The sequence below is a fragment of the Lotus japonicus genome, chromosome 4 (assembly GCF_012489685.1).
Source record: "Lotus japonicus ecotype B-129 chromosome 4, LjGifu_v1.2".
Classification (NCBI taxonomy): domain Eukaryota; kingdom Viridiplantae; phylum Streptophyta; class Magnoliopsida; order Fabales; family Fabaceae; genus Lotus; species Lotus japonicus.
Window position 1 is genome coordinate 8,434,051 of NC_080044.1, and position 71,753 is coordinate 8,505,803.

At 36.5% G+C, this 71,753-nt stretch overlaps 7 protein-coding genes across 12 annotated transcripts in view; 2 read left to right on the plus strand and 5 right to left on the minus strand.

Moving 5' to 3' along the window:
- Positions 1-5,531: 5,531 nt before the first annotated feature.
- On the minus strand, positions 5,532-6,782 carry LOC130713557 (mitogen-activated protein kinase 7-like). Its single transcript, XM_057563328.1, has 2 exons — positions 6,369-6,782; positions 5,532-6,212 (listed from the first exon to the last, which is right to left on the minus strand). The coding sequence occupies exons 1-2, from the start codon at positions 6,780-6,782 to the stop codon at positions 5,532-5,534; spliced, it is 1,095 nt and encodes a 364-aa protein (XP_057419311.1).
- Positions 6,783-9,593: 2,811 nt separating this feature from the next.
- LOC130715020 (mitogen-activated protein kinase homolog MMK1) lies at positions 9,594-22,249 on the minus strand. Its single transcript, XM_057565015.1, has 7 exons — positions 22,091-22,249; positions 21,664-21,969; positions 21,364-21,493; positions 19,579-19,716; positions 18,854-19,186; positions 18,329-18,509; positions 9,594-10,010 (listed from the first exon to the last, which is right to left on the minus strand). Exons 2-7 carry the CDS (start codon positions 21,903-21,905, stop codon positions 9,838-9,840), a joined length of 1,197 nt encoding a protein of 398 aa, XP_057420998.1. The 5' UTR covers positions 21,906-21,969; positions 22,091-22,249; the 3' UTR covers positions 9,594-9,837.
- Positions 22,250-26,800: 4,551 nt separating this feature from the next.
- LOC130715157 (uncharacterized) lies at positions 26,801-30,298 on the minus strand. 6 transcript variants are annotated; one of them, XM_057565215.1, is made up of 7 exons: positions 30,141-30,298; positions 29,990-30,059; positions 29,701-29,860; positions 28,873-28,954; positions 28,259-28,475; positions 27,951-28,015; positions 26,801-27,238 (listed from the first exon to the last, which is right to left on the minus strand). In XM_057565215.1, the coding sequence occupies exons 1-7, from the start codon at positions 30,237-30,239 to the stop codon at positions 26,984-26,986; spliced, it is 948 nt and encodes a 315-aa protein (XP_057421198.1). In that variant the 5' UTR covers positions 30,240-30,298; the 3' UTR covers positions 26,801-26,983. The 6 variants fall into 6 exon arrangements, with proteins under 6 accessions (XP_057421198.1, XP_057421199.1, XP_057421197.1 ...); XM_057565216.1 differs by having other exon boundaries at positions 29,982-30,059; XM_057565214.1 differs by having other exon boundaries at positions 29,978-30,059.
- A 1,126-nt stretch (positions 30,299-31,424) lies between these two features.
- LOC130710641 (mitogen-activated protein kinase 7-like) lies at positions 31,425-33,527 on the plus strand. Its single transcript, XM_057559968.1, has 2 exons — positions 31,425-31,838; positions 32,610-33,527. The coding sequence occupies exons 1-2, from the start codon at positions 31,425-31,427 to the stop codon at positions 33,288-33,290; spliced, it is 1,095 nt and encodes a 364-aa protein (XP_057415951.1). The 3' UTR covers positions 33,291-33,527.
- A 211-nt stretch (positions 33,528-33,738) lies between these two features.
- Positions 33,739-34,774, minus strand: LOC130710640 (uncharacterized). The gene is made up of 2 exons (XM_057559967.1): positions 34,340-34,774; positions 33,739-34,154 (listed from the first exon to the last, which is right to left on the minus strand). The coding sequence occupies exons 1-2, from the start codon at positions 34,495-34,497 to the stop codon at positions 33,881-33,883; spliced, it is 432 nt and encodes a 143-aa protein (XP_057415950.1). The 5' UTR covers positions 34,498-34,774; the 3' UTR covers positions 33,739-33,880.
- A 128-nt stretch (positions 34,775-34,902) lies between these two features.
- LOC130710639 (probable phosphoinositide phosphatase SAC9) lies at positions 34,903-51,827 on the minus strand. Its single transcript, XM_057559966.1, has 12 exons — positions 51,063-51,827; positions 44,490-44,622; positions 42,778-44,000; positions 42,333-42,440; positions 42,013-42,183; positions 41,127-41,369; positions 39,869-40,294; positions 38,323-39,141; positions 37,003-37,200; positions 36,460-36,918; positions 36,132-36,359; positions 34,903-35,436 (listed from the first exon to the last, which is right to left on the minus strand). Exons 1-12 carry the CDS (start codon positions 51,669-51,671, stop codon positions 35,155-35,157), a joined length of 4,899 nt encoding a protein of 1,632 aa, XP_057415949.1. The 5' UTR covers positions 51,672-51,827; the 3' UTR covers positions 34,903-35,154.
- Positions 51,828-70,573: 18,746 nt separating this feature from the next.
- The window catches only part of LOC130716231 (protein MAINTENANCE OF MERISTEMS-like), a 3,315-nt gene continuing 2,135 nt past the window's right edge, over positions 70,574-71,753 (plus strand). The window contains exons 1-2 of the mRNA XM_057566436.1: positions 70,574-70,977; positions 71,628-71,687. The gene's annotated coding sequence lies outside the window, so the exon portion shown is untranslated. The remainder of the gene's footprint in view (positions 70,978-71,627; positions 71,688-71,753) is intronic.

Consider the following 71,753-nt stretch of genomic DNA (forward strand, 5'->3'; position numbering starts at 1 on the left):
CTGTTTAGTTAAACAAACAGTTAGTACTAACCATAAGATAGCATCTAGCATAACTATACAATATGATTAAGTACTAACTTCAATCAATTCTAAGCGAAAAATCGCTTGGCAGACAATCAATTTTTTACTCTTTGCAGATTCACACAACCTAGCACAGAAGACCTATTCCCCAAAGACTCCCGAAAGACTCGACAAGCTCTGATACCACAATGTAACACCCCGATTTCGGTGGCGTCACTTTAGTAACTCAAAAATAAAATAAAGCGGAAAAGCAGGTTTTTTTTTTTGTTTTGTTTAAATAAAAAGACTTGTCGAAATAAGGTCTCAACCCAATCGCAATTAACAGCGATTAATATACAAAATAAGCACAGCCCTTGCTGCAACTAAAAACATCGTCACGAGTGTCCTCAAGTGACGGAAAGTAATATTAAGTAATTGAAAGTAGTGCCCGCGGGCAAATAAGTGCGGCTCATAGTCAGAGTCACAAGCTTTATAACTACAGTCCTCCAAGAAAATAAATTAGCCCCAAACGGCCTCCAAAAGACTTCCTACGCCCGACAAACTCCCTGTGATCCTCATGGAAGAGAATCACACAAAAAGCTAATAGTCGGGAACCTACCCTGCCCCAAAATACAACTGATGAATCAGAGCTATGACCATGACAACCAAAATCAGTAACTCTAACCACCCATATCCTACACCACTATCTTCGACCCTCATCTGATCTTCCATGAAGTCCGGGTCCACGTCGAAGGCTCAGTAGTAGTCATTTCGCTCCGGGTCCTCCCCGAACGACGAACCTTCTTGAATCATCTGTTGAACGTCTGGCAGCAGGCCGACCGCCCAAACACAAACATACAAACAAAGCCACGGCGCTAGGGTCAACTCACGGAATATAGTAGATAATACAAACAGCATGTGAAGAATAAGGGGGTATGTATATATATATGTTGTATATATATATTTATATGTTCTGTATTGCCTACCCTAAGGTATATACTTAGCATGTTATCAAGGCTCTAATAACAATTCAATGAATAATATCTCAACAATACAATAAGCATTATCTCAACAATTCCATATTGGGCGCATGTATGCATGCAATGTCAATTCAAACGTTGATCCCAAAAATAGGCATGTCAAGTCGATCCAACCCATTGGGTCGAACACAAGGACTCGCACACGCAGTAAATGACAACGCCAAGTCGGTTCTCTCATTAGAGTCGAACATACGGACGTTGCGCGCGTCTAATGACTATCGCCGAATCGATCCAATCCCTCGGATTGAATATAAGGATCCGCGCGTGTCGAAATATTATCGCTGAATCGGTCCAATCCCTCGGATTGAACTCACGGACTCACGCGAGTTTATATGGCGATGGCTGAATCGATCCAATCCATCGGATTGAATATAAGGATTCACGCGTGCCCGAGTGACTACCGCTGAATCGATCCAATCCCTCGGATTGAATATAAGGATTCACGCGTGTCAAACGATTATTGCCGAATCGGTCCAACCCGTCGGGTTGAACATAAGGATTCGCGCCCGTTAAGCCGAAGATAATGTCGATTATGCGACAAAATGAATTAATCAAAAGAAGAAAGAATGAACTTGGAACTCATAGTTCCCGGCTAAACTTTAGATAGCCAAACAATAAACTGCTCATCGAGCGAAGAGTACCGAAGTACTTGGAAACTTATAATTTCCGGCTAAACTTTAGATAGCCAAACAATAAACTGCTCATCGAGCAAAAGAGTATCAACATACTCGGAAACTTGTAAGTTTCTTCTAAACTTGGACTCGGCGACCCTTCTCATCTTTCAAACTAATATTCAAGCTCCAAGCTCTTATCTAAGGTTGTTACCATTATTCAATGGTTTTAGAGATTGATTAATGTCTTATGAGTTTTCCTTGAGAAAATAGGTTTCTTTTAATCTTATAATACTTCCTATAAGTTTCAGGGATCCCATAATCCCAAACAATTCCTTGAGAAGGTCTCGATCCATTAAAACATAACAAGGTCCGAACTCCGTTCGTCCTTTCGAACTCTCTCAAAAATCTCATAAAATTCGGCATGACTTGCCCGTTATCCTCACTCATCAGTATCACAGATATAAGTGGAATAGCATAACTAAATCAGCGCAATCAATAAGCATAAACAGCATATTCCAACACATCCTAGATTAACCAGCAAACGGCCGAAGCCTCTCAGAAAACATTTTTCCATAAAGCGATAAACAATATCCAAGCAATATTCAATATCAACACAATAACCCAGTCGAATTGATCGACGCCTACAAGGAAATAGCTAGTAAGTAAGTTGCCCTAACCTCGAGTTGTTCTAGTCTCGCGGTGCAGGTCTCGCTCACAAGCTTGTTCAGTCAAGCCCAAGGTTTCCACAAACGAACCTTAGAGCAAACAAAGCAGAAATCAATCAAATTAAGTCGACATAATCGAAACAATACTAACTAGAGTTAGACAAAGCTCAAGAAACTTCAGAGTACAACACTTAGGCACGAATGAAAGGGCTTTCCCCGAATGGATGAGTTTTGACTCGATTCAAGTTTTGTGCAAAAACACTTTATTCGCTAAAACGTGCATAACTCGAGCTACAGAACTCGGAATGACACGAAACCGGCGCCAAAATTTCGACAATTGAAAGAGCTACGCAATGGCTCAGGTCATAGAGACCCAAAAATTATTTTTGGACACGGTACCCAAGCAAATAGGTTTCGGCCACTATGGAAAATAGGGTTTTCGAACTTTTTCTTCGATCTAAATCAATTCCTAGGTATTCTTAGGCGATATCTAGGCCAGGGAAACTCTCAGAAAAATTATCGGGTTAAAAACTGTCGCAGGGGTATTTTGGTCAATATTTTTAGCTCAGAATTTCAAAACTGAATTTTCGAAAAACAAATTGGATGGGAATGTCAACAACGACGTTTATGACGACTAATCCTACTAGCACTAAGCTCAATCGTCAGTTTTAAGCGTAAAGAACGAAACTTTGCCCAGAAATGGGTATTTGATGCAAAAATTGATTCCGGCGGCATTTCGTCGACATCTGACAAAATCTAATCCGCAGAACACGCTCAGAAGCATGCAGGGAATAAGTTTAGACACTGAAATCAGCTTATTTGAACAGTTTTACAAAAAGCTCAAAACTTTGAGCACAGAAAGACATAGAAGAAGTCGACAGATCTGACGATCAGAAGTGAGAGATAGTAACTATACCTCGATGTCTTCGATTAGCAACGAACGGTGAAGCAATCGGGCAAGAAACGGCGAAAATCACTTCTCCTCTTTCTCTCCTCCAAGCTCTCGGCCACTCCCTCTCCAAATGGCAATTTTTTTGTTTTTTTTTTCATTTTTCATACTATATATAGGAAATGGAAAACGCGGAAAAATGAAAATTTCGCGATTCCGATTTTTCCTACTGATTCCAACGTATTTTAGACACAATATTCTTCCCGCTGAATCTTCTAATTCTTCAAAGAAATATCGGTATGATTTTTGGTTTTCGAGGCTTGTTTTTAATGCTTACCGACATTAAAAATGCACTTTATGCACTTTATGATATTGACCTCGGATGCAGAAACTTCCTTCTGAAGAAAGATTTGGAACGTCGATTAGAGTGAGCGTCCGCGGATGAAATCTTTATTTGAAGCCCCGAGTAGAAAAGTCTCCATCGTCCGTCGATTTTAGGGTTTCTGAACTATCAGGGATTCCGTTTCGGCAAACTTCCGAGTATCGGAATCAGACGTTCGTACATCCTAGAGTTTCGTATCGAAACGCTCGTTTTGGAAAGGAATAAGAGAAAGTCCTATTTTCCTCTAGAAGATTTTTGGAAAATTTCCTATAGTGTTCCAAAGCTGGAAGTTTGTTGGAAATTATATTCCTATAGTGTTCCAAAGCTGGAACATAGTTTTGTTTCCTAAAGTTCTTGTCCTAGGTTTTAAATGCGAATATTAGTCGTGCTATAACTCTTATCGACTTTGATACAATCTTTAGCTTTTCTTGAACTTTCTCCTTCACAAATTCATTCCATCCATTTACCCCTTGTTCAGGTTTTCCCTTCACGTTACATCAAATTAATCGTGAAAAGAAATTTTATTCGGTTTATTCCAACTCAAAAACTTGGGTCTCACAGTCCTAGCCTTACATCTAACACCACATTCACAGTCTTCGGTTGATCCACCAATCCAGTCTCCCCGTTGATTAGTGCCATCACCTTCTCCCAGCAACAAGTAGCTACTCACAACACCACTTGTTATGACCTAATAGTTTGACGACCGCCCATGCACAAACAATACAAACAAGGAAAGAAAGGGTAAACTTCTTAGAATACTATAATATAGATCATAGCATAATTCGGCAAAGCTATATACGACATGTAAATAATAACTAAAAGTGTCGCATGTCCATATCTGACATCTGCACATCATGCCATTAGTCTGTAGTTCGTCTCCTACACATAAATGTATCTTCATGTCCTCACAAGGGCAGCACCACATGTCACTAACGTACTTGCACGACCCAAAGGTCTATCAGAACTAACGCGATTAAAGTTTATCCCCTTAATCAAATAACAAGCAACGTGATCAAGGTATATCCCCCTTATCAAACAACAAACAACAGGGTTAAGGTCCATCCCCTTAATCAAACAAAACAACACACACGATTGAGGTTCATCCCCTCAACCGATCACAACCACGATTAAGGCCCATCATCCCCTTAATCGATTAACAAACACAATTGAGGTCCATCCCCTCAACCAATCTACAGACACGGTTAAGGTTTATCCCCTTAATTACCGGTCAACAAACACGATCGAGGTCTATCCCCTCAATCGATCAACAAAACAAGATTAAGGTCCATCCCCTTAATCCAACAACAAACAACACGATCGAGGTCCATCCCCTTCACCGACATGAAACCCGATCTTCTGACCGTCTCAACTTCACTGAGACCCGATCTTTCGAAAGGAAGAATAGAAATACCAACACTTAGCCACCACCCCAACCCTAGCCCACCCAGATCGAGCCACCCCCAACCATATCGAGCCGCCCCCAACACCTAGCCACCACCCCCAACCCCACCCCTCCCAGATCGAGCCACCCCAACCTTATGACAATCATATCTTTCATTTCTTGTTTGGCCACATTTAGGGAGACCTAACTCAACTCAAAAGTTAGATCATATCTTTCATTTCTCAACACATCTTTATCCACTCAACATGATTACGTGGGATATAGAATTGATTCTACACATTTGCATGTACCATGATGCAAATGCCACTGTTATACAGCTAGCTCTATCATAAACAATTTGGAAATTGGAAAACAACCAAACACATTATAAAATGTTCGCAAAGCCCACGATTGAAATCCAAGTAAAAATCTTGCATAGTTCACTTGGGAATTAAACCAAAGACCAAAACAAAGAATGGATGATATATACAAGTTACAGGTGCCATTATCCTTATGGTGACCCAGATACAAGTACATGAAGCAACTGGACTAGAATCATCTCATTCAGATACTGGTTCAGGAGGATGATAATGAAGCATCTCATTCCACATCATTTCCCTAATAATCTCGTCACTCTCACTTTCAACTACATCAATTTTGATGGGAACCTGAGCAGGAGGCTCATAGAATGGATTACATATGTCAGTAAAATATGGGTGTTGGAGTGCTTCTGAGACAGTAATTCTTTTAGATGGATCAAACACAAGCAGTTTTTGCAGCAAATCTATTGCCAATGGATCTGCTTGTGGATATAGCTCAGAGAAGGGTATGCCCCTTGTATAGGGAAGGGATTCGATGAATCTCCTCGATCTCGGATTATGGATAAACTCAAGATCAGATTCATCCTGGCTTCCAAGAACAACTATAATCACTTCCAGCTGTTTGAGGCAATTAATTCCAGGGAAGAGCGGCTTTCTACCAAGAATCTCAGCAAAAATGCATCCTACAGACCACACATCAATAGATGTTCCATAATTGCCATTGTATAACAAAAGCTCCGGCGCGCGATACCATCGAGTAACAACATATTCTGTCATGAACTCGTCGCCAACTCCATTGGTTCTTGAAAGTCCAAAGTCACATATCTTCAAGTCACATTTGGCATTGACAAGCAAATTCTCAGGCTTCAGGTCACGGTGTAGAATGTTTGCAGAATGAAGATATTCAAGACCTTGAAGCAGCTGAAGTAAGAAGGTAAAAAAAGTGATTTTATTTAGTGTAACCAATCACAAATCAACTTATGTTTTTCTTAATATTTGTAAGGAAAAATCTATTTTCTTTTACAGTTAAAAATCATGAAAGCACTCTAAAGGATCATTGAAATAGTAACCAAGTACCTGAAACATGAAAAATTGGCAATGATCATTGGAGATTGGCTGAGAGGACTTGATAATGTGATGAAGATCTGTGTCCATGAGTTGATAGACCAAGTAGACATCCTTGAAACTTGTTCTCTTATCTGGGATCATAACATCTTTCAAAGCAATCACATTCTCATGATGAATGTGTCTAAGCAGCATCATCTCCCTCAGAACTCTCATAGCATCAGTGCAATTTTCAAACACATTACCAATCTTCTTGATTGCAACTTTCTCATCAGTCTCACTATTGATGGAAGACCACACCACGCCATAAGCACCTTTTCCAATAGGTTTGATCGGAACATACTTGATGTCAATCTCAAACAGTGTTTGTGAAATTGCATAAGAATGCTTCCCTCTAGCCTTATCAATCTCCACTAAATTTGCCATATTCAATTCTTGCTAATCAATGAGCAAACAGTACTAAACACTGAGAAGAAAGCAATGAAATGCTCTAGTACGCAGCGCTATTAATTTCTTTATGATTCTTATTAGGATTATTTATCAGTAGACCCAACAAAATGCGGAAAAATAAAGCAATCAAGAACCTAAGGATATATCAGCTAAGTTAATATCTTTTTTTAGATTTGATTTTAAAATAAACCAACACAACCTTTTTTTTTGTCGATAACAATCCAATCTTATTTTGAAAGGAACAACCCAATCTAAAGTCTAAACTAACTTAATATACCGTTGTACACGCATGTAATCTTTTTTTGTAAATAATAATCCAAAATGTTTTTATTTATAAAAAAATATGTTTGAATTTTTGTATCAACTGAATAAATAAGTCAAGGTAGTTTTTTTATAGAAAGTCAAGGTAGTTTTTGGTTACGAATAAAAAGACCAATTATAATTTTTCATTATTACTTTTTTTTTTTGAAATCATCATTTGAGTTGAAGTGTTTTTTTAAAAGTCATTATTAGAGTTGAAGTACAAAGTAGAAAGTACAAACAAAGTTACGGAATTATTTCATTCTTTAAATTACTTTTATTCGTTTTAAAAAATTACTTTTACTATATATTCTATGGAACTAAGATATTATTTGACCTTTCAAAAAAAAATAGTATTTGACATTGACCATATTTTATTTTATTTTAAAGATTGCCTTCAAATAAAAATTGTTAGTACATCGGAAAGATAAATTGCACCATCCATGAATTGATCCATAGACCTTACATACTTAACATATATGTCCCCTATCGCTTACCGACCACTTGAGCTATCCGTGTAGACACTTTCAAATTAAAGTTGTGACTTGCGTCTAACTCATTTTGAAGTGAGAATCAAATAGCTTTATTTTCATAAAAAGAAAAAAAAAATAACTAACAAGCAAATGCTAAATGAAGTATTACAAATATATGTATATATAATTTTCATATTATGACAATTTATCATTTATTTTTAAAATAGTAATTTTTACTCTAGTACTTTCGGAAGAAAATTAAATGACTTCAACCATGATATATGAGAATGAAAAATGTTTGTATAAACAAATACAAATAAGTAAGATTGAGATCAATCAACACTTTCAAATTGTATTTAAAGATATTTATAATCAGACATATAAAAAGGTAATTTATTTTCAAAAGTTTTTCTTTTATCAGAACTTACTTTTAAAAGTAATTTCATGCTAAATGTTCATTTCTAACGGCAATTGCTAGGTCTATAGTCTTTTTTTTTGGGTTACATGAGGAAAGAAAAACTACTCTAAAGCATCTTGCAGCAGGGGAGAGATCAAGCTTGACGGAGGCTGCCGCCATATCCGACGTGTTGAACCTTCCCTCGCGGCCTGGCGAACTAACATGTCTATAGCAATGTTCCGGTCACGTGGTATCTGCACAAAGGTAACATACCAGTCCCATTGTAGCATACGGCGAACACGTTCAATGTCTTCTCTAGCCCAGAAATTATCAACTAGTACCTCGGATTGCATAACTCTTAGGACCCCTGAACAATCAGTACAACAAACAACACTTTTGACCCGTTGATCCCAACTGTGCTGCAGACCAAGTTCAATAGCCAGGATCTCCGCGACAAGCTAGGTCTATAGTCTAATTAAAATGAATCATATAAGCCCTCTATTTTACGCATAATACAACCTCCACATAATGTTCATATTTAGTGGATTAAAAGAAAAATAGTTTTGGAGTCTAGGCAAACAAAAAACAGACATGCATATTTGACTTGAAATATAGATGATTAAACCAAACAAAGTTTTACAGTCAGCACATGATATACTATCATAGCCAAATGATTTTAAATCAAAACCATGCTTAGTGCATTGCAATATCCAATCTCGAATTCTGAGGGAAGTAACGTGAAAGAAGCTCTGAGGAGCACTATCGTCCGGTTGATATTAATTGAAAATCAACTCTGACTGAACTCGTCAATCGAGATGTAGGTTTGACATATCAAAAGTTCAACCATTGATAGAAAGAGATTTTTTTTAATGAAATTGAAAAATAAAAAGTAGTAATAAAATACAATCTTGTCGATCAATCTACTAATTGTATTACTTGTTTCTCTATAATACAATCAAAAGTAGACTTCGATATAATAAATAGAGGAGAAAAGAAAAAGTGATATGGATTATATTCCTAGTTTGATTGAATACGAATGGAAATAAAGAATATTAATTTGTATAAAATGGATTCATTGTAAACTTATTATTGGAGTTTGAAAAGGGTAAAAGTAGAACAAACAAAATGGCTCTTTCTCACATGGTATTTTTTTTTCCTCAGAAGAGAGGCTACAAAAAGGTGTAGAACCCACATATTTCTCTCTTCATCTTCTTTCCACTCTCACTACAAACAAGGTTGGAACCTATCACTCAACCTGAAGCCATATGCTCATTTTTTTCACAAAGTTTGGGCAAACAAACAAAACGTAAAAGTCAGGATAAAATTGACATAAAAAAAATAATGCATGTTAGAAGAACAAATAGCCTTGAGGTGAGTCTACTTCTAACTTCTAAGGTATGAAGAACACTTGAATACATTTTTTATTTTTCTCAAAACACTCTTTTACTATTAGGGGAAATTTAACGAATCCCCTGGATCATGAGGTCCAACTTCCGATTTGGTGGGACTCACTTGAATTTCACCCAATAATAGAGGGTGTTGAATGCGTTACTAGCATTTCTCTATCACTGCACAACAATAAAAATATAAATAACTTCAAACCCTTAAACGCAAACATTTGAAAAGAAAAAGATTTATCAGAATTTGGCACAAGCCAATGAATATGAAGAAGCAAAGAAGCCCAATACAAATACCTTATGATTGTATACCAGTCTACCAGTTACCCACTGATCGAAATAATTCAACTCCAAGTTCATCTGGTTTCAGATGATAGAGAAATATATTTACACAAAGAAATCTCTTGACCTATGGACACAGACATGAAAAAGTTCCAAACCCAATGACAACATAACTATCATTGCTACTGCTGATACTCAGGGTTAAATGCTAGAGCCTCTCGGTATATAAGTTCTTTCATCTGTTCCTCAGACAGAGCATGCTGTTCAAAATCAAAGCTGAAGGGAGTCATGCACACAGGTTCATCACTGATGTCATGCAGGGATGTTAGGTAGGGGTGTGCCAGTGCTTCTTCAACTGCAAAACAAAAAGCATGAAGGAATGTAAGCACTAGGTAGAATTTCAACTTATGAGTTAATCTATGACTAAATAATTTTGTACCACAGGATACATAAAAAGATACCATTAGTCGAATCTCGATTCAATAACCATGGGTAGAAACTTGCATTCAACATTTGAAGCAGAAAACAATGCTTATGATACTGGTTTGAAGCATGGTAACATGTAAATAACAAATAACAAAAGTATTGAAACTAAGCAGTGCTAAGTGCTAACCCTATTTCTAGTCAATATGGGTTGACATGTCATGTTTACAGGTTATTTTTGACATTTTCTGAAATACTGTGTACTTGCCAATTATAATTGGAAATCACAATAATTATGGACTTGAAGGTGCAACTATGAAGTACATTTTTGGTTGGCAAGGATAACAGAATTTAATATCCATTAGGCTATATAAAGTGTTGAGGCAGAAGCCCACATGATCAAGAGAGATGTCTATATAAAACACCGAATTTTTTTGTTGGGAAGCATAATTGATAAGCTGATCTCAAGAAGAAAAAAAAAAGGAAATAACTTCTCTATGGGAAGGAGAAAACAAATTTTTCAGTAGAATATATGAACAAAAGATATTGATCGATTGACTAAATGACTATATAAGTTAGCTATTTCAAAAACTCTTCATGCAGCTATTAATGTGTATAGGAGATGGGGAAGACATGGGCCCAACCGCCCAATAACAAAGGCCTGCTGGTTTATGAGGAAACAGAAGAATAACACAAAGGGGCAAGCGGTGGAAATTTCCGCTAGCAGTGAGAGGGAGAAAATATCATAGCCGAATTGGGATAGGTAGCATAGGTACACTGCATAAGGAGATTCAAGATCAAGGGGAAAAGAGAGAGGGAGAGAGAGAGGAATATGGAAAAATGGGTGATGGTATAGGGGTTGACTACACTTCTTTCGTATCAGTTTTGGTTTTATTTTCTTTCCTATAGCACTCTGTTTTTGAAAGTAATATTCTCAGCAGTGTTATTAATGGCAGATGGCGGGTTATGGTGGAAAGCCAAAAACAGGCCATATTTGACAAATACTGATAGCTATCGACCATGGCGGCTTGCTGGAACTCCACCATCATGGGGCCATGGCGGATATTTGACAAGCAGTGTTTCTCAAATAATAAAGTCAGAATCTAACCATTTCCACCATAATGGTATCAGAGCTCCTAGTCTTGACCAGTGAATGGTATCAACAAGGATGGAGAAGAAGTTGAGGTATTGGAAGGGAGGGTGGAGGATATGGATAGAGTGGCAGGAGACATAAGCAATTGATGGAGGACATGATGCAAGAGCTAAGGGCGGGTCTAGCACATTTCACTGGAGATCGTTTGGCTGGGTATGATTATGAAGATGAAGGAATGGGACTGGGGAGTAACAAGGAGCGGAGGCGCAGGTGAATAGAGGCTAGAAGTGGGTTGAAGGGAGTATAGGATGACGCTTCTGACAATGATCTAGATGGATGGTTATACAGCTCTGAGCAGTATTTTCAGATGACGAGAAGGTGACAGTGGCAGCAGTTTGTTTGGAAGATTGGTGCACTTAAAGGCTCAGCCCCCGCTTCAATGGCCCTTATGAAGTTAAGGAGAAGGTGGGACTAGTAGCATACAGGTTGGAGCTTCCCCCTGATACAAGACTCAATTTGGTCATTCATGTGTCCAACCATATGAGAGCACCATTGGTTGACACTCCAAGCCAACAAATCCTAAGTTTTTTTACTGAAGAATTGGAATTGCAGGTTGTACCTAGCGAGGTGCTGGCTATGCTGAAACTACAAGATTGCTCCAAGGAAGTCCTTGTAAAATGGAATTACCTCCCTTGATTATGACACAGGATATTTCCCGATTTCCTCCTTGAGGACAAGGTGGAACTGATTTTTATTGTTGTTGTGGGTTGATAGGCCCTTAGCACTATAGAGGAGGAAAGAAAAACAAGGGCCTCTTGGTTTATGAGAGGAAAAAGAAGAACTGAGGGAAGGAGATGGAAAATTCATTTAGCAGAGAATATAATTACCACATTGGGACAGTGACATGGGTGAAAGGTGTGAGGAGAGTCAGGGGACAAGGGGAGAGAATAGAGAGAACATTGCAGCAAAGAGGGGGGAGGGGGGATATGGAAAAACCGGTGATGGTATAGGGGGTTGACTGCATGATAGAAATCTGAATGAAGAGGTGGGCTTAGTGGTAAATGCTTCAGTGGGCCAAGAAGAGAACAGGCCCAAGGTTTGGCAAGTCTATAGGAGGAAACGGGGCAAGGCTGCTGAGGTGGCATTGGCTCAACAGAATTAGGTGTTAGTATAAAGTAACCAAGGAAAAGGGAATAAGATTATGCTGGATTGATAATTCTGTTATAGAGAGAGAGTAGCATCTCCCTCGGAGAGAACGCTCTAGAGCTTCTCTGGGTTGTTAGAGTTTTTCTAACAGCACACCTTATCACAATATCTTCTGTAATTGTCCACTTCAATCAATACAATTGCATTTCTATTCCTTCATTTCATCTTCATTACTTGTTAGCTTCCTAATATCCATCAAATTGGTCCGACCTACCGGATCAACACCGTGGAAGGAGTCTCAACAAGCTGGTAGATGCCACCGAAAATGACCGATCGAATGGAAGCTCTGGAAAACCAGATGGGAAGCGTTACGACGGCGCTGCAAGAGCTCGCTCTCCAACTGCAGCAGCAGAGCTTGACTCTCACTGAACTGAGCAAGCAAATGGGTCGAAAGGAAACGGGTCACGAAGGAGATACCCCGATAGCGGATTCACACCCCGGTGAGTCTCGCTTGGCCGGAAAGAAGGTGAAGTTGCCGGTGTTCGAAGGAGAGGATCCTGTGGCTTGGATCACGAGAGCGGAGATCTACTTCGACGTGCAGAATACGCCGGATGAGATGCGGGTGAAGTTAACGCGATTAAGTATGGAAGGATCGACGATCCATTGGTTCAATCTGTTGATGGAGACTGAGGATAATCTATCCTGGGAGAAGCTGAAACGTGCGTTGATTGCACGCTACGGAGGAAGAAGATTGGAGAACCCTTTCGAAGAGCTATCGACATTACGACAGAAACGAAGTGTAGACGAATTCGTCGAATCCTTTGAGTTGTTGTCATCGCAGGTAGGGAGGCTACCGGAGGACCAATACCTAGGATACTTCATGAGTGGGCTGAAGCCTGCGATCAGACGCCGAGTGCGCACACTTAATCCAGGAACTCGAATGGAGATGATGCGAATCGCGAAAGACGTGGAAGAGGAACTAAAGGAAGAAGACGAAGACGATGGCAAGAAAATGGTAAAGAGGAGCGGGTTCGATCGCTCGGGTCAAAGCAATTGGGCCGGGTCATCCGCCAATCGGGTTGGGCTTTTTAGTAGGGATGTGACCCGGTTCTCTAAACCAGGCGGGTCAATTCCAAGTCGCTCCATGAGTTCAGTAGGATCGACGACGAATTCAGCCGCGTCTCTGGGTTCCTCAACTCGAAAAGGAGAAAATGATCTCCGTACAGGATCATCGGAGAAGTGGAAAGGGGTCCGCAGCTTCCAGGTGGATGAAATCGCTGAGCGGAGAGCCAAGGGCTTGTGCTTCAAGTGTGGGGGAAAGTATCATCCTACCCTGCACAAGTGCCCCGAGAGATCCCTGCGTGTTCTAATCCTTGGAGACGGGGAAACCGTTGATGAAGAAGGTGAGATTGTGATGTTGGAGGGAGAACCGGAAGTGAGTGAAGAGGACGAGGCAGTGGTTGAGTACAAATTAATGGGGGTTCTGGGTCGTATGGAGGAGCATCATACGATGAAGATTGAAGGGCAGGTTGACAATGTGAACTTACTGGTGCTTATTGACAGTGGAGCTAGCCACAACTTCATCTCCCCAGCAGTCACCAATGCTCTGGGTTTGGTTATCACCCCTATAGCTTCCCGACACATCAGGTTAGGGGATGGACACAGGGTGGTTACACAGGGAGTGTGTAAGGGAATTAAGGCCAGGCTGGGGAAGATTGAGGTGGTGATTGATGCCTTGGTGTTGGAACTAGGAGGTTTGGACATGGTATTGGGGGTGTCCTGGCTGAGCACACTTGGAAAAGTGGTAATGGACTGGAAACTACTCACTATGCAATTTGTCCATGGAAATCAGGTAGTCAAGTTGCAAGGGCTAGGAGGAAAAGGGAGTAATCACAGTTTTCTACACTCATTCCTCATGGACAAGCAGTACAGAGGTGGTATGGAGTGGTGGTGGTCTCATCTGAATTCCGCAGAAGTCACCAATACTGAGGTAGAAACACCAAGAGAGCTTATGGAGACACTGGAAGAGTTTCAAGAGGTATTTAGGAGCAAGATTCAACTGCCACCAGAGAGGTCTAAGGTGCATCAGATAAAGCTTTTCCCTGAGCAGGAGACCATCAATGTGAGGCCTTATAGGTATCCTCACCATCAAAAAGAAGAGATTGAGAGGCAAGTGGCAGAGTTAATGGAGGCAGGAATCATCAGACCTAGCATGAGTGCTTATTCAAGTCCTGTGATCTTGGTAAAGAAGAAAGACAAGAGCTGGAGGATGTGTGTTGACTACAGAGCTTTAAATAAGGCCACCATTCCAGATAAGTATCCAATTCCGATAGTTGATGAGCTGCTGGATGAATTAAATGGAGCTTCAATTTTCTCTAAAATAGACCTGAAATCTGGCTATCATCAAATCAGGGTGCATGAGGATGACATAGAAAAAACTGCATTTAGAACCCATAATGGACATTATGAATACTTAGTGATGCCATTTGGGCTGATGAATGCTCCAGCTACATTTCAAGCAGTAATGAATGATATTTTCAGACCTTACTTACGGAAATTCGTGTTGGTCTTTTTTGATGATATACTAATCTATAGTAAAGACTTACCTGAACACCTCACTCATTTGAAGTTGGTACTATCTGTCTTGTTAGCTAATTGTTTTGTGGCTAATCAGACCAAATGCAAATTTGGATGTGCTTCAATTGATTATTTGGGTCATATCATCTCGGGAGCTGGCGTGGCAGTAGATCCAGAGAAAGTAAAATGCATTATGGATTGGCCTGTGCCCAAGAATGTTAAGGGAGTGAGGGGATTCTTGGGGCTGACCGGATACTACAGGAAATTCATCAAAGATTATGGGAAAATGGCTAATCCTCTCACTGAGTTGACTAAGAAGGACAGTTTTTCTTGGGGACCAGAGGCAGATAGGGCTTTTCTTCAATTAAAGAGGGTAATGACATCTCCTCCTGTCTTGATACTACCCAATTTCACTCTTCCCTTTGAAGTAGAGTGTGATGCTGCAGGGAGAGGGATTGGAGCTGTCTTAATGCAACAAAGACAACCTCTAGCTTTCTTTAGTAAAGCTTTATCAGCTGGAAACTTGGCTAAGTCAGTGTATGAAAAAGAATTAATGGCCTTGGTTTTAAGCATTCAACATTGGAGGCACTACCTATTGGGGAAAGAGTTCATAGTCTATACTGATCACAAAAGCCTTAAGCCTTTCCTGCAGCAGAAAGTTTCTTCACCAGACCAACAGTGTTGGTTAGCAAAATTACTGGGTTACCAATTTCAAGTCAAATACAAACCCGGCTTGGAAAATAAGGCTGCTGATGCCTTGTCCAGGCGCTATGATGAGGTGGAGCTGCATTCTCTGATCTCATTTCCTCTCTGGAATGACCGAAAGAGACTCTTGGAGGAGATTACCCAAGATCCCTACATCCAGGACTTGCAATCTGCAGTACAGAAAGATCCTGCAAGCAAACCTGGATTTGCAGTACAACATGGAGTTTTACTATATCATGGAAGGCTAGTCTTATCTCCTACCTCTCCTTCCATCCCATGGCTACTTGAGGAGTTTCATGGCTCACCTTCTGGGGGTCACTCTGGCTTCCTGAGGACCTATAGACGCTTGGCAACAACATTGTATTGGGTAGGAATGCAAAAGAGGGTCAGAGACTATGTCAGAGCTTGTGATGTTTGTCAAAGACACAAATACAGCGCCTTAAGCCCTGGAGGCTTGTTACAACCTCTTCCAATCCCTAATGCTGTGTGGGAAGACTTGTCTCTTGACTTCATTACAGGTCTACCCAAATCCAAGGGCTTTGAAGCAGTACTGGTGGTTGTGGACAGGCTGTCAAAATACAGTCATTTTATTCTGCTCAAGCATCCCTATACAGCCAAGTCTATTGCAGAAGTGTTTGTAAGAGAGGTGGTGCGCCTCCATGGGATTCCTAATTCAGTCATAAGTGATAGGGATCCTATTTTTGTTAGCCATTTCTGGTCTGAACTCTTTAAGCTGCAGGGGACCAAACTGAAAATGAGCTCGGCTTACCATCCGGAAACTGATGGACAAACAGAGGTCATAAACAGGTGTTTGGAAAGCTACCTGAGGTGTTTTGCTTCTGATCATCCCAAGTCTTGGTCACATTGGATTTCCTGGGCAGAATTTTGGTACAATACTACTTTTCATAGCTCAATTGGACAGACACCCTTTGAGGTAGTCTATGGAAGACAAGCACCCCCTATTGTCAAGTTCTTATCCAATGAGACTAAGGTAGCCGCTGTGGCCCTAGAGCTAAGTGAAAGAGATGAAGCCCTGCGACAGCTAAGGGGTCATTTACAGAAGGCTCAAGAACAAATGGCTATTTATGCAAATAAGAAGCGGAGGGATTTGTCCTTTGCAGTAGGAGAGTGGGTATTTCTCAAACTGAGACCCCACAGGCAGCATTCTGTGGTGAAGAGGATCAATCAGAAGCTTGCTGCCAGGTTTTATGGACCTTTTCAGATAGAGGCCAAGGTAGGAGCAGTTGCTTATAGGCTGAAGTTGCCTGCAGAGTCCAAAATCCACCCAGTTTTTCACATTTCTCTGTTAAAGAAGGCTGTGGGAAACTATCAAGTGCAGGGTCAGTTGCCAGCGGATTTGGGGGTTGATGACACCACTGATATTTACCCTGAAGTCATAGTGGGCACTAGGACTGTCAGGCTCGGGGACAGTGAAGTGCATCAGAGCTTAGTCAAGTGGAAGCATAAGTCAATGGAGGAAGTCACCTGGGAAGACAATGTCGTTCTAGCTGGTCAGTTTCCTGAATTCTGCCTTGAGGACAAGGCTGTTCCAATGGAGGGAGGAATTGATAGAAATCTGAATGAAGAGGTGGGCTTAGTGGTAAATGCTTCAGTGGGCCAAGAAGAGAACAGGCCCAAGGTTTGGCAAGTCTATAGGAGGAAACGGGGCAAGGCTGCTGAGGTGGCATTGGCTCAACAGAATTAGGTGTTAGTATAAAGTAACCAAGGAAAAGGGAATAAGATTATGCTGGATTGATAATTCTGTTATAGAGAGAGAGTAGCATCTCCCTCGGAGAGAACGCTCTAGAGCTTCTCTGGGTTGTTAGAGTTTTTCTAACAGCACACCTTATCACAATATCTTCTGTAATTGTCCACTTCAATCAATACAATTGCATTTCTATTCCTTCATTTCATCTTCATTACTTGTTAGCTTCCTAATATCCATCACTGCACTTCCTTATTGACAGTCCCGACTCCCGGGTTTATACTTTAATTTCCTAATAGCACTCTGTTTTGCGGTGTAATTTTCTTATCTATAATAAGGAGCTCAGCACCCTCATTCTAAGATAAACAGCTACTACATATTGAGACACAATAAGAGTTTGTAAGTTCAGAGCATGCAAAGATAACTACACAAAGCCAAATTAACTAAACAAAACTTGAGCCATGTTAATCGATTTTAGCGAGAGGTAAGCAAAGCATTAAGCAATATGGTTTGCAATGTGGCACATGGATAGAATATGTCCAACAGATGAAATCATGCATGATCAATTTCTGAAGGATATATAAATCAGTACAAATCTGGCAACCCAGAAGCAAAACTAAGCATTTATGGTGCAACCTTTAGATGCAATTTATCATGTGATCGATGAGAGGTGCGTTAGGTGAAACTATTTATGTCAATTAAGTGCTCATACATAAGCACTTATTAATAAGCTTATTTGATAAGTTTATTGAAATCAACTTAGAAGAGATTATATGTAGGCAGAGCTAATGTGAGAAACTAATCTAAATACACACACTACTTTTAAAAGCTTGATCAACCACATGTCTAAGACTTCAACTGCTTTATGCATCAGATAAGCTCAAATAAACTCTTCTAAACACATCCCAAAAGACTTTTAACATGTACTGACAACACCAAAAAGCATGCAAAGTATAAAGTATGCACATTGACACTATTATATCTCTAACCATGGAATACAAAGCCTCAGACAAAGAAAACATACCAGTAATCCTTTTTCTAGGATCAAAAGTCAACATTTTTTCAACAAGATCTATAGCTTCAGGGTGGACTTGCGGAAACTTCTCTTGGAAAGATTGGCGGCGGTAAGGAGGTAGTTGCCTAATGTATCTCTTAGCATTTTCATTCAGAAACCCCAAATCATCTTCTGATGGGGTGCCAATCAACTGTAAAATATGAAGATTATCAGTTATACTAATACACTGATTTCAACGCAGACTGTTGTCAAAGGTGAACTACATAGGTCATAAGTTGCTATTTTTTTAATACAACAAAGCAAATGCAGATTTTGGCATCAATTTCACCACTTTGATTAAAGGATCTGACTATACTCAATAAAATTAAACGTAACTTGAATTGTACTTCAAGACGATACAACAATTGAGTTTCAATTTGCTTTAATAATTTATTATTTCCAAATCTAGCAGGTTAATCATTTCAACCATAAAAACAAATATAAATCAATCATTCTTGAACTTATTCAAACACTGAAGGCTGCTAATTAAGTTACCTCCATAAGTAGTCGCAACTGATGAACATGATCTCTGCCAGGAAACAAAGGCTTTCGATCCATGAGTTCCATGAAAATACAACCAACAGACCACACATCAATTGCTGCTGTGTAATCAGAAGAGTTTAACAGAAGCTCTGGTGCACGGTACCATCTTGTGACAACATATTCAGTCATAAAATCAGTTTCAGAGGTGACCCTTGCCAGTCCAAAATCACATATTTTCAGGTCACAGTTGGCGTTCAGGAGAAGGTTGCTAGGTTTCAAGTCCCTGTGCAGAACATTCGCAGAATGTATGTACTTCAACCCACGGAGGATTTGATACAGAAAATACTGCACCAGAAAAGAAAAAGTTTATAATGGTTTCATGGTCAAGATTAACTAAAGCAAGAAAAATAAATAAGGTGAAAATCTTCTAATATATTCCTCAAGTCATGATGCCCAAAATGTCCTCTATAAGTATAACGAAGTATCAAGTTGGCATTTGGCATTACTACAGTGAAAGGATGTGGAAAAATGTGCTGTGGAAGTTCGTGACAGAATATAAAATGGGGGTGAAGGAACAAGAAGAAACAATTCTCCTATGGCATTCTAAATTTATATCTTCATTTAAGGCTGTATAACAGTACATGCATGAATATATAACACGTGATAATGTGAAAACATAGATATACAGTTAATACAAACACAAGCATAAACTAAAAGGTGTATATTTAAATGCATACCTGACAGTGCTCCTCTGATAATCCTTGGTTTGATCTAATGATTTGGTGAAGGTCAGTGTCCATCAATTCATATGCAATGTAAACATCATTGAATACCTCCCTTTGAGGTGGTGGCACAATATCCCTGATTGCGACAACCTACACAATGATAACAATCAGTAAACCAAATTAGCAAATGTGAGAAAAATTCCAAATGCTCGGATTTAGCATTGCCCATCACAAAGTTAACAGAACACCCTCTCTCGCCACCTCCACCCCCCTAAATGTAAGACAGGATATTTTATAATTACAGCAGTATAGCACATAGCAGGATGGTTGCTATGTAGGATTTTCTATGCAGTTTAAATAATTAATACTACATAGTATACATATTTTTTTTGAGGATTAATACTATATAGCATATACATATTTAAATGTTCAAAATGAAAAAAAAGTACTATGATGACATTCATAATTAACAAGACAAAGTCATAGGTGTCTTAAACAAAACATTTAAATACCAACAAAAGTAAAAACAACCAAGAAGTTTAAGTGCTAGAGGCTTAAACTGTTCTGTCTAAAACATAAATTTCAAATGAAAGTTTCATAAATAGGACTCATCAATTATCCTCTTCTAGGTTCTAGTCTTCCTCTTTTATCACTTTCACTACTATTATAGTTGTAGATCTCTTCCTCCACATCCTCTTCAAACCAGACCATTTTGATTAAGTTTCTGAAGAAAAACCCCAACAATGCGCTAACATTAACCTCCCTAGGTCATTTTTGGGTTATCGTTGAAATAACACTCTAACGGCCGCTATTTTTGCCTCTTAAGAATCCACAACAACTGTTACATAAACTGCAATACTATGCAACAAAACAGGAGCGGCTAAGGATTACGAGATCAACAAAATACAGGTGTTAAAAAACAGGGCATAAATTTGGGGGAGGGGGGTACTGCATCAATGATTGCAAGGATATCAAACAGAAACAGGCATTCATCATGATTTTCCTTTTGAACAGTCTTGTCGGTTGCTTATTAGTTAAATTCAGGGTTTTAAATTGTGGCGGTTGCAGAATTGCGGAAAAATGCGGGAGTTGAAACGGTCGCGATGCCGCTGCGGGGACTTCAAAACCTTTTACAATGCTGTTGCAGACCGCAATTTAAAACCCTGTTTAAATTTAAGATTGCACGTTTGGACCCAGTCTTGTCGTTTACTTAGAACCATTAGTCGTTAAATTGCACACAGTCTTGTTTGTCGTTTTCTTAGAAACGTTAGCCGTTACGTTGAAGATTCATTAATAGGCAATAAGAAATCAATGATTGCAAGGATATCAAAACAGGCATTCATCATTGATTTTACTTTTGGACACATTCATGTCATTCGCTTAAAAACGTTAGTCGTTAAATTCAAGATTGACTACATCTCGGCATTTTCAAATTACCGTTACTAGCAAAGATTGTACACCTGGTAAGCTTAAATTCAGCCACGTAACCATGATATGTAAAACTAACAGGTGCATTTTGGTCTAAGTGTCCCCTAAGATGTATACACACCCCACTATTGACCAAATATTAATCTTTCAATAGCTTCCAAACAGAGAATGTTTCATAGCTGAAAACAACCACATTTTATGGAAAAATGGTTAATTGACATTGAAGCAAACAATCACACAAATCCGGATCCAATTAACAGGTGAATCTCAAACCTGTATGGAAAGATTACACAGGACAAAGCATATCCAATCCATACAAAAGACAAAATGAGACACAAATAAACAAAAAAGCAATCACCACTCACTAACGTTTTCATGATCCATGTGGCGAAGCAGCTTGATCTCACGGAGAGTCCTCTTGGCATCAATCTTGTTGTCAAATGCATTGGCAATCTTCTTGATAGCAACATGCTCATTTGTCTCCGAGTTCAAAGCAGAACTATTCACACAAACAACAAAACCAAAAGAAAATTCCATTTTCCAATCCCAACACCAACAAAAAAAAAAGAATCAATTTTTCTCATCAAGAAAACATAAAAAAACAAACTTTGATGTTGATTTGATATCCAAAGCGAGAAAGAGAAAAAGGGTTGAAGGGGAATGATGTACCAGACGATGCCGTAAGCTCCTTTGCCGATGGGCATGATGGGTGGCTTGTATTTGGCGGTGACTTCAAATATGTTACCGAATATGTTGTATTGGATGAACCTGCCACCATGGCTGAGAGTCGCCGGAATATTCTCGATCCCCATCGCCACCGCCGGCTGCTGATGATGTGGGTCAGGCTGCGGCGGCGGTGCCGCATCAGACATGTCGGTATCAGCAAGCGGTGCACCTCCTCCTCCTTCCATTCTCCCTTCTCTTCTTCAATGGGTTGGTTTCTTCAATGAGAGAGAGAGAGAGAGAGAGTTGCTACTGCAATGAATAATGAAACAAGAACATGAGTTATGATGATGATGATGATGATGATGTTGGAAATGGAGTTGTTAAGGTTAGAGAAGTAAAAGAAGAAGAAGAAGAAGAAGAATAGAAGAACCTGATTTTGGTCAAACAGATCTGTATGTATGAATGAAGTATCTCTCTCTTCCCCAACTCCTCCTGCAAATGCAATTGCAAACCAAAAACTGACATCTCTCTCCACCTTTTATTCACTTGTTTTTCATCATTTCCTAGGCACTTTTTCTCTTTTTTTTAGTATAATTAATTTTTCTTATTATGGATAAGTGTTAATCAATCAATGTGTTTGTTTGGCTTTCATTTCATGTGATGACATTATTATTCATTAAAATCATTTTATTGATTAGTAATGTACTTGTGTTTTTGAAATTTTAAAAAATGGTAAATGCTTTTAATTTCATTGAGATAATTATTTTTTCTATAGTACGTATATAAATACCAGTTAAAAATAATGTGAATGGATTTTCATTACACTCCCTAAATAGAGTGTGCGGTGCAATAATACATTTATACTGGGCCTAACAAATATTGAAAGGTAATTATATTTTTTAAAGCAAAATAAATGTTGAAGATTTAGGTTTTGGTATGTATGTAATTCTTTTTATTAATTTCTACTTTTATGTAGAGGTCGGAAAAATAACAAATTAGGCTTTACTAGCTAGCTTTTCTTAAAGTAACTTTATACAATGCCAACTTTTTATTAATGTGTATTGATATGAATGAAATTAAGGAGTTGAAATACTTTGTTTTAAGGTTTAATAGCACTTTTGGTCCCCCACGAATGTAAAATGTGCAAACAAGGTCCCTAAACTTTAAAAATAGCATACTGCATCCCCGACGTTATCCTCCGTTAACAGTTTTGGTCCCTAAGCATTTTTCCGTTAAAAAACTAACGGTTTCTAAGGGCAAATACGTAATTAAACCAAATAAAATTAATTACAAAATATAAAACAAATAAAACCCCAGAAACTTCATCATCTTAATCTTCTTCTTCTATCATGTTCTATCATTTTCTCCTTCACTTAACCCCAAATCCCAGAAAATAAAAAATAAAAAAATCTAAAATTCAAAATCATCTTCATCGTTTTTGTCTCGTAATTCTTTTTTCTTCTCAATCTCTACCATCTTCTTCATCTCCTAATGATCTTTCTTCTTCTAATACCCAAAAAAAAAAAAACAGAACTTGCGCCCCATACCATCTTCTTCCTCAATCTTCTTCCTCAATCTTCTTCCTCTCTTTTACAACCTCAAAAACCAACAAACATTAACTCAATCTCATCAGAACCAAACAACCCATCCCAGGGACCAAATCTAACAAACTCTAAACCCAAATCCCCAACCTTCAATCAAACCGATCCTGAAATCCATACCCTCTCCTCTCAAAAAAGATTAAAACTTTACTGAATAATCTTGGTCTCAAACCGTCGTGATGAATTTGGAGGTTGAATGCAAGGTGTGCATCGAAGGATCGATGTGAGGAGAATAATGGGTTTGATGGTGGGAAAGGAAGAAACTTTGGGGGTTTTATTCTGAGATAAATGTTGTGGAGATATGTTCTTTTTGCCCTGATTTGAAGTGTTTTGGGTCAGATCTGTTCTTTTTGCTCAAACCGTGAAACCCAGATCTAAGTTTTGGTTCTCTTCATTTTCTGGATTCCATGTTTGTTTCTAATTGGGATTTCTTTCTGGTTTTGTTGATTTGAAACTAACTAATTTCATTTACATTACATCAATTGGATCTCCTCTGTTGATTTTGGGAAGTGAAAAAGATTAGATTGAAAGAAGGTGAAGAAAATATTAAAGAAGATGAAGAAGAGGATGAATTTTTCTGGAAAATCCAGAAACCGTTAGTTTTTTGACAGAAAAATGCCCGGGGACCAAAACTGTTAACAGAGGATAACGTCGGGGATGCAGTATGCTATTTTTGAAGTTTAGGGATCTCGTTTGCACATTTCACATTCGTGGGGGACCAAAAGTGCTATTAAGCCTTGTTTTAACATCTCCTAATGCTAAAAGGACCTTCATCATAAATTAGACAAACTTGACCATTTCACATTCAATGTGCTTTGGAGTGAGTGCAGTATAAATTTATTTTGTTTTTTTTCTAAAGCACAGACTTATATATAGTACTCCTATTCACTATTCAATTCGATCATAAATTTATAAAAAAATATAATGTTGAAATAAATTCTTATGTATTGTGTGTTATTAATTTCTCAAATATTTGGTGAAGGTGTTGCGATTGAACTTTCAAATTTGTTTCATTATAATAGTATTAAAGATATTGAAAATATACTTGTATATTTTGAAAATGGATTTCGCTTCATTGCTTGCTTGTGGGGATTTGGAAATGGAGGAACAACATGGTCTTTGAGAATGCTCCTTGGCCCTTCCACGAGGCGTGGCGGCGGATTTGCCATGAACATGATGACATTATGAGGTTTATGGATGCTAATGATGACCTTGAGGACGAAAATTGGATGGGGAGAAGATGGAAACCGCTGCCAAAGGGGAAGGTGAATCTGTGTGTCAACGACAGCTTTAGTCAAGGGGATGGTTGCATGGGCTCGGTGGTTTAATTCGAGATTCGCAAGGGTAGTGTCTGGTCAGTTTCCATGCGTTTTAGCTAGCGGGATATGATTTGCAGCGTGGGATCGTGGATTTAGAGACATCATTTGTAATGTGGATTGCAGTGGTCTGTTGCGAGCATTGCAGTATGAGGTAAGTCGCCAGTTTATGCCTATACTTAACGATATCTGCGAGTTGATGAGCCGAAGGTGGACTGTTGCTTTGATTAACATGAGTAGAGAATGTATTATGTAATGAGCCAGCAGATTGGCTAGCCAGGAAAGGAGCTTCGTCGCCATTAATGCCCTTGTGTCTGCTGGAAGAACCTCCCATGGTCTTAGAGATCCTTATTATGAGGGATCGTTTTGCTGTTTTTTTATTTTTTTCTTTGTCGTTGGTTTTCCGATATATAAGAAAAAAATATTTTGAAAGGATGAAGTTGCAAGAATGTAAGGCGATTGGATTATCAGAATTTTGTATGGAAGGAGAAGTGAAACCAATTTTCCTGCAAGAGAGGCGTGAGAATGGGAAAGGGGGAAGAATTATCGGTAAAATACACCAATGCTCGTTCTTAATTCATGTTTTTTGTGAAGAACACCCTATCATGTTTATTGTGCTATCACCATTAGTATTGTGCTCTCACGTGAATCGAATTCCTCTTTTATACAAATGTTGTTACTATCCTCAATTTGTTTCTTCTTTTCCTTTCCTTTTCCCATTAGATTATTTGTTTCTCTTGTTGTCATTTGAACTTGATCATCATCGTATCATTTTTTATATGATAATTATGTCAATCCACAATATTGTGTTTATTTCTTTATAAGTGACGTTTATTTTTTTATCTTTTTATTATACCTGAGTCTTTATATTTGGGAAAGATCTCTATATATTTGAATAGTAATAATGTATACATTTCCTTTTTATGTATTCCTAAAGGACACCCCCTTTTTTGTTAAAAATAAAATTGAATAGTAATAATGTGTACATTTCCTTCTGATGACAAAGTTGTTACCTCCATAATTTTGTTAAAAATAAAATTTTCTTTAGCATAACACCCCCTTTTTTTCTCTTTTCGAAATAATGTTCATAAAAACTCCTTTTGACAGAAATTGTTGTTGTCACATGAGGAAATGATGTATTTCCTCCTCAGAACCAGATAAAATTTGATACACAATTTTTTGGATTCAATTAATTTTTTATTTAATTTTAATTATAGAAATATATTTCAATTCGGCAGAGTTTTTTGAGGAAAGTTTTTATTCCCTTTGAAGGCTTTTTACTAGCCATATTTTCCCATGCATGCGGTACATGCATACGTACCGGTTGTTGACTTACATGGCGGTACATGCATACGTACCCTAGGAATCATTGATAACATGAAGTTGTTGACTTCTTCTACACTATTTAGAGTTGGGACAAGGATTGCTCTTTGTTCATTATATTAATGGTTTTCCGAATAAGGCGCAATATTTGGATAAGCAAAATTGACTAATGCAGCAAATGGTCTTCACACTGGCCAATCAACAAATCCGAAGGAATCTCAATCATTAATCATTGAAGAACCCATTCTGCAAATTCCCTTATTTCCTCAGGCGAAGAAGATGCAGCATTTTGTTATCTCATGTTGGAAGTTAATTTCATTACTTTGCAAAATGGTCGTCATATCCCAACTGACTTGCATCTATTATCCCATTATTATACTCTCGATCATCTTCCATTAGACCTAAAGCTTCGCATGCATCGTGGAACGTTGAATAAACAACACCATTGAAGGTCCTTAAGCTTTCAAAATTGACTTAAAGTGAAATGTTGATTTTCCATGGAAGATGTTATATAAATTAAACACAAAATGTACTTCTAATATGAGAGCAAATTAATCTGAAATGTTGATTTTCCATGGAAGAGGTTATATAAATTAACCTACTTATGTATATCTTCATGCATAGCACCCCTTGTGCTACTATGAATACAAATGATTGGCTTATAAAAAAAAACTTATGTAGCTTCATTACGTGCTGCTCTTCGAAATTTATTCACACCTAATGTAAGTCGTTAGGCAACCACCCTTTAGATATTTATTCTAAACACCTTTGGTTGATGATCAAAAGAGATTCCATTGAGGTATGGAAATGGAAAAATAACATATATTAGTGTTTTGAGATGAATTATTTTCTCATTTTCATACTTTTTAACGGTAATGTATCAGGTTGAGTAAGAGCAAATTAGACAACAAATCACGAAAATATGAAATACCACATGCATGCACTATACTCTCGTGTTTTCAACAGTTTCCAAATATCTTTACATAGAGTTTGTTCTTTCTACCAATGGCCAATAAATCATATAATGGTTTAAAAAATTACAATTATAAGTGGAGTGGTTTGGATTGCAGCCCACGCAATGTTCTACCATGTGAATGCAGGCAAAACATAAGATGGATATGCATCATATTTCGTTGCAAGTGATTCAACAGAAGATGAATTTGCAACTTCTCCAAAACCATGGAGTCCAAGTTCAGTTGCATGAATCCCACCAGTGATAAAAATTGATTTTATCCCAGCAGCATTAGCACCCTTTATATCATGATGGAGAGAATCACCAACAGCAATGCAGTCGGAAACATCTGTGCCAGCCATGGCCATGGCTGACTTGTAGATTATCTGATCAATCTCAATAGTTACGGATACTATCCACAACATGGAATAAGGATGGATATGCAAATGCAACAGGAGATGATATGTTGAGATCCACAAAGATGTTAATCACGTTATCAATTACATAAATATGTTACTTGCTAGCAACATATCTGCATTAATTGTTTTTTGGCAGTGATCTGATAAATTTTAATGCTAGTTACTGGACACAACTTAGCTTAACTTGATACCATAAAACCATGAATTTACTTTTTTTGCATGTTCAGACTTAAGAGTACTACAAGCACAATGTGCACACTTGTAATAACCAAAAGCAATAACTAAAGAATCCTTGAGGGATCAAACATGCAATTTAATCACTTCAAAAGTTGAGACTTGCCTTGTGCACCAGATAATAAAGCCAACTAAGGAGTAAATTGACAAGCATATGAGCTGAATATGTATTCTTACTTGTACCGTTGTGTGCATTTAATCTAAGAGTCTAATAGCATGTTTGGATCAATTTATTTTTCTTCAGAATCAATTATGGCACAAAGAAGCTACTCATAGAAGTTTTTTCCCAAAATTGATTTTGGATTTAGATTTAAGAATGAATTAATTGTAGTTTGTAGAGGGATTTCCAAATATGCATATGCATTAAGTAATAAAATCTTGGGTTGCACACAGGAGAAAACAACTATCAAAATTGAATTAATTTGCACAGAAATGGTTTCATCACCTCATCAGGTTTGCCCATCCATTTCACTTCACCCCCAAGCTTCTCATATTTAGCTGCTAGTGTACCTAGTAAAGTTAAAAATACACCCAAAAAATGGTGTAAGGTGAAACTGGATAGAAGGAAAAAGGAACTCAATCAAGAAACAGGAACAAGTACAATTCTTAAACATGTGACATGGTCATGATAACAATGTGTTTTAATAAACTTATGCTGTAACTTTGGCTGAAAAAGTAACTTATAATTACTATTTAGGTGCTACTCTTTAAGATTTGGTGCAAAAGAGAAAGAAGAAGGCAGAGGAAATTCACCAGGCATCACACGCAATTCTCTTGCTTCAACAGTTACATAATCAGGATTGGCTACCACCATAGGAATTCTTTTGGCAGCGCAAAGCTCCAATATTCTTTCAAGGTCTTCAAGTTTCATTGAACGTGCATTCCCGTTGGCATCCCCCAATGCTTCAGTGCCATGAGCCAAAACAAACTCAGCTTCTTCAACTTTCTCCACAACTTGCAAGTCTAAGCCCTAAAATTTATTCAAATAGGGTAAAATTTTAGTACCCATGATGTAAATTATTTTTGGGAGAATCATCTTTATGTGTAAAACAATTCCTTTACACACCCCAGACTTGAGATAATTGAAAATAATTTGACTGTGACTTGGATAAAAACGAAAAAGGCCTCAGTAACCTAGTCCAAATCAAACTCCTCAATTCTTTGAACACCTTAAATTAGTTAGAAGGAAGGAAGCCATCATCACCAGAATAATTGGATCCACTTTGCTCCTTACTTTACCAAGAAATCAATTACTCCATGAATCATGCCATCTTAAATAGTACAGGACAACAACATATAGGAAGTAGCAATTGAATATAGCGAACATATGATTCAAGCAAGCTAAGACGCATTGTTGCTCTACACACCTCAAGAGATATTGCTCCACGGCCACTCCAGGTGAAATGAATACAAGACCTTCCCAATGCTGCAAACCAAAGATCATCTCGCCTGTTCAAAGCACAATTTATAAGAAGAGTGAAAATGCAGAAACACATAATGATACAATTAGAACCAATGATTGAACATGGACCAAAATGCATCTGTTGGACACATTAACATGTTCTTGCAAGCAGTAAGCCACAAGCAGTAGATGTAACAGAAAAAATTACAGTTTGAATTAAATTAAACATTGCAAAGAAACAAGACCTAGGATGCGGCGTTTAAGTAAACAACTTAATAAACACGTATGGCAAAAAGTACTAATCTAATAAGCACTAATTCCTAATTTGAGAAACGGGTTAAAGGTAGATAGATATATGCCTCGTCTGGAAGAGCTTATTTGAGTTTATCTTATGACATAAGCATTTATGCAAGTGTTTGAGAAAACTTATGGCCTATCTATAAACTGGTTTTAGCTTATTTTCATAAGCTAATTAATAAGAGCTTATGTTTACCTATAATCTATTTTCAGCTTATTCCATTAAGTTCCTCAAATCAGTAAGTGTTTGTGCTATAAGCGCTTAATTAAACTGTTCACTCAAATGCAGAAACGCTTATTCATAGTTAATCCGAGCAACTTATGAAAATAAGCTCCCTACATATAAAAGTCATAAACTATTTACATAAGCTCTCTCAAACACTTGCTTAAGCATTTACGGCTATGCTATAAGATAAACTCAAATAACCTCTTCGAAAATGGGACTTTAACAAGAGAAGACAACGAATACGGGTATCCGAATAAACTTAAAAGCAACCTTTGCAAGTACTGATGAGTGAGTTCTCCACTAGTGATGGCTCCAAGAAAAAGAGAAGCATCAAAGCCAAGGCTCTTGACTTTTTCAAGAGTAACCGATGAGCGCCTTGAGGAGTTGCTTATAATAACCATCTTAGCACCCGTCTTTGCTATACTTTCTACTAAGAAAATCAAAAATTAATCAAAACACAACCATTAATTAGAATTCAGCATAACATCATAGGATTTGAAACAAGACATACATACATACATACATACATACATACATACATACATACATACATACATACATGTTGAAATTGCAGCAGGATAAGGTTGTTTTCCATCGTGGAGAACTCCAAATTGATCCAAAAGCCATACCTGTAAAGAGAAGGAGCATTAGCATATCGATGGTGTAGAGAATCGTTGAATGACAAGTGAGAATCAATCAATGCATCGTGCCTTGAAACGACGCGTTTCGGCGAGTTGCCGGAGACCGGTCAAGGGCTGGAACTGAAGTGGATGACTGTGGATGGGAGAAGCAGAGCATTTCGGAATCATTCTGTCTTATGCATATAGTGCTTCCATTAATCAATTTTGAAGTCTTGACACTTACTCAATTGAGTAACACTATTCATTTTTATTTGAGTTTTTTTTTTGTTCAAATTGATTTAAGGGACCCTTGATTTAATTACATGAGAAATTTTGGAAAAAACACTAGGCCTGTTTGGCCCAATTTATTTTGATGACTATTAGGTAGAGCAATCAATTTGCCCCATGGTCCCGGGGTCAGCCCACTAGGTCCTGAGGCGTTTTAGTCCACTAAAGATGTAAGTTACGACAGAGTCAACCAGTGTTATCAAATATCCGCTATGGTAGTTTCTCATGACGGTTTTTTTGGCTTTCTGCTATGGCCAATATCCCGCCATATGGCTCAATATTCCGTAATATTACGTCATATTCCACCATTATTTGTCATGTATGACGGGATTTTGGTCTTCCACCATCCGCAATTAACAACACTGGGGTCAGCCCCAGAACCGTTCTACACCATATTATTTTCATTTTTCATAGTTGATCAAAATATTGAAAAAATAATAATTGATAAAAAAACATTTAGTTTTATAATATGATTTTAACTATTGAATTGACAAAAATTATTAATTTCCAAATTCTACCCAGAACCCTAATTCCAAAGCTCCGACTTGCTCGATTAATGTCCTATCAAAAAATGGGACTATGGGAGTTTGCACTTTTTTTTTTTTTACTATATTTAATTATTTATAGTACATTTTAAGTTTTCAACCTTATTTTTTACATTTTTTATTAAAAAAAATTCAAATGACCAAATCATAAAGAATTATGAACAAAACAATTCCCTCTTTTATTACGACAATTCCCCATTTTACAAAAAAAGATTATGCTTGGATATTAAGTTAGTTTAGATTGGGTTTTTTTTTTTTTTGACAAATTAGATAGGGTTGTTATTATCGACCAAAAAAATGATTGTGTTTGTTTATTTTGAAATCAAATCTAAAACCTAATAAATCCGATAAAAGATTTGATTCGTTCCAATTTTAACTTGTCTAATATATTTCTTGATTGCTTTATTTTTCCGCATTTTGCTGGGTCTATTGATAAATAGTATCTTGATAGAAAGAAATTAATAGCGCTGCGTACAGAGCATTTTATTGGTTTTCTCTCAGTGTTTAGTGCTGTTTACTCATTCATTAGCAAGAATTGAATATGGCAAATTTAATGGAGATTGATAAGGCTAGAGGGAAGCATTCTTATGCAGTTTCACAAACACTGTTTGAGTTAGACATCAAGTATGTTCCAATCAAGCCTATTGGAAAAGGTGCTTATGGCGTAGTGTGCTCTTCCATCAATAGTGAGACTGATGAGAAAGTTGCAATCAAGAAGATTGGTAATGTGTTTGAAAATTGCACTGATGCTATGAGAGTTCTGAGGGAGATGATGCTGCTTAGACACATTCATCATGAGAATGTGATTGCTTTGAAAGATGTTATGATCCCAGACAAGAGAACAAGTTTCAAGGATGTCTACTTGGTCTATCAACTCATGGACACAGATCTTCATCACGTTATCAAGTCCTCTCAGCCACTCTCCAATGATCATTGCCAATTTTTCATGTTTCAGGTACTAGCTAGCTTTTTTCAATAATCCTTTACACTCTCCTAGATTTTTAATTTTCTTAAAAATATATATTTTTTTTTAGAGATTCTAAGAAAAGTATAAGCTAATAAGCTTATTTGTGTTTGCATAGAACAATAGACTTTTTAAAGAAAAAAAGCTGAAACAAACTCCCCTCTCAATGATGCTTTTGCTTATTTTTGATTGAGTCTAATCATAATTGTTAGAGTCCCACATTGGCTAGAGATGTGGCCAAGCAATTGCTTATATATGGTTGTGTAAACCTTAACTCTTGAGCTAGCTTTTGGGTTGAGTTAGGCCTCCTTCATGGTATCATTGAGCAGGTTCAGATCCCCTCTTCAAATCTGACCTAATTTTTATTTAATTTCCTAATTCTTCCTCCAAACCCACCCCCAGCCGCTGCCCCTCTCTCCTTGCAGCCTCCACGCCGGCGCCGTCGCAGTGCTCCTCTCTATCTAACACCGCCGCCGCCGCCTCAGGCCTCCTTCATGGTATCAGAGCCAATGGTTGTTTGACCATGGGCCTGGGTCGCTATCCTAGATCCATTTGTTGTGGAGACCTCCCATATTTGGGTCACCCGTTTCATTCCACGCTCCAGATGTTCTACACTGGGCGTGAGGGGGTGTGTTAGAGTCCCACATTGGCTAGAGATGTGGCCAAGCAATTGCTTATATATGGTTGTGCAAACCTTAACTCTTGAGCTAACTTTTGGGTTGAGTTAGGCCTCCTTCAATAATTAAACTGTTATTAATGCAGCTGCTTCAAGGTCTTGAATATCTTCACTCTGCAAAGATTCTTCATCGTGACCTGAAGCCTGGGAATCTGCTTGTGAATGCCAATTGTGACTTGAAGATATGTGACTTCGGGCTTGCAAGAACCAAAAGATTTGATGGCGAGTTCATGACAGAGTATGTTGTTACTCGATGGTATCGCGCACCAGAACTTCTGTTATGCAGTGATGATTATGGAACTTCTGTTGATATGTGGTCTGTAGGATGCATTTTTGCTGAGATTCTTGGTAGAAAGCCTATCTTCACTGGAACTGATTGCCTCAATCAACTGAAACTAATCATAAGCATTATCGGAACCCAGGATGAATCTGATCTTGACTTTATTGATAATCCGAGATCGAGGAGTTTCATCGAATCACTTCCCTATAGAAGGGGCATAGAGTTCTCTCAGCTATATCCACAAGCTGATCCATTGGCAATTGATTTGCTGCAAAGATTGCTTGTATTTCACCCAGCTAAAAGAATCACTGCCTCAGAAGCACTTCAACATCCATATTTTGCTGGTATATTTGATCCAATGCGTGAGCCTCCTGCTCAGGTTCCCATCAAAATTGACATAGTTGAAAGTAGGAAAGAAGAGATTATTAGGGAAATGATGTGGAATGAGATGCTTCATTATCATCCTCCTGAAGCAGTATCTGCTTAAGATGATTCTGTAATTGGTCTCGATGTTCTATTTCTATTTACCTAGAGAAAGTGTAATCATAAGGAGGACTTAGCTACCCGATCTTGTACTAGTATAAGATTGTTCCATACAAATGGTAATTTGTATATATCATCCATGCCTTGTTTTGGTCTTTGATTAAATTCCCATTATGAACTATTCAAATAATGCGTTTGGTTGTTCTCCAATTTCCACATTATTTACAAGTTGGCCTTTCATTTTCAATTAAAAAGCTTCAAAAGGAAAGAAAAAAAAAGTAGCACAACAAATAGCTTCCATGAAATGCTCAACCTGTGTAAATATGTAGCATCTTAGTTTCTTTTTCCAACTATATCCGCATGTTTCCAGATTTTGACTTATTTTGAAACATTAGATGAAAGTTTCGTCTGTCATTTAGTCGTGTCAAATAGCTTTGCTACGAAAGAAAAGGTAGGCGAAACGGTCGTATTCCATCAAAAAATAATAGTAGTCCAGCAATAATATATTAACCATGATGAGTAGGTGACATTGTGATGCAGCGTGCGTCCACACACACTGCATCACATTGGAAGGGTTAACAGCTGAACAAGAAGCTATTCTTCAGGTGCAGGAGGTGGTGCTTCTTGAGGTGCAGGAGGTAGCTCTTTATTAATGGACTTCCCCTTCTCTCTTAGCTTGGCTATTGATTCTTTCATGGCCTCTTTTCTCTTCTTGCTAGCCATTACTTTTGCCTGAACACCACTCACATTTGGATCCTTTTTCTCTTTTGGTGGCGGTGGCGGAGGCCTTTTTGAAGCACCCATTGCACTTTGCTCATCACCCCAACCCAACCCCAAAACTACCGCACCACTTAAACCCACCAGTGCCCTGCATACAACATTGCAATACCAAAACATTATCATCCATCTAGTTCTTACCCTGCTTGCTTGCAGTTTTTACTCTAAACATGGAAGTGTTACTATCTTGCTAAGATGGCTCAACTATTAATAATAAGAATTTAAAAACATCAACCATTGCAAGTAATGCAGCTGCTTTTATAGAGATATATGTACCTGCGACGAAGGAAGTGGCCATCTTGGTGGGCAACGCAGCACACTCTTGAAGCTTGAAAGCACCCATTTTTCCAAGAATGGGGGGAGGACCTCTTCTGGGGCCTTGTGGAGAGAGCTGTTGCAGCAGTTGTGGTAGCTGGTGTCAGCAAATGAGCCATGCTTTGATTGGTTTCTAACTCTGAATGGAGAAAACACAGAAGCAACGACAAATACGCAGTGTGAAAATGTTTCAGTAGCGTAGAGATCTACAGGTGGATATTGTTTGAAGAAATGTGATTTGATAGTGGAAATTCATTGGCTCATTCCGGATAAGGTTCCATCACTTTGTCTAATGTGGACCCTCCTCACACCTTTGGCCTATGCTTTGTATTTATGGCTTATATTTTTGGCATAGAAATGCAACGTGTGAGAGCTCTTAAAAGATCAATAACCATATCCACGCTATCCATTCTCCCACAAGAAGATTCTGAAGGAATAAAAAGGGCATATATAGGGAATCAACCAGTGCTTGATCTTGTACACAAAAATAAAAGGGAGATATAAACATATATAATCAAGATAAATGAGTCAAAAATGAAATTCCTCTTTTCGGTAGACAACTACTGTAATTGAACCTCCAACCTCAATCCAAACACTCACCTTTCCAAGCTAACCACAAGTGGATAGAAATAACATAACTAGTGTTCCTAACATCATCATTCTACAATTACATCAATGAATTAAATTTACACAGCATAATACAACAAAAATGTGAAAAAGAAAAGTTTATACAAATCAATCAATTTCAACAACCAAAGTACTGACATGGCGTGTAATTAAACTGCAGCCAGGCTAGCCCATTTCCCAAGGTCATAGGGATCAGCATAGTAATACACTTTAATTCTATTGGATAAAGATAGCCCTGACGCCAATGGAGAAATTCTAGTACCAGAATCATCTTGTTCTGATGGGTCATCTGTAAAAGCAGCAACATCTCCAAGTAGTTTGAATGAAATTCTGCGAGTTTGTATCTGCCTAGGGAAATCAAAGTACATGGGTGTTCCAGCCCTGGCCTCCGGTAATCGGTACTCACCAATGGTTATCATGCTATGGGGATCCTGCAATCAACCCTACCATCAGTTTGTTGATAGATACTGGTTAAGAATGTACACCCTCCGGTCACTATTATAAGCAAAAGTTAGTATTTTAGATTCATTCAATAAATGATGTATGTAGTCATTAAAATAGTCACATACATCATTTATTGAATGAACCTACAAAACTAACTTTTGCTTATAATAGTGACCGGAGGGTGTACAGATTAATAGAAAGAAAGAGAATTTTATTGAATGTACTCCTCCTACTCAGATCAATGGAACCCAAAGAGAACAGAAATAAGAATGGCTTATATCCTAGGCACCTAGCTTTGCTATTGAAGTAGAGAGCTAAGTACTAGCCAGCTATAACAACTTCTCTAACAAGGCCTAACTAACAGAGGCAGACCCAGTTGGCTAGCTACGAAGTGTAAAACTGTAAATTATGAAAGACAAATTTTCTACTAGATTTAGTTAGAAAAAATTATTATTGTAAACCATACTAGAATTTTAAAATCAACCACACAGCAATGCTTAGTGAATAAATCTTCCATGTCTTTTCTCTAATATAAAATAAAATGCATTCCATCTAGTACAGTGCAGGTGCTAGCCAGAAAAGAAATTAGGTGTACAAAATCAGAGCTCATCTAAAACATAGCAAGTGGATACACAGGCAGAGAAATATGACAGAAGCAGCATGATAGTGTTCCAGTAAGTACCTGGAGAACAGATACTTGTATATACAATACCGGTGGAGTGATATATCTATCGTCCAAGAGTGATGGAAAGTTTTTGCTATGTACATCTGAAGAAGGTGAATGGGTAACTCGAGGCTTTATTGCACTAAAGGCATCTAGACGAAATCCAGCAAGCAAGGGAGAAGCAGGAGACAGATATTGCTCAAGGACAACATCATTGTCCACCAATCTTTCAGCCTCAATTGGAACCTAAAAAAGTCAGTGGATGATCACTGTATGTGAGATGGAGATCACTTCAAAAGTAAAAGGCTTCTCACGAAAGGATTAGGAAAAATAGGATAGCTTTTACCTTAAACCTATTTAATTGGGGAGCTCTTTCCAACAACCCTGTCAGGTTCAACTGGTCGGGGCTTTGCTGTGGCTTGAGATCAACTTCCTTTCTGATGGAGCTTCCAACCACCAAAATCCTCTTGGCGTGAAGACAGGGTTCGCTTTCAGCAGTTCCTCCAAAAGAGGCCCGTCGAGTTTCTTGTGCAAAAGGGTTCTCATCAAGAGACAACAGATTGAGATCGCTTCCAATACTTATAGAACTTGAGCCAGGTCGTTGAAGGCGTAAACTTATCCAAATTATGCGGCACCGAACAGAATTCTTGAAGGGAAACTTCACATGTCTAGGCAATTTATGTTCTGCTCCTGACTTTTCAGGTCCATATAATTCTGATGAAGCTTTAATCATAGATTGTAGATCCCATTTTCCCATTAATGATCTTTCTTCCCTGTGTATTTTATTACTTGCCCAAATTTGCACCTGCATGAACATCAGAGTTTATTTCTAAATTCAAAGAACAACATAAAACATACAGAACAAGGCAAATGATAAATGGAGACTTACAATTGGAGTGTCCGCCATTGAGTAGCCACATGGGCTGACTATCATTATAACCCCACTAACGTCAGAAACGTTACCAAGGACGATACCAAATTCAACAGAGGTGGTACTAGATGGAGCTTTCCAATAAGATAGTCGTGAACCAGAAGTAAATGGAGCAAGCAGAGACAAAAAAGGAGAAGAATTTGCTGATGTTTCGACCTGCAATTACATGCTTATTGGTTATTTGTAAAATACATATAGGGTGCAAAAATTGGACCAGACCTCCAGTCTTTGAAAGGACATGCTCAACATGGCAAAAACTTATTTTAGTTGCATTGTAATGGCAACACAATTCAACTCCATAAAACTTTATTCAACACACAATTAGTACAAACAAGGGATTAATCTAAAGCCACAGTTGATTGTATGAGTGAAAATGGTACAATATAAATGTTGGAAAGATGCCATATAATTAGTTATGTTTGAGGACAAAAGAAGTCCTACATTGACTAGAGATATGGCTAATGAAGACCTTATAAAGAGTTAGAAAATCACAATCCTCACCTCTGAACTAGCTTTTGTGGTAGAGCTAGATCCTGACTCAAGAAAGAACAGCCCAAGCAAATAAAGAAAAGCAAAAAAAAGGACCAGTGGCCTCAGAAGCAACTTAAAGGAGAAGCTCACAATGGAGGTTGAAGACAAATCCAAACAAGCCCGATAGGACTTGAAGGGGGTGTCGGGGGAAAAGAAATCCTACATCAACTTCAGATATTTTCAAAGAAGTCCTTAGAAAAGGTTGGACAATCCTCACTCTTGAGCTAACTCCAAATTCTAAGAAATTATATAGGTTTAGTCAGGTATTTGCTAGTATTTTAAATCTTATCTAGACAGCATGACTTGTATATTATTGAGTTTTGATTATGTTGTCTTGGCATATCACTTGAAAATCCTTAATTTAGATCTAGTGGTCCAGCAAACGGAGACCATGTAACAATAATTCGAGAACTCAGCTACATAAAAAGTACATGGGCGATTCTTTCAATTTCATGGTTACATTATTCATGACGCAATACTTTGAATGGAAACTTAAACCCTAAGTTGCTAGTTATATCAAAAGCTTATTTTCTCTTGCAACAATAGAATTGTCCACAAACCATCCAATATTAAAATTATTCATATCATTGATATCTAAACTCATACACGCATCAGTTGATATAGGTCACATTTAATGGATTAAACACCTTTTAGAAAGAAATAGCAGCAAGTGGTTTGATAACATAAATAAAAAACAAAATGCTGCAGAGCCCAAAATCAAAATACAAATTTAGTTAAAACTTTTACCGGGTGTAAAAAGCTGGCAAAAGGAAATTCAGCCAGGGATTCATATCCATTCAGTAACAGCTGTACTGCTTCGCCAGCTGACTGACTATCAGAGACCTGATTCTTTTCCAGAAGACAATCCCAGGATGATCCAATGATTTGCTTCAAAGCATTGTAAGCAGCCTTTTCCACACGGTCTATTCTTCGTAAGCTAATCAGAACCCTCACATAGTCCAAAATCAATGCATCAAGCACAATATCCTGGCAGCATCTTTTACAAATTATACCATCCCGAGCTAATAAACGATTTATTGGCAAGTCAATTTGGCCACTTTGGCTTGATGTACCATTGTAATTCATTGTCTCTCTTGAGTTATATCCTCCAAGTAGAAGTGCCCCTCTCCCAGCACAGCAAACTCTACAAACCTTCCTTTCACACTGAGAACACAAGTATATAGGTACTGAAGCCCCAGAAGATGACATTGCGTTACTTGGATGCACTGCCTTTTTTATATCAGCGCGCACCTCACACTTGCCACCAGAACAGATTTCCCCAATTCCAATAATATTCCAGTAATCTATTGGATTATCATCAGCAGTCTCAAGACCAATAGCAGCAATAAGTTTATCTTCAAGTGAAGCTTCTCCAAGCAGGGCAAGATTACTTGCAATTTTTGATAATCTTCCCATGTAAGCTTCATCGAGCAGTGTATTAGGATTTATGATTGCAGGATCCATTCCAACAGATAGTAGGGCTCTATCCCTTTCAGCAGCAGAAAGATTCAACTTAAGGCGTTCAATTTCAAGTTTCATGGCTTCAATGAAGTCAAGTTTTCTTTGCTACAGAATATAGGAAAAATATTTCATGAATTAGACTTACATTAGAGATACTAAAAGAACAATAATCTGATCCATTTAAAATCTATCAAACAACTTAAACATTCAGGTTAAACAATATATTTTGTGGCTTGGGGGCACGTGTAATAGTTCCTGAATAGTAAGAATGCTACCCCAAGGGAACAGGTGATTGATAACTATTGAATCAAGTTACGCAACTGATTAAAGACTCGCTCTTAACTACTTGGTCATAGAAACTCCGATACCATGTCATGAACTTAGTATTTTAAACTATAAGGTGAAAAAACATAAATAGTCTTATACAAAAACGGAATATTATTTCAAGAAAAGTTGGCTGTAAAGCGAAGTGGAAAAATTGGCTCTTAAAATAGCAATGATTCCTACATGATACTGTAAGGAATCATATCAAAGACAACTACAAGAATCTTGAATGAAATTCCTTTTTGTTCTTGCTACTCTCTATTGTTAGAGAGCACATAGAAAAACCAAACTCAGATAAACTCTAGAGGCAGCAATTGTTACATCCAAATAATATTTGTCATGAACTAGCTTACACACCACTAACAACAACAACAACAATAAATAATAATGGAATAGGAGAAAGTGTCTGTTGGGGGAATGAATATTCATACAAAATCTAGGAGGTGATCATAATGGGAAAAGTAAATTTCTTATTTGTCAGAGCTATATTAGGATAATGATCACATACCAAATTTGGCCCGGCAAGAGATCTCAGGCATTTTAAATATTGTTCAGCGCTATTATCTGACGATCTTGAACCTTCTAATGAATTTTTACTATCAGTTTTGGCACTATGACATTCAACACTTTGGTCTAAGAAATCAAGTGGATCACTTTCCTCGTAGACAACATTTTCAGTAACTGGTTGTGCAAGCGGGTGTGGAAGTGGGTCCTCTCCAGATAGGAGGTCAATCAATAGGTCCGCAGAAGTGCCTCCTTGCTCAGGTGGGGACACATTTCCTGTTGACGAAGGATTAAATGGATTTATATCTGAACCAGATAAAAAGGGATTAACCTCCTCTTGAAACTTCTTGACATGCTCAATTAATCTTGTACCAGGGCCTTCATTAGTAAATACATCCCTCCAAGGAAGAGAAACTCCAAGGATTTCAATCTGTAGCCAAACCACATCATCATATAGCAGCAATAAAAGATTACCATTAATACCAAAACTTACATAGATGTATTGAAAATATAATTAGAGAAATAGAAAATTAACTAAAAAACTGAAATAACAAACATAAGGATGAAGGAGCATGTGTGCAAGTAAAGCATTCTCCCATTAGACCAGTAATATGTAGAAAGGAGAGACAAAAATGAAGTTTTATTTGGTTGGAAGAAACTTCCAGATTTACATTTGAAAAATTCAGACAACATTTTAGAGAATATTTGTGGTTCCTCAAATTGAAAATTATTCTTCAGAAAAAACAAAACAATGAAATAACATTAAATCATTAAAGAAGGACCGGATTTCCATTTTATTAATATATACAACCAAATTTAACACCCTTAAACAACTCACTTAGATAGAAAACTTCAGAAATAAAAGCACATTATATTCTACCACCAGTAGTAAAAACTGAAAAGGGGCCAGAAAGAGACAACAAACTTTAATGTCATCATGGATTTCCATGTAATACATTATAATCAAGAAATTTCCAAATGGATATCACTATAATTGCAGTCTAAGCATAGTGCTTATGTTTGGGTAAGAGTAAGAGAGCAAAAAATTTTACAAGCAAAAGTAATCTGAAGAAATTAAATTCATACACATTGATTATCAACTCACCTATTCAACTACATTACGTACCAGTATTAGCCCTACATTGCTTTTTTCTATTTGCAAGACCAAATGCAATCCACATGAAAAAATCAAAGATAAATGCCATAGAGTATTAATCAAGCCAAGATCCATCATCAAGTATGATATGTTCCAAAATACCTACCTCACCAAGGGTAAAGGGTTTTCTTCCAGAAACAGTAGGATAAAAGGTTAGCGCCACAACACGAGTAAGGAAATCCCACTCTCCCTCAAGTTCCTCAAAATCATAAAGTAATGACAAGGGTGGCACATCTTGGGCATGTAGACGAGAGCTTGCTCCAGTTATAGCCATATCTTCTGAACTGATTGGCCCAGGTAAAGGTATTAATAGATTGGTCCCATTAGCACATTGTGGTATAGAAGCACCCTGCCAACAGTTCAGAATTCATAACTATATTCAATTAAGGTACATAATAGAAATTAAGTGATAGAGATAATAATTTAAACAAATTTGTTTGTTTTCACCTAATACCTTAAGTTTTATGATAGTTGGCTCATAATATGGGATTTGAGCCTCTATGACGAGATGTCTAGAGTTTAATCCTTATTGATCTCATTCTTCTAGTTAGAAATTGAATTTCAGCATGAGGTAAGTGAACTCGTGCATTATCCATGCTCACCGCAGAGCTCCTGGGTGAGGAGCCATATTAAAGATATAATATAAAATCATTCGTGTGTTTTCACCTAATTGTTTAAACTTCTAGGATAATTGGTTCATGACAGTCGATACAGCCACACAAACCATAGCTAATTAAAATTTAAAACTCCAGTTTGATACTAACATATTTCATTTATGTAAATCTAAGGATTTTATAATAGTCAATTTCAAATATTAGTTAAAAATTGAAAATATATTTTGACTGTTCCTGTCAGAAACTTGTGTTTTGCTCACGACATAAATGAGCACTAGTCTTCTTCCTATTCAGTTAGCACGATTAAGACCAAATCTGCAGTATTATGCATATATGAATTTTATGAAAAGGGAGACGTAAAGAAGACCAGATACAAACCTCCAAGACCAGTTTAAGCCCATCTAAATGGCGTCCTGTCCGTACATCAACTGTTGATGGATAGGTTGAATCATCTGCACCATGGGATATTGTGAGAAGAAGCTGACAAACATGGCAAGGCTCACCAAGATAAATAAAGATTTCAACTACATCTGCAGGCTGTGGACAAATCTGTGAAAGGAAAAGACACATTCTCTTGTAAGATGAGATATATCAAACTTGTAAGCTTTAGGTGGACATCATAGAATAATTCAAACATGAGAGAACAGTTATAAGTAGTACAGGAATTCGCACCCAAGGGAAGGAAATTCTTAACATACCCAGGTTACATCTTTTCTCTTGAAACTCAGAAGACTAGCTTCACCACCAGAAATGGGAAATAAATTTGGAACTGGCTTGAGAACTAAACCAGACGGCCGAGATGGTACCTACGATTACCAGATGATTCAGTTATTCATAACTACTTCCTATTGAAAACCACCAAGTTTAAAAGTTCCAGCATTAAATAATTCTAGTGTATTAATTAGCATTACAAGTCAAAAGCAAGAAGGTGAATCCTAAAAAAGCAGACATGAAGAGACAAAAAATAAGAGATAGAGATATGAATTATGATATAAATTAAGGAGTTCTTAAAAGAAAAAGAGGACATGATTCAGTGACTAACATGAAATTAAGTATGAAACTGCAATTGATATGCACTTGATGTATGAAAAAGAAACAGAAAGCCATCATTCAGTTAACTTTGACAGTTGACAAGTCACATACATGTAGAGGTTGAAGAGAAATTGATGGAAGATGCTTGAAAAGCCTCATTCCAAGAAACATTTCTAACTGCTTTTGACGAGAGCTGTCCACAACTGCATTTTTATATCTTCTTTGCAAAGTGATTTTCACATTTTGTGCAGCAGAAAACTGCTTAAACTTTCCTCCTGTATCTTCATTGAATATGCTAAGTATTTGGCTGTGCATTGCTTTGGATCCAGTGTAAAGAGTTGCATGAACATCCCCAGCAAGTAGAAAAAGGTCAGCTAGTTGAGATACCGGAGACAGAATTGTTGATCTCTTGAACTCCTCAAACGTCATATCAAATCTCTTCCATGGTTTATCAGGACATGGATGATTCCATGTGGTGGTTCTGGTGTTATGGTCGATAAAATATGTTTTACCTGTCACTGCATCAGATCTCTTCTCCCACCCAGGTGGCAGTGGAGCAATATATCCACCATAATTATTATTCATAGACTGATAACCAAATGCCAGATCGCTATCAAGTGATATTGCCAGCCGTCTACATTGCTCCATGAAGACCTGGAGGGAGCCAAAAAAACTAGCAGCATTGGTCCTGTCCAGAGAATCAGCACAGTTAAAACGCACTACCCCGTTTTGATGTGTTCTTAAGCAGAATGCACCTTTGAAATCATCAGTGCAGATGACTTCACCTCTACAATCATTTATTCGTTGTCGTGAAGGCAAATAATCTCCTTCAGATATGCCTATGGATATAGTGGGTGCTTTTAGATGTTTCCATAGCCCTTCAATTGTCTGCTGCTCACCTTTTAATTTTATACTGGCATGCCAGTCATAATTTATCAAATGGACCCGAGTATATGGAAGCTTCCCACTTGATCTAACAAAGTTCAAAGACTCCTCAAAATGCTGAACCAAAATGCACTCTGACTTCCCTTCTCCATTTCGAAGCAAGTTCATGCATACAATGGGAACCAAAGCTTTTCGGTTTGAATTCTCACCAGCGCGTATATTTAGATTCCGAGCATCATATCTCTTGCTCAGTCTGTGATAATACTGCACACTTCCTTTATAAGGATCAGAATCTGAAACATAAATTTCAGCTTCAGCAGCAGTGATTTTTAGTTCTGCACCCCACCAGATAGGAATTGTGCCTCTACGCCACACGTAAGTGGTGAAAGGTACACTTTGATCAGCTCGTTTAGGAACCCATACAAGTTGCTCACATTCCACTTCGTTTCCTGTGAAATGGAACCTAATAAACATTTGGTATATGGCAATACTAAGGCACATTCAATGACCATCAAGGAAAAATAAAACATAGTCACAATGAATGAAAGAAGCAGCAAGCAAAATTACACTGGAAAAGGATTTAGAGTGAAATAAGGGACTGGTGGGCCTTTCCCAACTTGGATAACTGAGTAAAGAAGATCTTAATGCATTATGCATGTCATCTGGAAGCAAAAGAAGGTTCTCTTTTACAAATAATAGAGCTTATAGAGCTATTGAGACCATAATGAACATGACTGAGAACAAATTCAAATTCAAAGATTACAAGTTGGCAAATAATAATCAAACAAGATTAAGATAAATGATCTCCTCTTTCAAAAAAAAAAGATAAATGATCTCCTTAGAGTACATTTGCTATTTTACAGGTCAATCGCACAAATACTTAATATGATGTAAAATTTTGAGTTCAAGAGTTGATGATAGGTAATAGGTTTTCTCACCTGTACTGTAACATGAATTTATCCCCCTCGCCAAGTACCGAGTACCCGGGTGTAGCCTGCTCCTACGAGCTATAAGAGCAACAACACCTTCTTGTTGACCTGAGCTTCCAAAACTTCGACATTCTGCAAACCCCTACACATCAAGCCCAAGTGAGACAAGACAACAGAATGAACATGTGAAATTTCACGTCCTAATCGCTATATATGCATGATCTATGGTACATTACTACTTCAAAATTCATTGAGACAAATTTCATTTGTACAGAACCAGAAGTAAAACAGCAAAGAAAAAAACTAATAACCAACAGCAAATGAGGAATTCATTAATATAAACACAATCTTAATCTTAGAAAAGATTGTGCCAAACAAAGCTCCAACAGTACAGACAAACCAAAGAACCATCCAAAGCCACAAAAACCCAGGATACAAGAACATCCAGCCAAGGAACTCAAAACCAAATATATTAGAGTACACTATGTAACGTGTAAGAGAAGCTACTGTTAGTTAGCTTGCTGACTGTGTATGCAGTCAGTTATAGGGTTAGTTAGTGTTAGCTGTCATAGTTAGTTATGCTGAGCTGTCATAACAGCTGTCATAACAGAATCAGTTAGGATTGTTAGCTTGATCAACAAGCTAAGTGTTCTTCTATAAATACTGATGTAATCTCTTGAATCTGCAGCTTTTACAAATCAATGTTAATCAGTTTTCTCATTTACAGTTTTCAACATGGTATCAAGAGCAGGGTACGATCCTTGAGGTCTCTCTTCTCAAATTTTTCTTCTTCATTTTCTTCACCATGGCTGAAGAAGCTCCTGAGATTCCGATTCCCGTTCCAGTTGCAGTGGCTCAACCACAGTTGAGTTCCTCAACTCTTGTTCACAAGCTTTCACTGAAGCTTGATGATACGAATTTTCTTTCATGGAAGCAGCATGTGGAAGGGATCGTTCGTACGCATCGATTGCAGAGTTATCTTGCTCGTCCTGAGATTCCACCACGATTTCTCAGTGAAGAAGATCGTGTGAATGCAGTGGAGAATCCTGCATATCAAATCTGGGAGCAGCAAGACTCTGCTCTGTTCACGTGGTTACTCTCGTCTCTTTCGCCATCGGTGCTTCCTACGGTGGTGAACTGTTCTCAGTCGTGGCAAGTGTGGGAGGCAGTGCTCGATTTCTTCCAAGCACACTCTCTCGCACAGTCAACGCAATTGCGATCTGAAATTCGATCCATCTCCAAGGGATCGAAGTCGTGTTCCGAGTATCTCAAACGTATCAAGTCGATTGTTAATGCGTTGATCACTATTGGAGATCCAATCTCCTATCGTGAACAATTGGAAGCAATTTTTGATGGTTTGCCAGAGGATTACAGTCATCTCCAAACGATTGTCTATAATCGTGAAACACCGAGTTCAATCTCGCAGATCGAAGCAATGATTATCGCGCATGAAGCGCGGCTAGATCGCGCTCGATCTCGTCAGGTTACTGCGAATCCTCCATCGGCGCTGCTGACGCAGGCTTCGCTGCCGCCAGCGACGCAACCTCCATCGTCGGCGCCGTCGCCGGTGCCTTCTGAGGCAAATTATGCTTCCAGTTCCGTCGATTCTTCCTATGAGGAGCGCTCCTTTGATGAGCGCGGTGATGAGCGCAGTGGTTTCTCTGATTCGCGTGGTCGTGGTGGTTATAATGGACGTGGCGGAGGCAACAACTCTCGCGGTGGCTACAATGGACGTGGCGGAGGCAGAGGCAACAATCGCAGTGTGCAATGTCAGATCTGCAAGAAGTATGGTCATGATGCCAGTATCTGCTATCATCGTGCATCTTCCACTCCTTCTATTGGCATGTCTGGCATGAACTCAGGCTATGGAATGCAATTTCCTAATTTCCCTATGGTTCCTATGCCTCAGTTTGGTTTCTCTCCTTACTGTGGTTCTCCTCAGTTTGGAAATCCAACTCAGTTTGGACAACAACAATACTCTGGACCTGGTTCCTCTTTTCCAGGATTTCCTTTTGGTCCTCAGCAGTTTGGTTTTCATCCTTTTGCTGGTACACCTTGGAATTATTCATCCTCTTCTCAGTTCACAGGTGTAGGGCACAGACCTGGAAATTACAATGCAAGACCACCTCAAGCTATGATCACAGGTTCATCACAAGCAGGAGGCTCTTCTGCCTCAGCAAATCTGAGCACTTGGTTCCCTGATTCTGGTGCAACTCACCATGTGACTAATGATGCATCAGTTGTCTCAGATAGTGTTTCTCTTGCTGGTAATGATCACATCTTCATGGGGAATGGACAAGGTTTGCCAATCCTCTCTATAGGATCTGCTTCCTTTCCCTCTCCCTATCATACTAACACCACACTCACTCTCAAAAATCTGCTTTTAGTTCCTGATATAACCAAAAATCTGGTTAGTGTGAGTAAATTTGCAAGAGATAATAATGTTTACTTTGAGTTTCACTCCTCTTTTTGTGTTGTGAAATGTCAGGTCACCTCTAGGGTTCTTCTTAAAGGTCATGTTGGTCCAGATGGTTTGTATGTCTTTGAAGGCATGCACACTCCTTCTCTTTCCAAGAGATCTTCTGTTCAAGTTCCAAGTTCCTTGCCTCCAGTTGCTGTTTCAGATTCAGTTTCTGCCTTGTCAGCTGTTTTCCCTAGTTCTACTATTCCTAGTTCTAGTAATAAATCATCTACTATTGTATGCCCAACCTCTTATGGTTTATGGCACTCTAGACTAGGACATCCTCATCATGAGGCTTTGCATTCAGCTCTCAATAGTTGTAATATTCCAGTACCTAATAAAGCAAAATTTACAGTTTGTTCAGCTTGTTGTCTCTCTAAATCACATAGACTACCTTCTCATTCTTCTAGTACTGTTTATCATTCTCCTTTGGAACTTGTGTTTGCTGATTTATGGGGACCAGCTTCCATTGAGTCCTCTTGTGGATTTTCATACTTTCTTACTTGTGTTGATGCCTATTCTCGCTTTACTTGGATTTTTCCCATTAAGAAGAAGTCTGATACATGTTCTGTTTTCCTTCAGTTTCAAGCCATGGTTGAGTTAAAATTCAGTTTAAAACTTAAATCAGTTCAAACTGATAATGGAACAGAATTTAAGCCTTTAACACCCTATTTCACTAAGTTAGGGATTGTTCATAGGCTTACTTGTCCCTACACACATCATCAAAATGGTAGTGTAGAGCGCAAGCATCGCCATATAATTGAAACAGGTCTTTCCTTGCTAGCACATGCTCATTTGCCATATCAGTTTTGGGATCATGCTTTCCTTGCAGCTGTGTTTCTCATCAACAGATTGCCTACCTCAGTTTTGGGCAATGTTAGTCCTTACTTTAAGCTCTTCAAGGTGCAACCTGATTATAAGCTTCTCAAGGTCTTTGGCTGTGCTTGTTATCCACATCTCAGACCTTATACTCACTCCAAGTTGTCTTTGAGATCCAAGCTTTGTGTGTTTATTGGATACTCTTCTACACATCAGGGTTACAAGTGCATGGACAATGAAGGCAAGATATACATCTCCAAGGATGTCATTTTTGATGAGTTTACATACCCCTATCATGCACTGTTTAATCCTAATGAGAGTGCAACTTCTGGACAAGGATTGTCTTCTGTTATTCCTCTCATACCTGCTGCTGCACACATTCAGCAACCTAATACTGCTGCTGCTATTTCTGCACCTTCTCCTGAGCACAATGCAGACAGTGTTTCTTCTGTCCAGCAGCAGCCCATGCATTCTCCCTTGCCCTCAGCTTCTTCTGGTTCAGCAGCCCAAGGACATCAGTCATCTACATCTTCTTCTGCTGGTTCTGTTCCTCAACCAGTTGGGAATGTTCACCCTATGCAGACAAGGGCCAAGTCTGGCATTGTCATGCCTAGATTGTTCCCCACCTTGCTTCTTACTCAGGCAGAACCAACAACTACCAAACAGGCTCTTAAGGATCCCAAATGGCAAACTGCAATGCAGGCAGAATATGATGCTTTGATGGCTAATGGTACCTGGACTTTGGTCCCTCTTCCTAAGGATAGGAAGCCTATTGGATGCAAATGGGTATTTAGAATTAAAGAGAATGCAGATGGAACCATTAATAGGTATAAAGCTAGGCTTGTTGCCAAAGGATATCATCAAGTTAAAGGCTTTGACTATTCAGAAACATTTTCACCAGTGGTCAAACCTATTACAATCAGACTTATTCTCACTTTGGCCATCACCAAGCAGTGGCATATTCATCAATTAGATGTGAATAATGCCTTTCTTAATGGAGCTCTCCAAGAGGAGGTTTATATGACTCAACCTACTGGTTTTCAGAATTCAGATACTACACTTGTGTGCAAGCTACACAAAGCTCTCTATGGCCTCAAACAGGCCCCTAGAGCATGGTTTGAAAGGTTAAAGTCAGCCTTAGTTAAGTATGGATTCACACCTAGCAAGTGTGATCCATCCTTGTTTACTTTTTACATAAAAGGTTCAGTCATATACATTCTTGTTTATGTGGATGATATCATCATTACTGGCAATTCTCTGCCTTTGGTACAGCAAGTAGTGCAGAATCTTGACTCTGAATTTTCTCTGAAGCAACTGGGTCAGCTTGATTATTTTCTTGGAGTTCAGGTTCATCACTTGAAAGATAGGTCCTTGCTTTTAACTCAAACCAAGTACATACATGATTTACTTGAAAGAGCTGAAATGGGGGAAGCAAAGGGTATTTCTACTCCTATGATTGGTGGTGCCAAGTTGAGCAAGTATGGGTCTGATTATTTTGCAGATCCAACCTTGTACAGGTCCATTGTTGGTGCCCTGCAGTATGCTACTCTCACAAGGCCAGAAATCAGTTTTGCTGTGAATAAAGTTTGCCAGTTTCTTAGCCAGCCCTTAGAAGATCATTGGAAGGCTGTCAAACGTATTTTAAGGTATCTTAAGGGTACTATTCATCATGGTCTTCACCTCAATCCTTGTTCCTTGTCCTCTACAGTTCCTCTTGTTGCATTTTGTGATGCTGATTGGGGTTCTGACCCTGATGACAGAAGGTCCACCTCAGGATCTTGTGTGTTTTTTGGTCCTAACTTGGTGTCTTGGAGTTCCAAAAAGCAAACCTTAGTTGCTAGGTCCAGTACTGAGGCTGAATACAGGAGCCTTGCCAATACTTCTGCTGAGTTACTTTGGATACAATCTTTGTTGCAAGAGCTCAAGGTCCCCTTTTCTTCTCCTAGAGTTTTCTGTGACAACATGGGGGCTGTGGCTTTAACACACAACCCTGTTCTGCACACCAGAACAAAGCATATGGAGCTTGATATCTTTTTTGTCAGGGAAAAGGTGCTGAATGGCTCTCTCTTTGTTCACCATATTCCTTCTGAAGACCAGCTTGCAGATATTTTTACCAAGGCTCTTTCTCCAACCCGGTTTGAGCTTCTTCGTTCCAAACTCCATGTGGCTGAGAAAATCCTTTCCTCACCACCTTGAGTTTGAGGGGGTCTATTAGAGTACACTATGTAACGTGTAAGAGAAGCTACTGTTAGTTAGCTTGCTGACTGTGTATGCAGTCAGTTATAGGGTTAGTTAGTGTTAGCTGTCATAGTTAGTTATGCTGAGCTGTCATAACAGCTGTCATAACAGAATCAGTTAGGATTGTTAGCTTGATCAACAAGCTAAGTGTTCTTCTATAAATACTGATGTAATCTCTTGAATCTGCAGCTTTTACAAATCAATGTTAATCAGTTTTCTCATTTACAGTTTTCAACAAAATAAAAACCTTCAAACTCACAAACCCACCAGAAAATGCATATTACAACCCCAACAAACACCCCAAGAACCAAAGACCCAAAACAAGCATCAAAACAAAAACCGAGAGGAGCCTCCATCCGGAACCACAACGACGAGATCCATCTAGCCGCCACATAAACCCAACAAAAACAGAGCCCCATCCCGGCATAGAATTTGAAATCAGCTTTTTCACATCAACCTCTTAGAATTTGGAAATCTTGAGTGTGAAATCTGCGGGAATGAATATTTACGGGTGGTCCATATATAAGTGCCCCCAATAAACGAATCTAGGACATGCTCTGCTACCATATCAGATTTCAGGTTCCGCCTAACTCTACCCCGAAAACTATCCCTAAGGGTGGAAGTTGTTCTACCCTTTATAAGGACTACTTCGGCCATATCTTTAGTCGGTGTGGGACTTCTCAACACAACCATTTCAAATTCTCCTTTATATAACTTCTCCACCAAACAGCTATAACTTATGTTCATTATGATATGTTTCTCATAATAGATTTGACTCCTCTGAAAAATACGCAAATTCGCGATCTTAAAGCCGCCGAATGCAAAATCGAAGGTTAAGACTTAACCAAGTTCATAGTTTGTGATATATATACATGTACTTAATTATAATCTCAACTGTTAATTCTGTAATCAACTGCAATCAATCTATATTCCATACTCATGCACTAAACAGAAACCAAATGCTCTAAAATCTCCCATAAGCTAATCGAAACCGCGCCTAGAATTCACATACCAAATTATACATTTTACCATCTGAAACACAAATAGAAGAAAAATCACAAAACCTGCAGGAGAGTGACGCAGTGCCGCGGCAACCCGATACTGCCAAACGGCGCAGAAAGCCACGCGTTCCAGACGAACTCCGGGTCGGGTTGATCCACCGGCATCCTGCTCGGAAAAGGCCGGGTCACATCTCTCGTCTCACAGAAATAATGCTTCCCATCAATATCAAGCTCCGTGAGTTCAATCGCATTCTTAACCTCACCCTTCCCCTGAGGCATCGCGTTCTGCAGTGGGATCTTAATCCACTGGCACTCCGCCACCGTGTAAACACACCCACCGCCAGGCAACCCAACGCCGGCAGTGAGCCTCGTCGCGATTAGCAGCAGAGCGAGGTTCCCGAGCGCGGCGTAGCCGAGTATCGCCCTGCCGAGAATCCTCGCCTTGCAACCATATCGGGAACCGTTGGTGACGGAATCGTAGGCTTCCTTCTGCGAGGTGAAGAGATCGTAGCCGCGCTTGGCCTCGTAGCGGAGTGCGCCGGTGGTGGGGTCGACGGAGATGACCTGGGTGTCGGTGCGGGTGCTGAGGCTGGCGATTATGTAGACCTCGTCGGAATCTAGCGTCACCACTACCACTGATGTGTCGCGTAAGTTATCGCCTGGTGATTCCATGGGGTCTGCGACGGCGATGAAGTGAGTGAAGTGCACGCGCCACCACCGAGATGATGATCATAAACGGAATTGATGTGGATTTGGATTGAGACGAGAGTCTTCTCTTGCGTGATGAATCAAGTTCGTTGCCGATTATGGACACGGTTGAAATGGTGAACCAAAACTAGTTTATTTCTATACAAATTAAAATTAAAAAAGTTATTTTGTTAAAATTGGCAAATATTTTCTTATTTTGGTGATATCTACCTCTCAAAATAAATGTTTGATTTCCTTATCAATTTTTAAATTATGTTCATAGAATATAATGTTAATCAACTAATAAAATATCACGAATGACCAAGTTTTTTTTACGGGCACGAATGACTAAGTTGAAATAAGCTTAAATATGTGAGGTTCCTGTAATATTTAGGTTTTGGCAATTGTCATTAAAAAATTTCTACATCTATTTCAACTCCCGTTATATTCGTAAAATCTGAAAAGGCATTTATAATTTTTTTTCAAGATGTGAATATCCAATAGGGTTTAAAGACCTTAAGGAAAACGAGAGGAGAAAATTACTTAGGGACTTAGTTGGCATTTGATTATAATTATGAATTTATAGCCCTTAAAAAGTTTGAGACTTTGCTTCACGATTGTGTTTGATATATTCAGGTTGGTTAAGTGTAGAGCTTTTAGAACGTGTCCCAAGTGGTAGCCAAAGCCATATCTTTGAGTAGGTTGACCCTTTAGTTTATGAGTTAAGTTGTGTCAAGTGAAGTAAATAATTAGAGCTAACGTCTTGTAAAAGTGCTAGCGGGACACTTGTACAAGAATGTGTACGCGGGAAGGAAAGTGCCAACAATAAGGGCACTTCAATTTTTGCATATTACAGATGTTTGTTGTCGTGTTAAATACGCTTTGATTGACTTCGGGATTGTTGTGCTGACACTCTTAAGTCCATAATTGAACTATGTGAATAAGTTGATTAACGTATTGTAATATGATGGTTGGCATATGTGGATGTGTTGATTAACTTAAGTGAATAAGATGATTGACATGTGTGAAAATGTCGGTTCGCATATGTCAATGTTAATTTCTCAATGTGTTGAGTTTTCCATGTTGATTGTCTGTTGGCATCGAAAATAGAGGGATTGAACGAGTGTCGGTTCGAGGAGAGACTTGACGATGCTTTTTAGTTAGTGATGTTTTGAAAATGAGAGGAGTTTCCCAAGGGAAATACAAAAAGGGGTGGGACTTTATTCAAATTTACCAAAAGAGTTTTTTCCATTGTTTTGAGGAAAGAAGTTTTTGAAACAGAACTTTTAGTCAATTGTTTGAGAAAATAGAGATGATTTTTGAGTGTTATAACTTGTGTATTTATTATATATGTACTTGCATACTTCTTGTGTATATGATGATCGTAGCATGAGAATGCTATGTTTCGCTTATGGTTAAGCATGATTGTTTGGCTTATAAGAAAGCATGATTGTTTGTCTTATTAGAAAGCATGTTGTTTCGTTGTGAGAAATCATGTCTTTTGATTTCGAGTATATATAAATGTTATAATGCTTGGCTGAAATAATTGTATGTCTTAAGTGTTATGAGCTTCCATGTAATTAATGGTTATATTGATTGTCATCGAATGCGAAAGTAGAGAGAGAAGCGGCTTGCCTACGAGGCAAGAATCCTATTGTACCCTATGAGTATGTCGATCTGGACACTCCAATAAAAGGTATGACCGTTGTTGGTAATGAGTTCGGACACAATGAGAGTGGTTCTGTTGTATGACTAATCATGTAGCATATCATGCATTAATGAGACCAGGGGCTTGGTGATAGTGGCGTACCGAGCTTAAGATTGGATGATCGAGGGAAACCCTGAGTTGATTCCATAATCGATCCCTAATGACAATGAGAGTCATTAGATAAGTGGCATGACTATATGAAAGTTGTCATTATCCCACCTACCATGTTAGAGCTGGCGTTATATCTGGATCATTGAGAATTGGATCATTGAGAATTGCATGAGCATGGCATGTAGACTAACTTGTGAGTCATTAACTAGGTGTGGTGTGGTGTTGGTATTTAAATGAGATAACATTATCATGCGTGGTTTGTGATGTTAACTACTTATATTATACGATGTGATGTATATCACTGTAGTAATGTTTAGCATATGTAATCGTTTTTTTTATCGTACTGACAAGGGGTGACCCGACTTGAGACTTATGTGTGATGTGATATTGTTTGTGAAATGTTTACTGTATATGACGGTGTTTATGATCTCCTTATCCTTACTCCTTACTTTTCAGCATTTCAATAAAAAAAATTCGTATCTTCTTGTTTGATTATTGTTTGTGATATTGAAGGTGAACCAGGATACATCTGTTTGTGATCTTCTTATCCCTTACTCCTTACTTTTCAGCATCTCAATATCTTGCTTGCACTTTAGTTTTATTCTTCATAGAATTCATTCTAATTTTAAATATACGCTTTCGTTAAGTTTAATATTCTGAGTTTGCATTTTTAAATTGACTATTTTGTTGCAAACCTAATTCACCCCCCCCCCCTCTCTTAGGTTGCTATCTTAGTGTTTACAAATCGAGGAATGAGGATATGATATCAGGTTTGGACTTACCATGACAAAGAATAAAGAAGAAAAGCATAAAGAAATTAAAGGAAGAGTAGAAGGAAGAGAAACAGCGACAAAAGAAAAAGGAGTGAAAGGAGGACAAAAAGTGAAGGTGATAATAAGTATCATGTTTTTCAATTTTTTCCCTTTATTTTCTTAGGTTTGCATATTTTTTTAGAAGTCATTGTGATGTCCCGCGAAGCTTGCAGGTCTTAGTCTAGTTTTTTTTTTCTTTCTATTAACAGGATGAATCTGATGAGATGTTGAGCTGAGGGTGTAAAGATCAAATTTATGATGTGTATAGATATCTCCCTCCTAACCTTCAAGTTCTCTTTCTCTTGATGTCCTCATTTCTATTATTGCATTTTGAATGAAAACTTCTCCTATTTAAAATCTTATCATATTTTCAAATAAACTAAGGTGCATATTTTTAGTAACACTAATAATTTTATTTGCATTGTTAACAATGACAAATTATTGCAGATTCATTGCTGACGCACAGAAACAAGGATTGAAGAGGCTGCGTCCATGAACATAGGAACGTGATGGAGAATTGATAGTGAATTTTACGAAATCGACGAAGCTATTCCAGAAAGCAATAGATTAGGAATTGAAGTCACGTGAGTCATTTAATATAAAAAAATGTAAGTCATTTAATATGTTTTAATCTAGTACGTCTATTTTAATCTAAAGGTTACAAATCATTCTTATTTTTCTCACATAAGAAAGTCTTTATCATTCTATTTTAATCTAAAGGTTACAAAACATGATGTCATGTGACTTTTTTAAAAAGTCACATGACATTTTTAAGTTTTCATGTGATCATTAAATTGTTTTAATCTTGACCGTTCATAATTAGATTTGACGGTCATGATTTATTCTCATGTTCTTACATAAGAACATCATTCTCATATGATACATCCCCTATATACATATATATATATACAATAGTGTATTTTGGGAGAGAGGAGTACGTACATGGGATGCACTAAGTGAGAAATTGAAGTAAAGTCAGAAATAGCTAGTTTAGACAGTATAGAATTTTACCAGCTCAATCGACATGAAGATTACTATGAGGATACAATATCGGCGTAGGTACTATTTTAAGGTTGATGAGGTAATTGGAAAGGATATTGGCTCGCTTAAGATCAATTTAAGCGATATGAAAACAGAGTATTTCATCGGTATTGAGTTCCTTAGCTATCAGGTTGGCTTGTTCTCTCATCGATCACCTTAGTACGCACTTGATGTGCATATCTTCTAAGCAGGTGAAATGCGAGATGTTACAAATGACAAACGAAATTACGGTGTAAATAAAAACCACTGTTTTTGTATAAGTGAGTTTTAATGGATTTTATAATATTTGAGAGCATTCATGGGTAGTTATAAATATGTGTTCAAGGAAATATATTACAATAAAAATATTAAAAAAGTAAATTTAAAATAAACAAATATCACAACTACATAACATAAAATTGGAAAAAAATATTATTTTATGGTGAAGTTCAAATAACAAATTAAATATATTATGATATGGCTAGAGTCTAATTTAATTATATTTTATAAGCTAGAGAGTATTATTTAATTATATAATTTTATGCGTAAATAAGTTAGTGAGAGAATAATGCCACAATTCAAAGTTTTGAAATGAAATTTGGATTTCATCTAGAATCTATTACAAAAGTTTTTTCTATGGGTCATCAAAATGTATACCATAATATAATTAATATAGGTAAATGTGACTCGTGCGGATTGCATGGGTGTTTTACTAGTTCATTAAACTTGTTTCCTAGTTTCAGTCCCATTGACGCAGGTTTGTGGAGAATGGCTGTTGGAACACGCATGTTTTTAGAATCTTACATTTCAAGCTTATATAAGTACATACATATAAGTTGTATAAAACCAACACAAACAATATTACTCTTCTTCCTTTGTCGCATTTGGTGTTGAAATCATGTGTTAGCTTTTTTTTCACTAGGGGATGTCTGCTTGTTCATCAATATCGTCTATCTTTTGTAAAAGTCCCAAGAATTTTAATGAAATTAGAGGTGGTGTTCAAGGTTGTCAGGTTTCCATTCAAGCTTTGGAGTCATACAATGTTGGTAAGATTCGTGAGTTAAATTCTTTTAAATATGTTTTTCCTTTGTTATGAACTTATGATTGATCTTTTTTATGATCTTTCCTTATTGAAATAATGTTTGTGTTCTGCAGGGCTTTTCACTTAATCCGTTAATTAATTTTGTACTCAATGTTATTAGCCTTGATTCTCAAGTTTAGCCTAACCCCGTGAAAAATAATCAAGGAATAATATTGAGTACAAAATTACCAAACAAGGTGAAAATCCATGACATGTTATATAATCAATTTGTTGGGATGCCCACGAAAAAAAATAAAGTTATCACTTTCAAAAATAAAACAAAAAGATGAAGTTATTAATGTAGAAAATATTCCACAAAAAACAATATGTTATATGGTTTTGAAGCACTAATTCGATGTATTGACTTTTTCAATTACAAATGAATAGATAGTCAGTTTGTTGTTGCATAATTTTATATAGTTGGTTATCTTGTGTCCAACCAAATCCAAGTTTTTAAGAATGACATTTTTAGTGTGTTTTTGTTAGTAGCGAGATAATAGTGAGAATGTGAGGTGAGGATTTGTTCAAATTTTTTCAAGCTATCTCGTAACAAACTTTTTCATCCTTTAAAACCCAGTTTGAGGAACATCAAGTTCATCTTTCCGTCTCCACACATACTTCTCTTTATCCCTCTTCTATTGCACCTTTCCCATCCCATTTTCACCACCCATTGCCTATTTTCCTTTCCTCCGGCGACCATGGCCTCCATCCCTCCCTTCCTTTTCCTTTTGGTTTTTCTTCTATTTCCTTTTATTGCCTCCTATTTATTTTTCTTATTTCCCTGCCGAGCTATGACTACTTATCCTTACCTATGCGTACCTTTCAATTGTAATAATTATTTTAAGCACAATATTAGTTACCTACTTTGGTATTCGGCTCAGCCAAATTATTGTGGGCATATCCCGCCTTTAAACTCAATTGTGACAATGATCATATGGCGACAATGAACATTCAATCCCATAAATTTTGTGTCATCAATTTTAGCCAGGACTCCCTAGCTTAAACAATTTCAGCATTAGATATAATAGAATGGAATGACGCTTGTCCTACAAAGTATAAAAATGTTTTTTAGCTACACCTACAAAATACAATCTGGTACGAATTTTTACTTTCCTTATTTTGTATTTTTATCATTTATTATGCCTATTAAAAAATCAGTTTACTAAAAATGTTACCATTATATTTGAGAAATTTAACTTGCACTACCTTCCCCTCTAATCTTCTTATATATAGGACTATCCACACCCTTTATTTTTTAAAAGACACCCGCCTCACATGCATCAGTCATTATTTGCAATATGTTAAAATGAAATACAACACCTCTAACGTTCTTTTCAAAAAAAAAAATTGTTCAAGGAAGTAAATGGAGTCAAATGATCAGGAACCATATTGTTATTGTAGGTAATATACCTAATTCCCTTTTATTGTAGGTAATATACCTATTTAATAGGGTTAATAGGTATATTACCTACAATAATAATATAGTTCCTGATCATTTGATTCCTTTACTTTCTGGAACAACAAATTTGAAAGGAATGTTAGAGATATTGTATTTCTTTAACCTATTGGAAATGATGACTTATGCATGTAAGGCGCGTGTCTTTTAAAAAATAGAGAACGTGGAGAGTCCTATATATAAGAAGATTGGAGGTGAGGTGAGTGCAAGTTTCTCAAATATAATGGTAGTATTTTTAGTAAACTGATTTTTTTTTATAGGCATAGTAAACTGATGAAAATGCAAAATAAGGAGAGGAAAAATCCATACCATATTGTATTTTGTAGATGTAGCTAAAATAAACATTTGTATACTTTGTAAGACAAACAACATTCCATTCTATTATATCTAATGTTGAAATTGGAAAAGTTCGGGAATCCTGACTAAAATTGATGACATGAAATTTCTGAGATTGAATATTCATTGTCACCATATGATCATTAGCCCACAATAATCTGGCTGGGGATATTAAAATGGATAACTAATATTGTGTTTAAAATAATTATTGCAATTGAAAGGTGTGCAGAGGTAAGGATAGCCATGACTCGATAGGGAAATAAGAAAAATAAATAAAAGGCAATAAAAGGAAATGGAAGAAGAACCAAAAGGAAGAGGGAGGGAGGGAGGGATGGAGGCCATGATCGCCGGAGGAAAGGAAAAGAGGCAATGGACGGTGAAAACGGGGGGGGGGGGGGGTGGAGTGCAGTAGAAGAGGGATAAAGAGAAGTATTTGTGGAGACAAAAAAGATAAACTTGATGTTCTCCAAACTGGATTTTAAAGGATGAAAAACTTTGTTCTGAGATAGCTTGAGAAAATTTGAACAAAACCTCACCTCACATTCTCAATATTTTCTCGCCACTAACAAAAACACACTAATAATGTCATTCCTAGAAACTTGGATTTGGTTGGACACAAGTGATAAGTGCAATTTTTACGTATATTTAAATATCATTTTAAGCACTTATTTGACATGTATGCTTGCATTATGTATCATTTTATCCCTCAAAAGAGTTAATATAATATGTATTTTGTTTTAGCATAAAAATAGTGAAAATATCATTAATTTCATGTTCTAACTTGGAGTTTTGATGTAGGGAAGAAATTCAAGGAAGAGCCAAGTTTGAATAAAGAAAATGAAGATTTGGAGGCTTGATGCGTAGCACCAAAGGCGGTGGAGAAAACCCAGGGGGAAGGAACAGGGGCGCTTAGCACCAGAAAATGGCGCTTAGCACCATTCAAACAAGATTCAACTTTTATGTAAGGGCATGAACTCGTTTTTTTGGGCTATCTCTCCCATTATCTTCGAATTTCTCCAACTTTTGGCACCAAAACAGAGCTAGGGAGTTGGGCTTCATGGAGGAGAGGTCTCTGGGTCTAGGATTGACAGATTGAAGCTCTAGAGTGTGGCGGCGGCCGCCGAAGGACTCTGACAACCTATCAGGGGCGATGGAAAGCATGGGAAAGCTTCGACCGTTGTGGATCCTTCACCATTCTTATGGGTTTCATCTCTTCTTCCTTATCCCTTGTACATGTTGTTTCTATTTTTGCATTTATATTGTTGAACCTTGATTCTTTGATTTGTTGCAAACTCATTCATTGATGTATAGTCAAATGAACTTCACTAATTTGTAAATAGATCGAGAGGTTGATATGAGTTGGTGAATGCTTATATAAATGAAAGTAGAGCGCCTATGTCTCATGCCACAACACCGTGTTAAAGTTTTACTTTCTTCGCTTCAAGTATCGATTGATTTGTGTTAGATTTCTATGGACTAGCATGAGATCGGGATATAATTGCGGGTCCGGTTCAAGAGAGAAACCACTCAATGAACTAGCTATCTTAGGGTGGAATTATCTTAGGTAGGAACAATAGTGGACTTCCACGTGACAAGTGAGGTTCTGAGTTCTAACAGGAGTTTCCGGGGTGACAACGGAGATTTGCAAGCCTAGGGTACCTTGTTTCAAGAAAAATTGGTCATTGAGAATGTCTTTGAGAGAGAACTTGAGCTATATTATTCCTTTTGGGTTTTCTAGATGTTAAAGGATTACGTCTAGGAATTCTAACTGATAGATTCACCTAGGCTAGGGATAGTTAGGTGGATAACTCTCGACATCATAAGTGAAATGAACATTTACAAAAGTCTTTGAGTTGAAAGCAATTAGAGAATTAGGTGAATGCATTATAAATACGTTTTCTTCTTCGTTGTCTCTATAAACCTTCTTTTACCGTTTTCCTTATATTGAAAATCACCAAAACAATTTTATCAAACATCTTTTCATCTGCTTGAATCGATATTTAACTGGTGGAACCGATGTTCACACAATCCCTTAAGACGATAAACCTGTATCTGCTTTGCTATGATTGAATCATAAGGGTTTAGTTCCAAAGCAGTACTAATAAGAAAAAAAACCTTTATAAAAAAGATAACAAACTACACAAAATAATGCAACAACAAATTGGTTATCTATATATATATATATATATATATATATATATATATATATATATATATATGTAAAACACACTTGAACTTTTGCATTGATTACTTTCCCTTTGTATTAAATACATTAGATAATTAAATACAAAACTAAACAAAAACTACAACTACTTTATCATTCATTATATTAATTAATAACTGTTAAACTTTTCAATTTCGCATATTTTAAAATAATTTATTGTATTGATTAAATTTTAATTATTAATTATAAATTGACGAGAAAATTTTAATAATAATAATACTAAGTTAAATAGACAACCTTTACATTAATAAAAATATATAGTAAAAATATATTCTACATTTATAAAAATTGTAAAAAAAATTCAAATTCTTATATTTAATTTTAATTATTAATCATAAGTTAATGAATTTTAAAAATTAACCAAAAAAGCTTTTTACTACAATTTATGTATAAATAACAAGTTAAATACTAAAGTTAGATATCATGTTCATAAGTTTTATATATATAAAGGAATATTTGACTTGAGTTCTACATTACTGCTGGCAAGATTAATTAATGTTTTATTTTCATTTTCATTTCAATTAATTATCAACCTATGGTTGAAAAAAAATAAAAGATACAAAAATAGCATAAACTAATATCTTTTAAATAAAACAAACATGTTAGATATTGAAATTAGTTAATGGTTGAACGATTTTTGTAAATACATATTTTAAAATTTACTTTTAAAATATGAAATGATTTTGTATGTTGTTTAAACTAACTATAATGTAGTTGCGTGTTATTTTAAAAAATAATTTTAAATATACTTGTGATTTGTTTTAATAATGTTAGTAATAAATTATTGATGAATATTTATTTACTTTATTGACTATTTATTGTCAACTTTTCAGTTTCTTATACAAAGAATAATTTATTAAGTAGTTTTTTTAAAATAGTTAGAATATTAACCATCAATCATAAATTAAGGAAAAATTAAGAAAAATATTTATATGTAGAAAATATTAATAATTTAAAATAAATAAATAATAATAGTCTAAATAAAATTTATTAATGAACACTCTAGAAAAATAGTTTAAAAATTAAATAAATTTCTTTATAAGATATTTTTTTTTGAAAGCAAAAGGAGAATTATATATATAACAAAAGATGATTAGTACACGAAAAAGCTAATCAAAGCTCACTATACCCAGCCCCCAAAAAAATCAACCAATAAAACCCAAAAGATCCTAAGCCAACAAGGGTAGACATAAACACCAAAAAATATTTGAAAAAATTACTTGAAAAAATTACTATTGTCGCATGCGTGTATTATTTGAAAAAATTACTTTTAAATGTGTTTTTTGACTTATTATATAGTAGTAAAAATATTTTCTCAAGTTTTCTTATATTATTAATAATAATTTACTTTTCAAAAAAATTTAGGGTTAATTGTCAAATTAGTTCTTAAGTTTGTAAGCGAGTTTGATTATAGTCCGTATGAGGATAAATGACGTTTTGTGGCAATCAAAAACTGTCAGTGATTGTAAAATTGACTGCCACTAAACGTAATTTTTCCTCAGAGGGACTAAAATTAAACCCGTTGGGACTAATTTGATTATTAACCACAAATTTATTAAATTTCAATAATATCATTTATCATCTGATACAAGCAATTTTGTGCATAAAAAAACACTAATACTCTTTACTAGAAATTATACCCGTGCGTTGCACGGGTTTATTTATAATTTTTAAAAATAATATATGATTATTTTAGTTTTAATAAATATATAAATATTAAAATATGTGTAATCATATAATATAATAAATTAAATAATAATGGAGGTGAGACATTTCATTGAATAGAATTCGAGTTTACTCAAATTTAATAATTGATAGTTTTTTAAAAAGAAAACTGTATTGAAACACAATAAAAATGAGAACAACCTTCTTATTTAGATAATTGCATTTGATCATAACATACTCATATATGTTGTTCCCTACCACACCCTTGATTTGCCAAAAAGTTTGTCAGAGTGACGCAATACATGCACCACACCAACACACTGAATTATAGACATCTAATGATCTATATGATTAAATACATGTTCCAATTTTCTTGACCTCCTATCTCCCCTAGACACTCATCCAACCCTAAGAAGGAATCACTCTCAACCACCACATTTGAAAATTTAAATTGCTGGAAAAATAACAAAGCATGTAACACTTCTTGAACCTTCGTCAAAAGCCCACAACATTTTAGTTCTTTTTGTAAAGTAATCTGAAACCTCCCCTTCTTGATCCCTCAAAACCATGCCAATACCACTCACCATTGGGTTCCCTTTCGACGCCCCATCCACATTAAACTTCAAAACAGTGGCTGACGTTGACTCCCGGCCAATACATTGTTCATGGCATCTTTTGTTTTCATGGCCATTCAATACGCTCAAAGCCTCTAGCAAACTGTTCCAAATCATATCGACAATCATTCCACTTCCCCTTGACCCACCAAAACACACAAACCAAGCAATAGTCTCATATATGTTGAAGAGAAATAACTTTGTTATTAAACACCGTGCATTTCTCTCTAGACTCTTGTAATTGATATTAAATAATTAGTATTGAAGTAGTCTTAATATTTTATTCATTTGAAAATATAGAAATTCATTATGTGAATTTGAAATATATTCAAGTACTAAGTTTTTAATATCATAAATAAGTTATAATGACATATTTTTTACACTTTATATCCACAATAAAGTAATTTTAACTTTTTATAATAAGAAATGATTTTTTAGTGTAAAGAATTATTTATTAGACTTAAATTTATTCAACTTTGGTCATAGTTATTTTACTATGTTATTCTTTCTCAAGACATTTCTACTAATATATAATAAATCAAAAATTATATTTTAAGAATTTTTTCAACGAATACTCACACATTATAGTTAACGGTAAATACCGATAGAGTGCCATTTTTTATTTAAAGACTACTTTTTCTTAATTATTTTTAATAAATATTATTTATTATAATTAATTTTAACTCTCAATATTTTTTTATATCAAAATATTACTTAGTTTTATATTAATTTTCTCCCCTTCAATTTATGATTGATAATTAATATTCTAATTTTTTTTTAATTAATATTGGATAAACTATTTTCTTATAAGTAACTGAAATTTATAATTAATTGATAATACAATTAACACAAACATGAGTTTTTTATTATTTAATGTATTTTCTATTTTTACTATTTAATATATAGTACTGCCATATGATTTAATGTATTTTTTTATACTTGATGATTTTTTTCCTGAAATAAAGAAATATTTGTATTATTTAGTATAGGTAGCTAAATAGTCTTTAGTTAATTTCTTTCAGTTTTCAATCTTTATATTTAATGTATTTAATAAAAAATTATAATTTAATTCAAAGGTTACATCATATTGGCATTTGTAAAGTCAAAAAACAAAATGATTGAGATGTTTCAAAAGTTACATTATATTTGAAAGTTGAATAGAAATTTAATTTTTTTAACTTTATTGTTTAATGCATTTAATACTTATAGCTCAAGTGAGCTTTACATATATATATATATATATATATATATATATATATATATATATATATAGATATTGATAGATATGTAGATATAGATATAGATAGATAGATATAGATAAATATAGATAGATATTTTTTTTTGGAAAAACCAAATATTATATATATATATAAATAATTACTTTGGGAAATAAGAGCCCCAAGTACAATATAGATAGATATATATTGATAGAATTTTTTTTATTTTAAAAGTATTTTATCTAAATTATTTATTAATAAATATTATTTTGTTTTTTTTTTATTTTTTAAATTTGTCAAATGCAAAGCTCAAGTCAATTTTTAGTCTAGGAATGTTGTTATTTAATATAAGTAGTTGAATAAGTTTTTATAATACAAATTTTTTCAGTTTTTAGTTTATTAAATTTTTTATTTTTTAATGTATTTAATATAAAGGTATGTGAGCTTTTATGGTTTAATACATTAATTGCATGCAAAAACACAAGTGTGCTTTACATATATATATAGATTTAGATGTCTAAACACAATCAATTTTTTCTATTATATTTTTATGGAAGAAATATTTTAATGTTTATTATTTATATAATTACTCTATAGTAATTTTCATATAATATTAAAAAATATTGTAAATAAACCCGTGCAACGCACGGGTATAATATCTAGTTTATTTGTAATTGAAAAAAATACATTGAATTAGTGCTTCAAAACCATGTAACAGATTGATTTGTGGAATATTTTCTACATTAATAACTTTATCTTTTGTCTTTGTTTTGAAAGCGATAACTTTATCTTAAATGGAAATGATTTAAATTCAATTTTCAAAATACACCAAGTTTAACTTTTACAACAAATGTGTAATGTCCCGATTTTAGAGTATCACAGTAAAAACTTTTTACAAAAAAAAATGCTGGTAATCTTTCAATAATAAAAATTGCAGATAATTTTGTTTTTCCCAAAACATCTTTAAACCGTGATATATAATACCCTTAACTCACACTTATAAAACTAATACAACATAAACAACAAATGCATGTAACCCGCAGACGAAACTCGGAACACACAATGATTAGGGAAAAAAAGCAGTACGTGAGGACTTAAATGAGTGTTTTAATCTAGTCCGTCTATTTTGATCTAAAGAATGTAAATCATTCCTATTTTTATCAATAAGAAAGATTTTCTCATCAATATCAATATCAATATATATTAGAAAAGAAGAACTTCCATCAGACTGATTTAGTGACGTGTCGTTCCCACGTTAATTCTTAGTGACGTGTCATTCACACATTAATTCTCATAAAAATAATTCCACGTGTCATTCTCAAGTTAATTCTCATAAAAAATACATTTTTAAATTTTAGATTTGATTAGGATTCAGGTTTTTTATTTCTTGATTTTATCTTAATTTATTTTTGATTTATTTTTAGAGTATTAATTAATTTTTATTGAATTTTCGGATTTTTAATTGATTCAGGATTTTATGAGTTTTTATTGTGATTTGCTAAATTTTTATAGTTTTTATCTATCTTTATTTATTACGTTTCTAAATTTTAGATTTATTTGTGAAAGATGCATGGAAGGATTACACAGGTGGCCATTGAATGACATGAATGGTCAGTATAAATTCATGATTAAGCATTTACAGTTATGGAATGTGCTGACTTACAATTTCTGGTCGACAAGATTTTCATTACATACACTCTGTTTATTGAAGCATGAGCCAATATTCTATTTTATCCGCATATAGCCATTCAGAATAGGACTAACTTCCTATCAATATTTGTTTTTCATAGCATCACTTTGACTATTGAATACGGACAAACTTTGTGACACATTAGATTAATATCATATGATAGACATAAATAGGCAATCAAATGGGTTGGAACCCATTAAAGATGCCTTTTTAGAGATGATTTTGTTCTTTAGGTTCTAAAAGCATATCAGTACAGTTTAGAACTTGTGGATGATACTAAACATTTTTATAAAACTCATCATGTACCAACCTCTATTTTTCCTTGGAGTGATTGGCACTATATTTGACTCTCTCACTTTGGAAACTCATTCGATTTGATTTCAAACATAAGAAAGATGGGAGCTCTTCCCCTTGATTTTCTAACGATGATAGCAATGTCTTGCATGCTTCCACTTGCTGGATTTGAGCTACTCTTCAAGAGGTAATTTTAGCTCTTCCCCTGACTTTCTAATGGGCTTACATTTTTTATTTGAGTTCTTACAAGATTTCTTTCCCATTATTATTATGATTAGTCCAGTGATTTATTGTGTTGCAGTATCTGACTGTGTCGTGATAAGGGTTATGGTAGTCTAAACCTAGATTTGTTGTTTTACCCCCTTCACTATAACGTTTGCACCCTTCGCTGCAATAAATGAGATTGTTAACCGGAAATAGACTAAACAAGTCAAAGTTGTAAACAATCTCATTGTTAACCGGAAATAGATTTGTTTTAAAAGTTAACTAATGAATTTTCTGTACTAAACAAGCTGAAAAAGACTGTTACTAATTTTTGCTTAATATTCTATATTTTTTTACTCAGCTTCTAATATTTTTTACTTGAATTTCAAATGAGGACTCCCAACAAGGGAATAAATCTTGAGATTTAAACAAATGATCTCTAAGGAAATGATTTTCATGGATTTTATTGTTATATGCAGGTTTTGTGTACTACTACCAAATGAGATACATCTCTATTGATGATTGTAAGTGAATTTTCTTGGAAGATTGAGATTCTTCAAGTGGGGAAGGTGCAGTGACATGTGAAGCTTAATCTCCAATAGACCGTTAGCACATAACCTTAAAGATTAATCATTTTTGGTTACTTATTAATTATATAGCATTTACTACTCATTGTATAGGCTGGTGAGTGTATTGTTTTTGTACTCACACTGATGGATTTGATAAGATAACGGTGCCAAAAAATAAGGGTCATGGACATACACACATATTTATTGGTTATAAAAAATGAACTTTGGTGATGTAGGTCATACTCTACTAATAAAAAAATCCGCCAAGATTGTGATTTGGAGATCTAAGTCAATTCAATGGATATGTTGTTGTTTAATATGTTGGCAATTCCTTATATATATGATTTGTGTTATTGTCTTCATATTCACGAAGAATGTGAAACGATTTCCTATTGATTTGGATCAGGCTTATAAGAGAAATCTTTATATCCACTTTGCTTAGGATTTCTAACTATTCTATTTCATCCGTTGTTTAATATATTTTTAATAATCAAGGTATCAATTGATGTATCAAATACGATAGACATATTCCCCGTGCAACGCGCGGTTAAAAAACACTAGTATCATATGAGAAATGTGTTCTTATATGAGAATAAATATGACCGTTAGATCATATCATGAACGGTCCAGATTAAAACAATTTAATGCTCACATGACCACTTAAAAAAGTCACGTGACTTTCTTAAAAACTCACATGACTTAATGTTTTAATCTGGACCGTTCATGATTAGATCTAACGGTCATGATTTATTCTCATGATCTAACGGTCATGATTTATTCTCATGTTATCACTTAAGAAGACGTAAGGTAACAAGTGACACCTTTTATTCATATGGACTAAAAAACAAAATTATGAAATTTTAAAGCCTTAAATATGTTGGAGGTCCCTCTAAAATAGGGGTACTTTGGTTTAGACCCCTACAAAATATTTTTTTGGGAATACACCCCTATTGGGAAAATAATATGGAGGGATAAGCCCTCACCTTTACAAGAATCGTTAGTTTTCTAACGGAGAACGACGTGACAGCCACATGTCAACACCTCCAATGGTAAAGTTCTTAGTTCTTAACTCCAAAATAAAAACCAAGAATCTTGCATTGGAGATGCTCTAACAACTATTTATAAAAAAAAGTTATTTATACACTTTAAAAACGGATAAAAGACTATAAATTGTAAGCCACTAAGCTCAAGAACATTTAGAGGACCTTTATCTAAATCTCATATTGATTATATATATATATATATATATATATATATATATATATTTATTGTTTATTTTAAGTAGGTATGCAAAGAGCACTTAATTTTGTTTTTTGGCAAAAGGGCACGCTTGTTCATGAAAATAGAAACACTTAAGAAAAGTTGGAATTTTAAATCAGACCCAACATCTCTCTAAAATATTTAAAACAACTTTCTCCTCCACACTTGATGACTTGATGTATATGGGATACTAGTTCAGAGAATGGAATGTTGATGTGGAGATTTTTGAACATCTCTATAAATATCGAGAATCGCTTCCCCAAAATTTTCTTTAAAAAGCTAGGCAGTAGGAAAGGTTCCTTTGCAGAATTACTTTTCAAATGTGAATTTTCTTCTTCTTTGTTTTTCTTCTCCAAATTTTTCATCTCTCTCTTTTGCTCACTTACTTTCTTTTCTTTCTCATTTTCATTCACTTTTTCCTTCTCATTCTTTTCTTTTGCAGACTCTTTTTCTACCTTGTGTGAAATGATCAAACATACACAAGAAGAGGAATTGAAATCTGTCTTAGATATAGGCATTTATTTTTTCCAATAAAACCCCATATTAGATGCAGAGGTATAGTAACAAGTGAATAAAAGAGTACGGGTTAAGAGAATGCTCAAAGAAATTTATCCTTATTCACCCTTAATTCTTAGGCTACCCCTCCGGTCCTTACTCTCCTTAGTCATGTCATAACCCACTCTAAACGCGTGACTGGCACATAGACTAGAAACAACCAAACTCTTAACTAGTATGGCAAGCCTAAAGATGAAACCACACTATGGATACATAAATCAAAGTATCAAGTTCTAATTTTTGACAGATTCTTCTCTAAACATTACAAAAAGCTACCACTGAAATCAACAACACATAAAACTAAAATGGTGGTGACTGGTGATGGTCAATCTGAGCCAGAATCCTCCTCATCAGTCTCATCTCCATCATTAGCATCATCAGAGTCCCGCTCTCCATCATCATCCTGGTCATCAGTATCAGTTGTTGCAGCTCCTGCCTCCTCTACTTGTGAGCTCAAAGCAATGAAGTTCAGCATAAAATCGCTCAAAGGATGAACATCACGGACCTGAATACCCTGAGCTCGCGCCAAGGCAACAAGAACATGATGTGTATCCTGGCAATCCTGCCATTATATTGTTGCGTCATCTCCGCAATTGCTCTCGGCACCATGTCAGCAAGTTGAGTCCTGATGGCCCTCAATGGTCTACGTGCTCTTCTCTGTGGCTGTTGTGGTTGGTCCTCAGCTGGGTCCTCAACATTACGAAAGGTGCGAAAAGCGATGTTTTGCTCGGGTTTTGAAATCTCAGTGATCATGTCCAAGCCAAATTGCTTATGGATCAAAGATGTGATAACTTCTGCCAATAAAGTGCCACTTTGCTGGATCACATCCCTTTTCTTGTCCAAACCAAACTGTTTTTGGATCAAAGATGTGATAACTTCTGCCAATAAAGTGCCACTTTGCTGGATAATATCCCTTTCTACAATATCCCTCCTTAATCTCTCTTCATGCTGTGAGGATTTGAACCTAACATCCTCTTCAGGTACTGGAGGAGGTGCAGATGAAGAAGCACCATCCACTCTTTTCCTCTTTGGAGGAAGCTGCACTGCTTTCTTCCTTGATGTGTTCTTTGGTCTGGACATCTGAAAGCATAACCATTGAGCAAATGAGCAAATTGTCAGTAGTAAGCAACACTAGAATATGAATCCGAAAATTAGCTTCTAAGCATAACCCAAGATGGATTGAAGAGAAGCAATCCTAATCAATAAAATCAAAGAGAGATAACACAACGAGTGTCGGTCGTAGACTCGTAGTGGTAAAAAGTAGTTATTTGAACTCCTAGGTTGAGAGTAATATCCAAAGGCTATGGTATTTTCTCTTACACTTAGGCATGGCTAGAATCTGAATGAAAGGAGGAGCAAAACCGAGACTCACTTAGTCTTTGTTTGGATACTAGTTAAGTTAATGTGCAAACACATTCATCACAATCAAGATTCAAGAGTTGTTTCCCTCACTTTTTATCTCGAAGTATTAGCACTGATGCCAACATATATCCCAACACACCCAAATAAGTATTATATTTTCAAACAGCCACCGAAATGGTCTAATCTAATCTAATCTAATCTGTTCTAAACAAAATGAAAATCAAACTTAACAACAACACTATATCAAAGAACTAACAACCTGCAAAATTGAAAAGCCTAAAATAATAATAAATAAATAAATAACGAAGTTAGATTGAGAAACAGGGGAAAGCAGCGAAGGTTGCAATCTGTTGTCAAAAGATCACTCTACCTAGTCCAATCAGTCTCCACAACTAACCAAGAGAGAATGGCAACGAAATTCAGAACTACAATCATGGAACTTACAAACGACAAACAGGAACATTAACACACTGAAAATGAAAAACAAAAACGAAAGTAAGTGAAAGAGAAGAAAGAAAGAAAGAAACTTACCTTGGTGAGAATGAGAATGGTGTTTGAAAAGAAGAGGGAAGGTTTTCTTTTATATGGAATGAATGAACGTGGGTAATTAATACCAGGAGACTCTTGGTATGAGTAGGTGACACATAAAAGCAAGTGTGTTTCACGCAAAAGCATAGTCTTACACACACTAGGAGTGAATGTGAACGCTGCAGAGTGCAAATTTAACGATGTAGCATTATGGTATTGTAATACGGAAATTAATGTTATATACACACCTTGAATAGTGTCCCTCTCCATTTCCACCTCTGCCACATCACAACCTGCCTGATCAGCTTGCCACCGTGTAATTGTTGGAAAAGAAAAGAAACTTATTTGAAACTGAGGGAAAAGAGGGGGAAACCAAAATTGGAAAAAATTAGGGTTCTCTCTCCCCAAACCCCCCACACCACCACCTCCATTACCCGATTCCCTTCGCTTTCCTCCTCCACTCTGTCACGGACGACCACGCGCAAGTCTGTCGCGGTTCCGTTCTCCACTCCGTCGTCGCCACCTTGCTGCTGCTTGCGCCGCCAACGGGCTCCAACCTCCTCTTCTCTACTCTTCTGTGCAGAGGTAAGATTTCCACAAAAGCAAATATTTTTTGTGATTCTGCTTTAGAAGAAAAACCTCACATAGACTATATAATTCATCTTTATATCATCTGAATTCTTTGATTTGGTTATGATTTGGAATTTCTGAGAGGAAGGGATTATTGCTGAGGCTTCAATTTGTATTTTTCTTTTCTTGGAACAACTATTGCAGCTACACATTACCCCGTTGTTCATTTTAGATGAAACCATTTCATTAAAAATTTCAAAGCTGTGCATGTAAAGTTTGTTAACCAATAACCCCTTGCTCTCAGAGATTCCAAAACATTGGATTCATAGAAGAGAGACCATAACTGAAGTGTTACATAATGGTGGTGTGACTTAAAAGGGATTTCTAACAGTTAATGGGATATTTAGCTTTTTAGTTCCATAAAGAAAATGTAAGACGTTAAAAATTTCAAGATGTTAATAAGAAATTAAGTTGTGTTTGTGTGAGAGGAGAAGATCATAGATTATGAGTAAATCATTATGGATAGGGTATGCTGTATGAGATTTACTTGACAGACACTAACAAATTGGCAAAATGTGATTTAGATTTGTTTGAATCTAACTTGTGCAATATGATTTAGAGCAAGAAGATATTTCTGTAAGCACCTAATCCTCTTTTCCTTCCAGCGAATTGTCAGACCACGCTCCTCGCTGGTTCCAGTGCCATTGCAAGCCCTTTGTGCAAAGGTAAGGTTACAACTTCTCTAAATAGTTTGTTTTTTGCCCTGTTTTTGCATTTGTCCTGTGAAGAAT

Coding starts and splice junctions, on each gene's coding strand:
- LOC130710641 (XM_057559968.1), top strand. CDS start 31,425: ATGGCAAATTTAATGGAGATTGATAAGGCTAGAGGGAAGCATTCTTAT. Junction 31,839..32,609: donor GCCAATTTTTCATGTTTCAG/GTACTAGCTAGC, acceptor TTATTAATGCAG/CTGCTTCAAGGTCTTGAATA.
- LOC130715157 (XM_057565214.1), bottom strand. CDS start 30,239: ATGATTCCGAAATGCTCTGCTTCTCCCATCCACAGTCATCCACTTCAG. Junction 28,016..28,258: donor AGAATTGCGTGTGATGCCTG/GTGAATTTCCTC, acceptor TAACTTTACTAG/GTACACTAGCAGCTAAATAT. Junction 27,239..27,950: donor GGATGGGCAAACCTGATGAG/GTGATGAAACCA, acceptor GAGATTGATCAG/ATAATCTACAAGTCAGCCAT.
- LOC130715020 (XM_057565015.1), bottom strand. CDS start 21,905: ATGGAAGGAGGAGGAGGTGCACCGCTTGCTGATACCGACATGTCTGAT. Junction 19,717..21,363: donor GCCACATGGATCATGAAAAC/GTTAGTGAGTGG, acceptor ATCATTGTGTAG/GTTGTCGCAATCAGGGATAT. Junction 18,510..18,853: donor AGTTGCGACTACTTATGGAG/GTAACTTAATTA, acceptor CATATTTTACAG/TTGATTGGCACCCCATCAGA.
- LOC130710639 (XM_057559966.1), bottom strand. CDS start 51,671: ATGGAATCACCAGGCGATAACTTACGCGACACATCAGTGGTAGTGGTG. Junction 44,623..51,062: donor ACTGCGTCACTCTCCTGCAG/GTTTTGTGATTT, acceptor CTTGATGTGTAG/GGGTTTGCAGAATGTCGAAG. Junction 37,201..38,322: donor TTGCCAGCTTTTTACACCCG/GTAAAAGTTTTA, acceptor ATGTAATTGCAG/GTCGAAACATCAGCAAATTC.
- LOC130713557 (XM_057563328.1), bottom strand. CDS start 6,782: ATGGCAAATTTAGTGGAGATTGATAAGGCTAGAGGGAAGCATTCTTAT. Junction 6,213..6,368: donor GCCAATTTTTCATGTTTCAG/GTACTTGGTTAC, acceptor TTCTTACTTCAG/CTGCTTCAAGGTCTTGAATA.
- LOC130710640 (XM_057559967.1), bottom strand. CDS start 34,497: ATGGCTCATTTGCTGACACCAGCTACCACAACTGCTGCAACAGCTCTC. Junction 34,155..34,339: donor GGCCACTTCCTTCGTCGCAG/GTACATATATCT, acceptor TGTTGTATGCAG/GGCACTGGTGGGTTTAAGTG.